The sequence below is a fragment of the Dunckerocampus dactyliophorus genome, chromosome 5 (genome assembly GCF_027744805.1).
Source record: "Dunckerocampus dactyliophorus isolate RoL2022-P2 chromosome 5, RoL_Ddac_1.1, whole genome shotgun sequence".
Lineage (NCBI taxonomy): Eukaryota > Metazoa > Chordata > Actinopteri > Syngnathiformes > Syngnathidae > Dunckerocampus > Dunckerocampus dactyliophorus.
In genome coordinates this window covers 1,123,000-1,193,855 of record NC_072823.1, presented here as the reverse complement: position 1 = coordinate 1,193,855, position 70,856 = coordinate 1,123,000, and the positions used below count along the sequence as shown (strand labels likewise).

Sequence of the window (70,856 nt, the reverse complement as noted above, 5' to 3'; positions counted from 1 at the left end):
TCATTTAAGAACTGCATGTTGTGTTGAGTTGTGTTGTCATTGGCTAATATTTACATTGGTTTGATGATCTGAAACATTTAAGTGGGACAAATATGCAAAAGAATAAGAAATCAGGAAGAGGGCAGACGCTTTTTCACACCACTGTGGCTGTGGGGAACATCCTGGTGCAGTTTTCTTTTTTTAAATGAAGTATCATAAGTGGTTAGCGTGGGGCCACATGGTGGCCAAGTGGTTAGCATGTTGGGTTGGGCATCTCTGTGTGGGAGTGGGGCGTGTGTGGGTTTTTTCCAGTTTCCTCCCACATTCCAAAAACATGTTAGCTTCATTGGAGGCTCTAAATCTTTGGAGGCAAACTTTTTGACCCCCAGGCCGCATTGAGTTAACAAAATTGGCCCGGGGGCCAGGCTATATATTTGATACAAGTTTATAATTCTAACAGTCAACATGGAAATGTTTTTATCTGTAAAAGTGTCAAACAATCTTCTATATGTGCTTGTTTCCCTTTTTTCAGGAGCACTTTAAACATCAAATAACAAAATTGAATTTTACAGTTCTTTTTTACTGAATAAGACACTCGTAATATGAACTATGAACAATAAAACATGGACTATTAAAGAGTATGCCAACGTCCCTCCTTTACTTCCCCGAGAGTGCAGTGGGTAGGTTAAGTTGTGTGTCACATATTTGTTGGCTTGACTGGTTTGTTTGGCACCATGGGTGAGGTAATTGTCTGCATCCCTGCATGTGAAAAGCTATTTAAACCATCAAAAGGTTATCTCAGATAAAGTGACTCTACTTGCAAGTCATGTTGCCAGCTTGTATGTTCAGTGTTTAAAATACTTTGGAAGCAGCGGGCCGGATGTGGCCCCTGGGCCTTAGTTTGCCTACCACTGCTCTAAATTGCCCGTCGGTATGAATGTGAGTGAGGAAGGTTGTTTGTCTATATGTGGCCGAAAATCAAAAAACAATTCCTCGATGACCAAGTAGTTGTCGATTAAATGGGTTATCGATTAACCATGGATTAATCGATGAAATGTTGCAGCTCCACAACACGGCAAAAATATATTCATCCAGCCTGAGTCATGCACCAGCATGCTCTGCTAAACTAAGCTAACCCCGCTAGCTTCCATTCACGCTCCATAAGGGAGGAGGTTCCAGGGGTTTTTGCCGCTGTTTTGACATGTTTAGTTTGGGAGGGGGTGAGTTAGTGTTTGTGATGAGATTCAGCCATGATTGAGCGGTCCGTCTAGGAAATACTTCCCCACTTGAACGTTCCTTCTCCCGATGATGACATCATTTCATTCACTTTGTCACTTTTCACGTCTAACGGTGACATGTGATTAATTACCTCTGCCAAGTGCAGCGCGGAGGTTATGTTTTTGCCAGCGTTTCTGTTAGCTTGTTTGTTTGTCTGCGTTCAAACTTGAACAGTTCTGAATGGATTTGGATGAAATTGTCGGAAATGGGATATGGAAGAACTGATTACATTTTGCGGGTGATCCGGATCACCGTCTGGATCCAGGAATTTTTTAAAGGATCGGACCATTTTCTGCATTTGTGTGTATAACTCCACAAAACATGGTCAGAGCACTTTAAATACAGGACACCTTTTCCAACAGCTTCTTCAAATGATTATTTTGGGGTGAATCCTAATATGAGGGGAACTATGGCGCTTGGCGGAGGTCTGCGCCCTCCGAGTGCTTCTCTGGTTGATTTATTGATTCTCGTGACGGGCCGGTTGCATTTCTATCTTTGTGAAGTATATATTTACCTCCGCCAAGAGCAAGTGCAGCGTGGAGGTTATGTTCTGGTCGATGTTCAGGGCATTCAGGCTAAATATATTTATACCGAAAAAAATGTTCACACTTTGCATAAAACTGGGATTACTTTCGACTACTTCCACATTTCCATTCACACCATCAAGTCATCAACATCAAATCATTTAACTAATGAAGGACATTCATGCCGCTTTCCAAACACCAAGAATTCCCACTTTTCTTGACCTTCCCACTTTTCGGCATGCAAAATGCCTTTGATGTAAAGGATTTGAACTACTTACACATGAATCAACCCATTCAGACGTTCCAAAGTGAAAATTCTTAACTCATTTGGGACATATTGCCTTCCCTGTACATTGTGCTTTCATGCTAGGTGTTAGCATGCTAATGTTAGCATGTGTGGTGTTCTGCAGATGTTTTCTAGTTATGCTTGTATATGTGCATGGCTCAGATCAAGGGTACCCTTTGCTGTCTTCAACTGGACTTGAGTAGTATTTGAAACTGTTGTTCTAACAATGTGTACTATCCCTATCACTCTGACGCTTATAGAGTCAGGAAGTTTACCAAACCATAAATGAAGCCTGTTCATGTTTTTATTTTGTGCTAGCACGGCTATGTTGTAAAAAAAAAAAAAAAGTGTCTACATTTGGACATTGAAATGTTACATGTAAAGCATGTCTACTTTTGTTGAGAAATAAACAATATTTTCTCTGATCATTTTGTCATGATTTCTACTTAGAATTAAAGAATGATCTCTGAAATTGGTTTCTAATGTGTTTTATTCAAATATTCTAATAACTGTTGTGTAATCATTAGTGAAAAGTACATAATCTGCGTGTCCGCCTGCCGATGAAAATTTTGCAGAACATAATTCCATGGAAAAACAAACCCCATGATGATTACAATGGTATATATTCATGGAATAATTACTCAACTCTGCAACTAAAGTGATTTTTTTTGTGTACAAAAGAGTAAAATGAGATTATTTGAACAAAAGTCTCACACCGAGTGGACACCGAGTTATGTACTTTACATTTAAGAAAGAGTGAACTTGGGAGGGTTGCTATGGGAAATGGAAGATGTCTCGGGCTCTGGTATGTTGGGTGTGTTTTTTGCAATGTTTGAAGTTTGTGTTGATAACATTACCAAGGTCTATCCACCAGTTGAACATTTTAAATGTAACACTTGGGTACCCTTGATCTGAGCCATGCACATATATTTCACACACGCTAATTCACCCAACTATGTCGTTTCCATCTATCAGAATGAAGACGTCAGACCACACATCAGAGAGCGCTTTCGTTTGCACGACCTCTTGCCGTCAGACTGAGCGTGCAGAGCCCGCCGATGGATCAGTGTTGGAAAACACAAGACCCCTCACTCTCGCAGAAGGATGTATTCAATGGATTGCTACACAAACTTCACATTGACATTCTTGTTTTTCATGTCAAATGAGACGTTTTCATGCAGAAACGCTCAGACTTGATTGAACACGGCCTCTGTGAAGGTGTTTTGTCGAGCATTTTGGATGGACAAAACTGAATGTGTTGTTCTCTGGAACATTTCCCACAATGGCCAGTCAAACCTGTGTTATTATTGTTATGATTATGATGATTATTATGATTATTATTAGTGACTATCTGCTTGTAAATATATGTACAGATTGTTTTTTTTCTCCTTTGTAAGATTTTTAAGTCATGTTTTTGGGGATTTTAGTATGAATTATTTGTTTGCTTTTTTTAAAGAAAGGAATATGTTAGTGTGTTTTGTTTGCAGTATGCCTGCTTTATTCCTGTGATGCTTTCCTCCATTACATGCAGTTGTCTGTAATAAGGTGCCGTAACAAAAAAAACAATATTTGAAGGTTCTGTCATGTACGCTAGAATAGACTAAATGAATACAAAGCCAACCGCGCTCATCCATGACGGTCAGGATGATGAGGGGGGGGCTTCAGGCATCTTGCACATTGACATGCTGCCCTTTTGGAAGATTATGTCAAACCCCGTCACTTTTCTACATTGTCACCTCAAGTTTGCGGAGGGAAAACAAGACCTTGTAGCACCAGCCATTGCTTTGGATTCCTGGTTTCTGACACGTCACGTTTGTGGGATCTTTTCTGATGTTACAAGTTTTCTGGACTATTGAATGATCAATCCTGTTGTATTCAGTGTTATTCAATGGTTTCCTTGAAAATAAATCATTTTGATAAGAGTCGTTGCGTTGTTCTTTTTAAAAGTCCTTCAGAATAATGCATCTATCTTCTACCGCTTATCCGAGGTGGGGTCGAAGGGGCAGCAGGGAAGCCCAGCTTCGTTCCAGGCCAGTTGAGAGACACGGTCTCTCCAACGAGTCCTGGGTCTTCCCCGAGGCCACCTCCCGGCCAAACGTGCCCTGATCACCTCCCCAGTGGGGCGTCCTGACCAGATTCTCTAGCCACCTCATCAGGCTCCTCTCAATGCAGAGGAGCAGTGCTTTCACTCCGAGTTTCTCCTCGATGAACCTTATCTTATCTCACCTTATCTCTGAGGGAGAGCACAAAACAATCCAACCCAAGCAACTGATTTTCGGAGCCTATTTGGTGGCGTTGTCTTTTTATTTGTTAGTTTGTCTCCCCATGCAACAGCTATCCCACCTCCAAAGCCCGCTATTAAAACACCCACCAGGTTTTATGGTTTTATGAGCATGTAGTAACCGCTATATTCATAGCATTTCATACTTTCAGTAGTTTGCTCATTTTAGCTGTCAATCACATGACATAGAGTATGTATAGACATACAGTATATACATAACCTATTTGTCCACACGAGGGGCGGCCCTGTGCGGGTTTGGCCGCCATGATGGCGAGCAGAATCCAGAAACATTACATTGTAAACATGTACTCGGCACACCGCTACACCATTCATTGCGCCAATAAAGGGTCCAAAAGACCACATTTGTCATGTTTCAGGTTTCCCAAGGACAAAGACGGGTACGTGTGATGTCAAATGTGTAACACTGGTTGTGGTGAAGAAACAGAAAAGTGGTCAAGACCCACAAAGTGTATATTGTATGGGACTCCAACACAATGTAGCTTTAAGCTCATTTGTTACTCTGGGTGATTAGCTGAGCCACCGAGGGGACATGGATGGAAAAAAAAACAAACTTTTGCAAGAGAACGCAAAACTATGTTGCGAGTTCTCGCATAACACAGAAGTACGGATAACGCAAGATAACGCAAAGCAATTTTGTGAGCTCTCTCAAAGCTGTTGAAGGGTATTGCACTTCTGTGTACGTATGCTAACTGTGGTAAAGTTAAAACCATATTCACAGATTCAAACTTCCGGGATCAATAACTCCCAAGTGAATGGTTCTAACACAGTAAACCAGGGGGCTCAAACTCAATTTCACTGGGGGCTGCTGGACATAGGGTCTGGTTGTGGCTGGGCCGCATGAAGTATTGGGAATAGCTGGGAATCTCAGGGTACCCCACAATACGGTATGACACGCCATGCACGGCTCCCGATAATGATAATATCTCGATACAGTGATAGGGTGAAACAAAAAAGTAAATGGATTTCATAGTTTGTATTTTGCTGCATTCAGCTGGGATAGGCTCCAGCTTACTCGTGACCCTAATGAAGACAAGCGATACCAAAGGGGTGCAATTTTTGCAGCATATTTTAACCAGACTACAAGCAGCAATGGTACAAAAAGAACGAGGATGTTGAGGAAGTGTAAACAGGATTTTAGTTTTGGTGTCTGAAAAACAGTAAAGCTATTTTAAACTCAATCAGAAAACACAACATCTCATGTCTCTCAAGTAGATCAAGGCTACAAAGTAGAATCATAAAAAATAAATATTTTTTATAGCATTTACACTCCTCCATGTCTCGTTGCGGGCCGCAAAATATGACCCGGCCGGCCACAAATGGCCCGCGGGCCACGAGTTTGAGACCCCTGCAGTAAACCATACCTATTTCCCACCATGGCAACACAGACAAACAGCTACAAGCCAGTTTTGATCAAAACAAGCTGTCGTCTGTGCAGTTTGACTGATTATGATCTCTATGGGAAGCTGGCAGCGCAGGGACCGTCTACAAATGTCTTCTTCCTCTGTATGATGGCGGTTGGCATCGATGTTGACTCCTCAGTAAGACAAGTATCTATTGGCTGTTCTGAGAGGAGATAGATGACGTCATTGACTACAAATATATTTATGAAACAAGTTTTTATGTAAAATGGACTTTGACATAATTTAGGGCAATTTTTATTAGGTTGTTAAAAATCACTTCTGTAATGTGTAGGACCATAAAACTCACCTCACACATCAACGGCCTTCCACTGTTCACACGACAGCAAAGACTTTGGGAAAATGTGCTTTGAAATAATTTTGGTGAATTTTTATTGTGTAATAAATGCAATTGTGTGACATGTCCGTTCAATAGCTTCACTTGACCTTTGATTTGTGAGGTGAATGTTGTGGTCCTACTCTTCACAGAAGTGAAGCTACTCAACGGACATATGACAGAATTGAATTCATTAACAATAATTCTTCAAATTCCCCTAAATTATCAAATTAAAAATGATTTCAAAGCACATTTTTTTTCTCCTGACGTAACTGATTCCATTGAAAGTACATGTTCCACAAGTGATAAGTCATCATAACATTCCCAAAATGATTAAAGAGTAAAGAGTGAAGCTGATATTCATCCTTCACCGGCGGTATGGCGAGGACCCAACCTGCGCTCTCTGCCCAAACCCAGCGACTCTCAAAGACATCTTGTAGGACATCAGTTGTAGGACCAGCCTCACACAAGGCCTCTACGCCTGGAGACACAATCAGGTCCTCAGCAGCCCTTGAGATCAGGAGGAACACCACCAACTCCGTGCCCCTGAGAGCTGCCAATTCCATCTCTGTGCCAACAGAGGGACAGAAACAGCCTAACCCACCCTACCAAACCTGAAGCGGGACAGCTAGTCGTGGCCCGGGATTGGAAGATGTGACTTGATATTGGCAAGAAAGTCATCTTTTCCCTAGAGATTGCGGCCACCACCCTCAGGCCAGACTTGGTGCTGTGGGTCCCTTCACCAAAGGTGGTCAACATCATAAAGCTCACAGTCCCATTGGAGGATTCCACTGAAGACACATACGAACGAAAGAAACTGCGCTACACAGACCCGGCAGCAGATGCACAACGATGGGTATGGAAGGCCAAGGTCAAAGGTTATGTGGCTTCCTACACCATCAGGAGCATGGAAGACCTTCACATTCATGGGGAGGCTCTGAGACAAACAATAAGATCAGTCTCCGAAGCGGCCGAAAGAAGCAGCCAGTGGCCATGGATCGAGCGCAAGGACCCTTGCTGGGCTCAAGGCAGAGGGGGGCACACCTGCCGATGAGCTCTCTGCAGGTGGGCCTATCATGAAACCACCAATGAAGGGGGGTGCCCACCTGACGACCCTAATGAAGTTAGCAGTATGAATGACATGATGGCTAGGGTAAGGGAATAGAGTGAAAGCATCATGATTGAGTTCCAGGAAGTGGGAGTCAAACCTTGGCGTGCATTCAGGCTTGCAGGGTCATGTGGGTTCAGATGTTCTGTGTGTGTGTGTGTGTGTTACTGTGTATACTGTGTATACATTTCTTTGCAAAATGGTGACTTATTGTGGGATTGTGTTGACTACCAGGTGGGCTGTTATGGAGAAATGTGCACCTGAGACTTTGGGATGGTAGAGAGTGTCAATGTTTCTCCTCATGCCTGATAATAATGTTTCAGTTGGGATGATTAGGAGCGTGAAGCACCTGAGAAAGCAAAATGACACAACACCACCAAGGCCTCACACACTCTGAAGCTCTGTGCAACTTGGATGTTTTCACCTCCAACATACACCCTCTCATGGAGGCCATTCACCTTTCCTCACCTTTTCTTTCTTACACACTTTGTGCTCCTGTCCAAATACCTTTCCGCCCATCCGAGGTCACAGGTGACGCCCTGCTTGCCAATCCTTCCTGCCAGCGTGCTGCGTCTAACAGGCTTGTGCACAATTCCCCATTGAATGGACAATGTCTCCCCAATTCCAAAAAGTGAGGTTGCAAACAGGAAGTATTGTCAAGGCATTGCATGGATGCATGCTTTGTTGCTCTTCTGGTGGGCCTGGGATAATTTACTCATCTATTAGCAATCACAAGGACCTGTGAGTCTTCATCACGACCTATAAGGAACTATCTTGGACAAAATGCTTACTCTTTTATCTCAACTGAAACCCACTAAGCAGTCCTTTAAAGGCAGAAATAGGCAAGACCTCGGAGCTCTGAGCCCCGTGTGCAATACAAGCCATTCAGATCAGTAAACCCAGCAAGACAAATCATCCAACCTTAAAGTCAATTGGCAAAACAGCAGTCAGCAAGTGGAGACAGCGAGCGCAGGACTGATGTGCCGTGCCTTCTATTCTATTCTATTTTACCACAATAAAGCTCAAATATTAACAGGCAAAACGTTCTACTCTAACCATAAAAAAGACACAATTTTATCAGAATAAAGTCAAAATATGAGGAGGACAAATATTTATTTTTATTGAACCTTTATTTAACCAGATAAAAAACCCATGGAGATCAGGATCTCTTTCACGAGGGTCACACGTGATAAATGTACAAATCTAAGAGGTGACAATAAACAATGTATATGAATACACATGCTTGGGAAGTGCAGGTGTTTTGTGATAAATACATCAAAGCTACTTAAAAACAAAGGCACTGTTTTGTGGTCTCACGCTCTTTGTCAGCAGCAAGGACCGAAAGCTCCAAAAGGGTTCTGAGAGTTCTGAGAGATCCAGTTCAGCCTGTAAGAAATTCCACGCTGTGGGGGCTGCAAAACTGAACTCTCTCTTCCCCAGTTCAGTTCTGACATGAGGAAGAGAGAGATGGAGGATGTCACAAGACCACAAGGCACAGCGACTTTCAGTTCTCTGGAGTAAAGTATTAAATATGTTGGGACTAAGCCAAGCAGAGCCTTGTAAATCAGGATCAGCCCATGCGTATACGTGTGTGCACTGAAAGAGGGCAGTCCTGATTTCACATGTAAGTCACAGTGATGTGCAAGGCGGCCATCACCAGTGACAAACCTCAAGGCGCTGTGATAAACGTGTTGAAGGATTGGAGACACTTGAGAGGAGCATCCACATACAGCACATCTCCGCAACCGAGTTTGGAAACTACTGAAACTTTGCCGTGTGTGCTTTAAAGGAAAGCTGATGGTCAAGAAGGAATGGCAGGTGTTTGTAATTAAAGACCAGCTCTATGGGGTTACCCTGTAGCCTCACAACAGTTGGTACGTTTACTGGTAACACACTAGAGTTTGAAAAGACCATGAGTTTGTTTTTTTCGGAATTTAAAACCAATTTCAGGGTCCTCAGACGAGACTGAAGAACATTAAAAGCAGCTCGTAAACACTCAAAAGCCTGAGTTAGTGAGGGTGAACAGCAATAAATAATGGCATCATCGGCATTTGTTGAAATGTAATGAAAATAAAATGGGTCCCAGAGCTGATCCTTGAGTACCCCTTTAAACAAACCCAGAGTAGTGGAGGTGGATCCTGCCACCTGCACACACTGAGTTCTGTTGGTTAAGTCATCAGAGAACCAGTCAGTAGCAGATTTGGAAATACCACTGCGTAGCAGTGTGTCAAAGGCTTTGGATAAATCTATAAAAAGAGCTACACAATGTTTCTTACTGTCCAGAGCCTCAATAAAATCATTTCAGACTTTAAGACCAGCAGGAACAATGCTGTGCTCGTTTCTAAAACCTGATTGAAACAATGATCAACTATTATCCTAACCAAACCCGAACCCTAAAATACCCGTTAATTCATCACTGACGATTCTTTCAAATACTTTCGCTAATTTACATCATTTAGAAATTGGTCTGTAATTATTTACATCGCCTCCTTTTAACAGAGGAAGAACGAATGCAGACTTCCAAAAACAATGCCACAAAAACACCTCCGCAAGGCATGCTGGGTAGCTTGTGGTGCTCTTTCTCCCAACATTTTGCCGTGTTTGTGGCATTTTTGCTTGATTGCAAAGTATGTTGAGAAGGTCATCAGAGAAGCAAACAAGGAGTCAACATAGTCTTGACATCCAGCGTTTTGTTCTTCATAGCTCCTATTGTTGTTGCAGCTGGACTGCCCAGCATGCTTTGCGGGCATTTGTAAATAACAGTTTTAAGATACGTGTTTAACGCTTAGTTATTGATTTATGTGACGTGTTAGCTTGCTGTGGGTGTGTTGTGTTTTCGTTTCGTTGCACCGTGAGCAAGTGTGTCCTTCTGTTTGGTGCCACCGATATACAGTATAGACGGCCCCTCCGCCAAATTTTTGAACCCAAAGTGGCCCGCGAGTCAAAAAGTTCTAAATACACTTTGTAACATTATTAGAAACCTCTAGACATGGAATAACACCCCTATAGTCACCTGTACACTCCTATTAGCCAATATAGTAGCCATAATAAGAGAATATAAGACATCGGAAGCTATTTTACGACCTTCTGAATACGTTTTTTTAACATGATGAGACCCTGTAGACATGAAGTAACTGGCTGCTGTGTTTTGCTGTAAATGTGCTGTGGTGCTAGGGGAGCTGAGTGGTGTGCGGACAGGAAGTGATGTCATGGTTTCAGAGTGGAGTGTTAGCTTGGCGTGGGTTAGTAGCCCGTGTTCAGGATTATTATTATTATTATTATTATTATTATTATTGTGAGATGATGCAATAAAAGCCTGTTGTTCCGGCCATCAAGTCTGGTGCTTGAGTGTCATCACAACCTCTTTCACGCCTTATATTTGTATTTGACTTCATTTAGCCATTTTTATGCTTGAAAATGCAAATATCTAGATGCAATATCTCCAAATAAGTTCTTTTGGTTTTCCCAACAAATCAAACCTTGTCTAAAGATTCCACAACATCCACAGGATGCGTCGTTTAAGACGTGCTAAACAACAATGTGTTAGCATTCGGTTTATTCAACAGAAAGGTAAATGGCATACTGTAAACTATTTTTGATGACCAACAGACTAAATGACTCAATGACACATTTTGTAGAGCAACTTGGTGTACTGGTTCAAGAAAATAAACACTGATGTTATCCAATGAGCACCTCTGGTCGTGACTTTTAACAGCATGAGTTGCGTTTGGGCAAGCTTCAGGATACAGCTGATTCATTTCATTTTCACTTGTTTTAATAATATTCCACCTCTTATTGCTTGGATGAAGTATTTCATTTTGAAAATAAGTATTTTCAGTTTATTTCTAGATCTAGAAATCCTCATTTAGGGATTTTTTATCTCGTAAAATGAACTAGCTGCATAGACAGATCATTTCACTAGTTTCAAGTGTTCATTCCCAATATTTAGTCTGCTTATCTGATATTTGGAAAGCCCTTTTGTGCATTTAAAACGGATTTAGGCTTATTTCAAGATCTGCCAACTAGTCACTGTCATTGTGTGCGGGGGGCAAGACACTTCCCCCACCTTGCTGCTGCCATGTGTGGAAGGATTCCTGCTGCTAAGTGTTAGCTCATTTTCACTTCCAAACATGTTCACATTTCTTATTTTAGGAACATTTCACTTCCTGCCAGCTGTAATAAGGTCAAAAAAGAAGTATTTTATTCTAAAAATAAGTATTTCCAGACTAAAGCTTTAATTTTAATTTTTAAAAAATTGTAAACCTCAGCTTTCGGAGAAATTTTAATTTAGGAGTTCATACCAAGTAATATTTACTTGCTGCATTGAAAGATCATTTCACTAGTTTTAAGTAGTTTTTTTCCCCAAAAATCTAGTCTTTTTGTCTTATATTTGGCCACCCCTTTTGTTCAGTGTAGCTTGCTTGCTTGCTATTTTGTAAATGAATCTTTAGTTCCAAGGACTGCAGCAACATGTTTTACCAAGGATACAAAATGCTACAGTACAGCGGAACGGCACCAGGACGGAATGGCACCAGGACGGAACGTCACGGTCACAGGAGAAAAAATATGCGTGAGTCACTTAATAATTTCGTGTGTCCCCCCCGTAGGTTAATCATGAAAATTCAAACGAAGGATAAGGATGAATGAATGAGGTAGTTGAAATGTTCAACAATTATTCAGTAAATATTGGACCAAAACTGAAGGATGAAATTCCAAAACTCCAGACGATGGACGAAACCATAGATAGATAGAATCTCAATTCCATGTTTCTCACTCTTGGAACTAAAAAGGAAATCACTGACATTGTCAACAACTTTAAGACAAAAACGTCAACTGATTGTCATGGAATGGAATGGAAACAATGAAAAGGGTCATCAATGAGATTGTAGAAGTGTTAACATAGATTAGTAACTTATCATTTCAGACTGGAACATTTCCTAATAAAAAGGAAATAGCTAAAGTGGTTCCAATTTTCAGAAATGGAGATAAACATCAATTTACAAATTACCGACCAGTTTCCTGATTACCTCAATATTCTAAAATTATCGAGAAGCTATTTAATTACAGGTTGGACAAATTAATAAACAACAACGAACTGCTAGCAGGTAGTCAATACGGATACAGAGCTAACACTAACTTCTATGGCACTGATGGAAATCACGAACGCTATAGACCACGGAAGGTGTGCAGTTGCAGGATTCATGGATCTTACAAAAGCCTTCCATACAATATTTTAACAACTAAATTACCGTATTTTCACAACCATAAAATACAACCATAAGGTGCACCGTATTAAAAGGCACAGTCTCAGTTACAGGTGGCATTTTTGTATTGAACACATACACAAGGCGCACCGTATTATAACTTAATTTAACAATAACTAACAACTATGTCGTTCAAACATGTAACTTTAAGAGCGTTTGCACCAAAACACTACAGCAAAGCACGCTGGGGAACAGGAAGTTCCCCCAGCAATGCTACAATACGCTAGCATGCATGCTATGGTATGGTTTTAAAAAGCCAGCGGAAGCAAAACTGAGTTGGGTTGAAGTATTTAACAATGCACTCACGTTATTTTTGATCAATCCTCATCCACAAATCCATCAAAGTCCTCATCTTCTGTATCCCAAATGAACAGCTGGGCAAGTTCTCCATCAAACACGCCAGGTTCCCTGTCGTCATTGTCAGTCAGTCTCGTTGCTCCTCAGAAATGATGCGACAGCTCGAACAACAGTGCATCAGACACGTTAGCCCAAGCATCCACAATCCATGAGTGAAGCTGTGTTCGCTACCTGTCATTCATCGCTCCCACGCTGCTCGCAACTTCACTTTAAACGCTGTGTTAACATCCATTCACAAATAGTGGCGAAACTCGCACGGCGCTGGCTCCCAGTCTTAGTGAAGCTGTGTTCACTAGCTGTCATCCATCGCTCCCACGCCGCTCGCAACTTCACTTTAAACGCCGTGTTCACACCGATGTCCAGCAGTTGGAGTTCATTCGTCAAGCCTCCCGGAATGATGTTAAGCTCCAAGTTCATTTGCTGCACTTGTGACACGTGAAAAAAACATCCCGTCTCTTTCTGTGCACGTCACTCAGCCACTCAGCCATCTTCTCGTCCTTCCAGCCCCTTTGATTGGTCCGGCTGGAAACTTTTCTTTGGGTGGCATATTCCTCCTAAAAATCACCACAGTTTCTGTCCATCACCATTTCTGTCCATCACCATGGCAACCAAGCACAACAGTAAAAGCCGACTTCTCGTGTCCCGTTGTGTGTATCTACCGTGCTGGTCTTCTCTCTTGTGGTTCAACAGGATGTGGAAAGTGAGCGGCACGTCGTCCATGTTGGTGATGTGGTTGGGCTGGATGTGTTTGTCTGCAATGTTTTTACTGCAGTAGGAGCGGAAGATGGCCAGCTTTCCTTGTAATCCGCTGGATGTTGCTGCACCGCGGTAGTCCTTGCCCAGATGGATAGATGGCTCCATTACATAAAATATACTTATACAACTGCTGGGGCGTGCCTTTAGCGTCCTCAGTCAAGCTAGGAGGATGCACATCTGCAAGTTTAAATATCACGTTTGGAGTACCCCAGGGGTCCATATTGGGACCAAAACTGTTCAATTTGTACATCAACGACATTTGTAAAGTGACAAAGGACTTAAAGTTGGTATTATTTACGGATGATACCACTGCCTTTTGTTCTGGGGAAAGCACACAAGAACTCATTAAAAAGGTCAAGGATGAAAAGGTCATATTAAAGTCATGGTTTGATAAAAACAGAAGTTAAATAAAACAAAAATAATGCTATTTGGACATAGCAGAAAGAAGAAGTACGATCAAATAGAAATAGACTGAGTAGATATTGAAAGAAAGAAAATACATTTCCGGGGATCATAAGAGATGAAAAAATGAGTTGGAAATGTCATATCAAAAATAGAAGCATATCCATATCTACCATATCGTACTTATGCGGCGATACAGGGCAGTCATTATAAAAGCAATCTTCACTCACTCAATGTACTGCAAAAAAGATGGGTGAGGATCAGTCATTCATAATGCCAAGTATAGAGAACACACAAACCCTTTACTTTTAAAAGCAGATATTCAAATTAGCTGATTTAGTACATTTTCAAACTGCCAAAATCACGCATAAAGTTAACTCGTTACCTCAAAACATCATACAGTATTTCTCTATATTATTTATTTATGTATGTATTTGTATTATTTACTTGTATTAATGTCTCTTCTGTTGTTGTTGCTTAATTTATTGGTATTTATGTTTCTTATCTTCTTATTCTTTCTTGTGTTTTCTTTCTTTTCTTGGGAGAATGAACAGAATAAGAATTTCATTGCATAGCAGAACCACCTGTTTTACTATGCACATGACAATACAACTCTTCAATCTTGAATCTTGAATTTTGAATCTCTCAGAGAGGAGCAATAGGAAAATGAAAGTGAAACCACTTCGATGCCAGAACCCACAGCATTTCAGTGTGTGGAATGAAATGATGGAAGGGAGTGAGCAAGGAAGTCAAACAATGTACCGAGATGAGCACATTCACAAACAATACAAGCAGGTGATGTTTGCTGAATACAAGCAGGAGAGTCTTGATCATCACACTGATTCTTCTGTCATGCTTGTTTTGATTTATTATTATTTATTATTACACTGATTATTATATCTTTTAATATTCCATGGAATACAGGAAGTGGATAATCTGTACTGTACAAGGTGTGGAATGGATGGGGGGCGGGCGGGGTAGGATTAACTTAGCTTTGCTTCTTCCTACTCCTTTTGGACATGTGGAAGAGTGAAAGGATGATTGATGAGATGTATTCCACTGGAACCTGCACGCATGTTCAAATCAATTTAAACCAAACCAAACCAAGGTTTGAACTTCTTTGAGGGTGTTTCAACAAGAGAGAAATGTGATCAAATGTTAATGCCTGTCTGAGAAAAATGTTTAAAGTGTACGGCGAGGGCTTAAAACGATGATTAAATGATTTCTCTGGTGGAACATACAAGGTGATGTGAAGTAAGGCGCTCTTTCCCCCAAGCTGCAGGTGAGAAGGGCTATGCTTGAAGCATGCTTGGAGGCCTTGAAGTAGGAGATAAGACAGCGTGGACGCAGGGGAAGATGTCAACAATGTTGCCGACCGACCTGAGCGCTAGCAGGCATGTGACCGTGAAGTCAGCACCAGGAAGTCATCAGCTCTGCTCCACCCGACATCCGTGCACACTTTCTTCTTCTTCTTCTTGGGATGAGCAGCACAAACACACCTCTGCAGAAACAAGTAAGTTGCTGTCTTTCTACTTGTTTAGCAGCGCTCTTCAGCTTCCGTCACTGTTAGCTATGGAGTTATTGATAGGACCGCAACATATTGACAAAGCAATCAAAGACTGCGCTCATTGACGCCATTTGGGGCTCACTTCATGTTTGAAGACGGAGAAAGAACAAGTGGGATTGGAAGTGTTAGCAACTGAGCTACACAGACACCAAATTCATTCACCCACATTTATTCAAGCTACATTGCATAAACGAGGGGCTGGGTGGGAGAGGAAAGGAGGGAAAACTGACAAGCACATGTCCCTTTGAAGCCGTCATGAAACATCTTCGTCCAGCTCCATGAGAAGACCACTCAGTTGACAGGTTGTTGTGGGTAGCTTCATATGACCCATCCGCAATGGGAAGTAGTGCTTGGAACGGTAGCTTCCACATTCAAGTGAAGTGAACACATGATGGTCAGTGTGAGGTGAAGATAGATAAATAGCTAGATAGATACTTTCCTCATCTCCAAGAGAACTCCTTCCAAAAAGGATTCACTTGACGTCACTAAAACAGGCTGTAGTGTTGGACAGTCTTTTCATTTCTTTTCAAATCCTTCCTTTATTCCATTTTCATTCAGTCTTTATTATCTTTCTCTCTCTGGGTCTGTGGGTGAGGGGGGCGTGTCTCCTACCTGGGAGGGGCGGGGGTGGTTTTCCTCTCTCTCTCTCTCTCTCTCTCTCTCTCTGTCTCCCTCCCTGTACCCTCTACTGTGTTGCGGGGGCTGGCAGTCGGTGTGGGGGTGGAGTCTCCATCCTCGGGGAGGGGATAGCTGTGGGCCTGCTGGGGTGTGGCCCCCGCTCCCTGTCTGCTGATTATTGTGATATGATAATAATAATACAATAATAATAATATTGTGATTGTCAAGATAGTATGAATATTGGTGGTGGTGTGTTTATTGAAGCTGTGAAGGTTCATCTTATTGTCGATGAATCCCAAACGACCTGATTTGTACACAATCACACGCAACCCTCATCATGAAGGTGGAAAAGAAGGTGACAGGAATCCAGTATGTGCTGTCTATCAACTTATCAAATATATACGTGGAACAAGTAGGTACAGAGTGTCCACGTCACATGACAAGTAGTGGAATACTGCTGACTCTGTGTTGCTGTGTCGTCGGCGCTACGTGGGGGGTGTTTTTTGGGGGGGGCGGGGGTTTGCAGCAGAAAAGCTTGCATGTATGTAATATATGATATGGAAGTGACTTTTTCATGCGTCGATTCGTATCCATACTTTATGAGCGTTGTTGGGACGCTGGCGTTGCTATGCACGTAGCACGTGACATCATGGATACGCCGTCACTACCTTCAAGGCTCTATGATGCTGCTGAAACTATCTTTTCTATCTTTTATGGCTTTAAATGACACGCTTGATAGAAAGGCTGCATCGCTTTAGACTGCAGTTATTTCTCCAAGCGGACGCGGGAGAGAAGAGCGCCAACACGCGCACACACACAAGCGCACACACTGGTAAGTCATCATTCATAACATTGGTCATTTCGTATTGACTTACATGGAAATGTATGCTCCATCAGCTCACTTTACCACGTGTTTCTTCATCGAAGGGATGAAGGCGTATTAAATAGAATGCTTTGACAGAGACATGGATTATGAACGAACTGGCTGTTTCATCATATGAAGCACTACTTCTCTTTTTGCACTTAGCCGCTTTATATTACAATTTCTATGTTTGGAAAGCTGCTCTGCTGTGTGTGTGTGTGCGTGCGCGTGCGCAGTGGCGGTTCTGACTGCGGGCCACATGGGCAATATTGCCCAGGGTGGTGGTGTTTTGGGGGCGCCGAGAGGTGTAAAGAAAGAATCTCATGTATTTGTGGTCACTTCATTTCCTATGTGTGGCAGATTGGCGCCCTCTACAGGCGGACACTCGCGGCGCGCCCCCGTTCTGCTCAGACTTGACCAAACCAAACGTCCACAATGTGTAACTTAATAGCTTGGTTTTTTTCCAAAGAAAAGTGGTCAGGTGTTGGGCGTCACGATGTCGATGATATCAACAGTTTGCCGTCCAACTTTGTTGTGATGAAAGTAGCCCGTTCTCTTGCAGCCACTTGTTGCGCATGTGCGAGTCACGAGTGAGCGACAGCCATCGTTTCCCATCACTTGTTGTTAGATGTTCATTTCTTGTTGGTGGATAGAACATGACACGTGTCCTGTGGGTGGTGTAGAATAACAAGCCGAGTAGTTCTTTAGAACTAGGCTCGGTTGCATCATCATCAACTCTAACTTTCTCCTTCACTTCTCTCTCACTCACGCGCTCTCCTGTTGGTCCCATCCGCAGTCCCACAGTGCCCTCTACTGGTCAACATATAGCAGTATAATGATGTGTATGTGAAACACAACAACATGCTGAGAATAAGCCATCATGTGATCATATATGGTATGAAATATAATACTGTGTGACGCTGAGGCAGGCGTCACGTGATGCATCATCTTTGCTGGGGTTTGTCCGAGCAACATTGATAGAATGCCTCCGAAGCAGGGCTGTCCAAAGTGCAGCACTTTCTAAAAATAGAATTTAGGAGAACAACGACGCAAAATGATGAGGAAAAATAATCTCATTTTAGTAGCATGGGGTTGAAATATGAAAGAACAAATGTTATAAATGATGAGAAACAAAACAAAATAAAGTGGTCTTTGGAATTTAGGTTGGGCAAAAAGTTATATGTTACGGGACTGGAGTCATAAATGTACAAGACAAAAATGTACAAGCAATTTGAAATGGTTGGCAAATAAAGAGCAGCTGTAATTGCATGAGAATCAGCTCAGGTTAACTACAAGGTTTAACAAAAGTAAATTACAGCAGTCATGGCGCAAAAATGTCAATTCTTTTGAGGCAAAATGGAACTTCAGGTTTTTTAAATACTCTTCTCCTGTGTGACATTGAAGCAGGCATCAAGCAGGGCTGCCCAAAGTGCATGCATTTCTAAAAATAGAACTGAATAAGAACACAACAGCAAGAATGGAAAAAATAGCAGTTAGGTCCAAATATTGGTTGCGGTGATGGTTCCATCCATTTCAAACAAGCATACAGGTGACATTGAAACGCTTCGTGTTGCAGACTGATGGAAAAAAGTTGGACTCACCAGAAAAGTTGTCATTTTAAGAGAATAACGTGCAAGCATAACATCTTTTCAACAAGCCATCATGACAAACAAGAAAATAAAGTTGTCATTTTTGGAAAATGAAAGTCATAATATTGCGAGAAGAAAAATGGCAAGACAAAAACAGCAGCTGAAATGTTGTGAGAATAAAATGAAAATCTGAAGAAGAAAAGGGCAAGAAAAGTACATTGACCAGGAATAAACTCATGTTATGAAGATTCTGCTGGGTTTTTGTACATTTTCCAACTATTTCAACTTGTACGTTTCTTTCTTGCAGGATTTTGGCAAGAACATAACATGACCACTTTTTAAAATATGCCTTTTCCTGTAATGGATCCTCTTTACGCTCATAAAATGAATTATTTTTCCTCATTTAGGTTCTTCTCATCCAATGACTTTTCTGGTTAGCTTACGTTGTTGGCTTTGTTTGCCTCAATATGTAAAATGACTGATTTTTCCAAAATATTTTGACTGTTTTCAGAAATCTTTTTCCCCTTCTGACAAGGTCAGACACTGGATTAACACTTTGACTTCCAGCATTGATGTGCTAAGAGTACCTCATGTTTTGTCCCAGGAACGTTGATGAAATTCCTCCAAAGCGGGGGACGTTCCTTGTTCATCTACCAAGGAAAAGTTTCAGTGAGCACAGCCTTGTAGATGAGGAAAATAACATCATTTTAGTAGCTGAAAGCATGACAGATGTTCTATATTACACATATTAAAGAGAAGACAACTTTAAGGTTGTACTATGAGAAACAAAACAATGAAGAAAGTTGTAATTTATGATCAATCAAGTTGTGCAAAAAGTTGGATTTACAAAACAGTCAAAATGTTCTTGGAATAACAGTTGAAATAGTTGGAAAATTAAAAACAAAGTCAGGAGCAATGGAAAAAAAACACATTTTACGAGGATAAAATCAAAATATTACGGTAATTGAAAAAAATTGTCATTGTAATTTTACGAGAATATGCTGGAGCCTACCCCAGCTGACTTTGCCCAAGAGGCCAGCCAATCCCAGATGTTTTTCACCTGTATGACAAAGCTGAAATGCACTTTTTGTCTTAGCATCTTTCCAACATATCAAAGTGTCAAAGTTGCCGTAACGTGCACGTGTGCTGCAGTGTTTATTGATGGCGTATTGATGTGTTTGCTGAGTTATTGTGTGCTACGTGAAACATGGTCACCAACTCCTGGACTGCTTCTTGTAAAATGTGTCTGATCACGCCTTGTCTTTCAGTAGAACGCTGCGTTTGCGCCAAGATGGCGACCCCTGGAGGGGTGCTCCTGTTCCTCCTCCTGCTGATCACCGCTGCAAAGATTTCAGGTATCAGGTTATGATCAATACATTCTTGAATTATTGCTTTTTTTAGCATCCATCCAAGACACCTGAAAAATGTAGGCGACATTCTGGCGTAAAACGTGAACATAAACCAAAAAACTGGCTGACACAACAAGCGTACGCTAACCAAGGTTCCACACTAACTTAGCTTTGTAATCTGCAAAATAATAAATGTAAAAAAAATCAGTATGAGTGAAGGCAGTGCATGTCAGAGTCATGGAGTCTTTTTCACGCCTTCATTTGAATGAATGAAAAGAAATGCAAACTAGCAGCTGCATGCAGCGATGTGATGTCTTTTCTTCACCAGCGTACCAGTCCAAGTGTGGCGGCATCGTGTGCCCACCAGGCATGGACTGCATTGAACGTGGTGGGAAGACGCGTTGTGCCGACCCTTGTGAGATCTACACCCCCCTGGATGACCACTGGCGAGACACACAGTTTGCTTCAGATCGGAAAAGCCTAAAATGTGACCGAGATGTTGAGTGGAAGGGCTGGTATCGTCTGCTCCTGGGGGGCAAGAGTGCACGTATTCCTGAGAGATGCATAGAGGAATACAGGTGTGGAGGCGATACAGCCATCTGGATGAAAGACCCTCATCCCACACAATGGAATGAAATTGTAGCTCGCACAGTGTATGGTTCCTGGTGGGGTAATTGCTCCCGGTACACGACCAACATCCATGTGAAGAAGTGTTCTCACTACTACGTCTACAAACTGGTCAAACCAGGGCTTTGTTATCAGGCCTACTGTGCAGGTATGTTCCATTCAAAGAATGTTTTACAATCAAATAGAATGTTTAATGTGAACCCATGTGGTGTCAGAATGTTAGCCACCTCTTGATAAGAACACCCATGCTACTACACGTAAAACCTACGGCAGGGGTCGGGAACCTATGGCTCAGGAGCCACACATGGCTCTTTGATGTCTGCCTCTGGCTCTTACACATTTGTTTTTTCAAAGTAAAAGTTGCAGAAATCCCAATGTTAAAAAAGTTGAAAATATAAAACCTTATGATGCATTTTTATCAGTAGATGGAGTAAAACTGTACTTTGATAAGAATAAAGTCAAAGTAAATGAGAATAGCCTTGAAGATGAGAAAAAATAACATTTTAGTAGCTTAAAGCATGACATGTTAAATATCACACATATTAAAGAGAAGACATTTTAAGGCTCATAAAATGAAAAACAAAACAATGAATAATGTAATTTTTGGTGAAGTTGTGGAAAAATGTAGATTTAAAAAAATAAAGTCAAAATGTTATTGCAATAAAAATTGAAATAGTTGGGAAATTAAAAAAAAGGTCAGCAGCAATGGAAAAATAATTTGACGAGGATAAAATCCAAAAATCCAATATATATTATATATATACTGTATATATATATATATATATATATATATATATATATATATATATATATATATATATACTTGACGGGGAAGGACGTGTATGGCAGGAGCTCTGCTGATGAAAGTGGAAATTTTAACTATTTTAGTGCTTTCCTGACGACACTTCATGAACACAAGATCAGTGCTGCTTGCTGAATCCCCCAACTTTAACTTGGATAGTCGAGAGGTACAGATACAAGTACCGATACTGCTAGCAAGTCTAGCTAACTAGCTAACTGCTGAAGTTCAAAGACGTTGCTTAGCAACAATGTCAAACACAAAGGAAAATGATTCTGGCTCTGAATTCAAAGAGGACATGGATATTCAAGAGATTCAAGATTGAAGAGTTTTATTGTCATGTGCATAGTAAAACAGCAGTTCTACCATGCAATGACATTCTTATTCTGTTCATTCTCCCAAGAAAAGAAAGAAAACACAAGAAAGAATAAGAACATAAGAAACATAAATACCAATAAATTAAACCACAACAACAGAAGAGACATTAATACAAGTAAATAATACAAATAAATAAATAATAAATAATAAAGTGCTATGAGTGTGTGCGTGTGTTGCGTGCGGCGTGTGCGAGTGCTTCGTTGAGAAGCCTGATGGCCTGTGGGTAAAAGCTGTTTGCCAGCCTTGTGGTCCTGGACTTCAAACTCCTGTAGCGTCTGCCTGACGGTAGGAGTGTGAATAATGAGTGTTGTGGATGTGTGCTGTCCTTGATGAGGTCGTGTGTTCTTCGTAGGACTCTAGATTTATAAATGTCTTGCAGTGAGGGGAGGGCTACAAAAAGGGGATAGGATTAAAAAAGGTCTGCTTTTTCCTACTCCTTTTCAGACATATGCATGTTTGAAATAAATTAAACCAATCAACCAATCAATCAACCGATCAAATCTTAATGGAAAAAAGTTGTAATTTAACAATTTTATGAGAATAAGCTCGTCATGTTATGTCATGTTATGAGGAAAACTGTCATTTTAGGAGAAACAACAGTTGTTTTTTGGAAAAATAGGTTGGGGGAAAATATGTTACGGATCAATAAAGACTTGATTGATCTCCAAGAGAAATCTACAGAAAATACAAGCAAGTGAAATTATTATGGAAATAATATTATATAATATAATAATAATATAAATATAATATTACCAAAATGTATGAAGTTGAAAAACAAGGTTTAAATATTTGGTGTTAAACTGTTGAAAATATAAAACCTTATGATGCATTTTTATCAGTAGATGGAGTAAAACTGCCTGTCGACAGTGTTTGGGTCAGACGGCCAAACACGATTATAATTGGCTAACGCGGTAGCCTACCGGGTCATTGAGTGGTCAAGCAGTAAGCTTCCCACCTAGCTAGCGCAAACACTTTTGACCATAGGCATAGATAGACGCTACATCGCGCGCTGAGCAGTATGTCAACATGGCTGCCATGTTGGATGTGTCAAGGCTGCGCTGTAAATGAATCAAGTAAATGTACATACTGTACATTCATAGCGCCTTTCTACAAGGAAGTTTACCTTAATTCCTCTCGTTTATACGTTGACACGTGCACTAATATACCTTGGAAACAGTTAGGCAGCAAAGACTGTTTGATCTTCTGTTTGCCAAGCATATTAGTGTGTGTGTGAATGTATAAACAAGAGGAATGAACGTAAAGGTCTTTGTAGAAAGGCGCTTTATGAAAGTAAGTACATTAACTTGAATCATTTGCACCCCAGCCTTGACACCTCCAATATGGCGACGGCATTTACGTATGGCAGCAGTGGACAAACGCACTCGATGCATCGTCCATCTACGTCTTTGCTTTTGACGAGAAGATGGCAAAATGAAAAAGATGGGGAACACGGTACATTTGATAGCACGAATGGACAGAGGAATTCCCCTTTGTGGAGACAGCAGATTTGGCGGTGGGGGTTTTGCAGTGTTAAAATGTCGTCGATGAAACGGTGATGTAAAGCGGCACTTGGACACATCCGGGTGGTCGGCTTTACTGTTGCCCGGGCAACATCACCGAATGAAGATTCGGAAGGACTCGTACGACAGTGGAGCTGGCGAGCAAACCTGAGTGGACATAAATGAGAAGACTTCAACCCCCCCAGACCAGCTGATGGCCAAAACAACACACTGCAGGATTTTATTGATTGATTAGCTTCAGGATAAAAACATGATAAAAAACAGTAACTATTCTGAACGAGTTGATCTTGGCTAAACATGCACGCATTTAGTTGTATTCATCCATCCATCCATTTTCTATGCTGCTTATCCTCATTAGGGTTGCATGCTGGAGCCTATCCCACTGACTTGGTGTCCAGCCAATGGCAGGGCACATATAGACAAACACTCACATTCATACCTATGGACCATTTAGAGTCTCCAGTGAAGCTAACATGCATGTTTTTGGGATGTGGGAGGAAACCGGAGTACCCGGAAAACCCCCCCACACACGGGGACAGCATGCAAACTCCACACAGAAATGTCCAAGGGAGAATCCAACCCACTGTGACTGTGTGGCCACCATGCTAACCACTACACCACCGTGCAGCCTAGGTGTATTCAGTGTTAAAAAATATGATATGGCTCTCATGGAAATGTATTTTTAAAAAACGTGGCTTTCGTGGCTCTGAGCCAAAAGATTCTGACCCCTGGTCTACAGTGTGATCCATGTCATGATCTACATCAGTGTGATATTTGTGAAGGTGACTGTCATGAATTTTCATATGTGGCATATTACACACAGAAAATGAAAAAAATGTCCCTGTCATGTTTTCTTTAGAATTGGCTCCTCCATTCCTCAGTCACATCACTTGTGGATCTGACAAAATCCTGGTGGGCGTGAATTCCACTGACATAAGTGTCGCTGTTTATAACCCATACCATGGCCACCTGGAAGACAGCAAGTGTTTGCAGACAAAGGATGAAAATGGTACCGTGTTGTACGAAACTGATGCTCAGACGGGTACCTGTGGAAACAAAGTGCAGGTAAAAAGAAGCAGACACACGTGCTGGAGACATTTCATTTCATGTCCAAGGCAAACAAGAAGATTTGCATTTAGTATTGATGACAACCTTTCTCCTGTCCGTCCCACACCTACTCATTTTCAAGACCTATGTTTTGGAATCATCTGGACTAAAGTTTGGTCATCATCTCACTTTCTCATCTGTTTTTCAGACCAACAGCACACATGTCATCTACTCCAACACGTTGTACATCTATCTCAGCAAAGATGTCTCTCATCCCATGAAGTTGCCTTTCTCATGCGTGTATCCCCTGGCCACACACACCAGACTGAACTCACCCATCAGAACGATCCTGCCGTGAGTATTGATACAATCAGCAATGTGAGATGATTTAGAATGATTCTAGTGAAGTAGAAACATTTTAAATAGCCTGACGTTGTATCCTCACAGGTTGCTGCCATCTTAGATCAGCATTGTATTGTGGAATTACTTTTTATTTCAACAAATTAAATGTATCTTTTACATTTCCGGGGTATGTTTGTACAATATTGATATTTTATTTTGAAAGTGACGGAGTTCTGTTTGCTTGAAGGGGCAGTGGAAAGGTTAATCAGCACCAGGATGATCCATCACTCCAATCTGGAGCCCCGGAGGTGCCACCACCATACTGGCAAGTATAAGGGTTACATTGACACAGAATGTTAGAGCACTGCTCAGATGGCACCTTTGAAGGGATAGTATGGATTTTTGACATGAAGTTGTAGGACATCCCCACCCCACAGCAACAGCCACTCGGTCTCCCAGTTGGTCCCTCAAAAAAATCTCCCTGCGCACTGAAGCTCACATCTTCTTCCACTGTGGAACAAACACAGAAACAAGATGGCCGTGGCGTTCCGTCTTGTATTATTTAGCGTGGGGGACCAATTGGGGAGGGTCTGTCACTGTTTTATTGACTCCACTGCTGGGATGTCATACAGCTTCATGTCAACAAATACAAACTATCCTTTTAAGCATCTATGCAAACTCTTAAAATAAACTTTAGTTTGAAAATCCAAAGTGCAATCATGCAAAATGAATTGTCTAGTGTGGACCTACACTATCGCCCAATGGAGGGCCTGTACGTACCTCCCCTCTCCATCCATCCATCCATTTTCTATGCCACTTCTCCTCATTAGGGTCGCGGGGGCATGCTGGAGCCTATCCCAGCTGACTTGGGGCGACAGTCGGGGTACACCCTGGACTGGTGTCCAGCCAATGGCAGGGCACATATAGACAAACACTCACATTCATACCTATGGACCATTTAGAGTCTCCAATGAAGCTAACAGGCATGTTTTTGGAATGTGGGAGGAAACCGGAGTACCCAGAAACCCCCCCCCCACACACGGGGAGAACATGCAAACTCCACAAAGAAATGCCCAAGGGAGAATCCAACCCAGGTCTTCCCATCTCCAGACTGTTACTGTGTTGGCCAACATTCACCGTGCGGCCTCAGAGACAACTAATGAATGAAGAATAAATAAGTTTGTTTAATCCACGGCATCGGCAAAGTACATGAACACACTGAGTGGTCGCAAATTAGAGTCCTACCCGTTACATAAATATGAGGTATAATAAGACGGGCTGCACTTTGCATGTAGGCCCATAATAATGAGAGGAGAACTTGTCTTATGAGACTATGTGTCTTTGCTTTACAGGAAGGATGTTGTCTTTGTCGGCTCAGGTCCCAAACTGGGAGCCTCTATGGTCCTGTTCAAGGAATCAGACTATAAAAAGCCTTATCCAGCAGGTGTGGTGGTCCTTCCAGTGGGCTCTCCATTATATGTGGAGGTCTCTATGAGAGATCCCAGCTTGGTGGTTGTTTTGGAGGAATGCTTTGTCGCTCGCTCACCAGACCGTGGCAAACTTGATCGATACTCCATCATCTCCAACAAGTATGTCTATGCTTAGTTGGGGTGAATACTCCAAGACACGATGCAGAATGCTGATGATAAACTTTGTTTTTCTTAGATGTCCCACTGACCGCCAACAAGTGTTTGAGTTTAAGAGTGGCTCATCCCACCAGGCTCGTTTCTCCACCCTACCCTTCGCTTTTCAGGGAGAATACCAAGATGTTTACCTCCACTGCAGCTTCATCCTGTGTGACCGCAAGAGTTCCTCTTGCATTCCGGATTGTGAAGGTAAAATGAAAGACAGTGAAACCTTTAGTCTGGACCCATGTGGTGTAACAATATTAGTCACCTCCTGCTATGAGCGCCCATGCTAGCACATGTAAAGTCTAGGATGATCCATGTCATGATCTACAGCAATGTGATATTTGTGAAGGTGACATGTATTTTCATATTGTGGCATATAACACACAGGAAATGAAATGGCTGTCCCCATCATGTTTTCTTTAGAATTGGATCCTCCATTCCTCAGTGACATTATTTGTGACTCTGACGAAATCGGAGTGGGTGTGGATTCAGTTAGCACAAGACGCGCTGGTTATAACCCACTCCGTGGCAGACTGGCAGACCCCAAGTGTTTCCAGGCCATAGAGCAATCAAGTGTCGTGTGGTACAAAGTTGACACTGAGGAAGGTACCTGTGGAAACAAAATGAAGGTAAAAAGCAGACACACATCTGGACTAAAGTCCTTGATCATCTCTTCACAATAAAAGGCTGTATGTGATGAAATGTTCTCATCTGTTTTTCAGACCAACGGCACACATGTCATCTACTCCAACACGTTATTCATCGATCCAGCCAAGAATAGTCCTTACTCTCTGCCCATGGGCTTTCCTTTCTCATGCGTGTATCCCCTGGACACACACACCAGACTGAACTCACCCTTCAGAACGATTCTGACGTGAGTATTGATACAATTAGCAATGTGAGATGATTTAGAATGATTCTAGTAAGTGTTACGGGTCCCAGGCGTGGGCACCATAAGGCAGATAAATTACCTGAATGGAAATGCAGGCAGAACAGCAAAATGAGGACGACATGTAGCGTTTCCTTGCAGATTGCGTCTCTTTATTTAACACACACAAAAGTCATGACCAAAATACATGTTTCAAGTCATAAGTTATTTGCATTTCTGTCCTTAATCCCTCTTTAACATAACTTGTACATTTCACATTTCCATATAATCTCACTTCATTGTGACCAACACAACTATATTTTGGCACAAATTACCATTAATTGTATTTATTTGTTCTAATAACCCTTTTAATGCATTCTATGACATGCTTGCTTGATGACTTATGTCCTCTTAAATGTTCACACGTGTACATAAACATCTGGAATCCCTCAGGTTACTGGAATATTCCTCACAAAGTATGTGATTGTGTATCATGGTAACGTTTCTTGTAACATATTTCACTTACACTATTTTTAATGTTCTTCACAAACACTTTCGCCATGAATCCATTTTAATGACAATTGCAATACCCCGTAGTTCCACTGGATGGCGATCTAACCAAGAGTTCTACCTCCCGCCAATTCGACGACACGGAGCAGCGGCTTTGCCTCTGATGTTTTACGACAAACTTTCTAACTTTCACTTATTTTACCAAATTAAATCAGCGGATAGTGTGACAATACACATCCTAACATGAACACAAGTACTTATATGGACTTATTCTGTTGTTTTTGTACAATTTACCCACCTGAATGGAAATGCAGGCATCCTCTTTAGGGTCACCGGGACATACTGGAGCCTATCCCAGCTGACAGGTGGGGTATACCCTGGACTGGTGGCCAGCCAATGGCAGGGCACATCTAGACAACCCTTCACACTCACATTCATACCTATGGCAATTTAGAGTCGCCAATGAAGCTATGAAGCTAACATGCATGTTTTTGGAATGTGGGAGGAAACCGGAATACCCGGAGAAAACCCCCCCACACACGGGGAGAACATGCAAACTCCACACAGAAATGGAACCCTCGTTTTACAGATCTCCAGTCTGTCACTGTGTTGGCCAACATGCTAACCGCTAGACCACCGTGCGGCCCGGAAATGCAGGCAGAACAGCAAAATGAGTACGTGTAGCGTTCCATTGTAGATTGTGTCTGACGCAATACAGGAAGTGTCTCCGTATATGGGTCCTGCCGCAACTGAAGAGACACAAAGGTTCCACCTCACGCTGTACAACACAAACTGCAAATCCACATCCACAAATGTCACCAATACATACCACCACCACATTTCAGAAATATTAAATTCTGCACATTTATATAGCATATTTGACCGCAAACACTAAATTAAATCTATATGTGGACACCATATTTTCAAATGGGCTACAGAAGTAGAAACATTTTAAATAGCCTGACGTTGTATCCTCACAGGATGGCCATCAGTATTGTATTGTGTAACTACTATTAAGTACTTTCACGTTTCATATTGGAGTATGTTTGTACAATATTTATACTGGATTTTGGTACTGAGAGGAGGTCTGTTTGCTTGAAGGCCTGATGAAGAGGATGGTCAGCACCAGGTCCCTGATGGTCCATCACACCAAGACAAAGCCCAGGGGGTGCTACCATACTGGCAAGTATCAGGGTTATATTTACACACAATGTTCCGTGAGCAGGCCCACATAAGTAGACTGTAAAACATGTTTAGTCCAATCACACAGCAAATTGCCTTAAAACTGGGCTTATTATCCATCCACAATGGAAAGCAGTCCCCTTTTAGTTTTAAAATGCAACTTGGTGAAGTGAATGCATCATGACCAGCCTGAGGTTAACACAACACATAAACTTAAGCTGAAGGTCAGAAAGTGTGAACACCGAAATTTAAAATTCAAAACCTGTCAGGGCTCAAAAACTAACGTGTAAAACGTGTCTTTGATTTACAGGAAGGATGGTGTCTTTGTTGGCTCAGGTCCCAAACTGGGAGCCTCTATGGTCCTGTTCAAGGAATCAGACTATAAGAAGCCTTATCCAGCAGGTGTGGTGGTCCTTCCAGTGGGCTCTCCATTATATGTGGAGGTCTCTATGAGAGATCCCAGCTTGGTGTTTGTTTTGGAGGAATGTTTTGCCTCTCACTCGTTAGACCGTGACAGTCTTGATCGATACTCCATCATCTCCAACAAGTATGTCTATGCTTAGTTGGGGTGAATACTCCAAGACACGATGCAGAATGCTGATGATCAACTTTGTTTTTCTTAGATGTCCCACTGACCGCCAACAAGTGTTTGAGTTTAAGAGTGGCTCATCCCACCAGGCTCGTTTCTCCACCCTACCCTTCGCTTTTCAGGGAGAATACCAAGATGTTTACCTCCACTGCAGCTTCATCCTGTGTGACCACAAGAGTTCCTCTTGCATTCCGGATTGTGAAGGTAAAATGAAAGACAGTGAAACCTTTAGTCTGGACCCATGTGGTGTAACAATATTAGTCACCTCCTGCTATGAGCGCCCATGCTAGCACATGTAAAGTCTAGGATGATCCATGTCATGATCTACAGCAATGTGATATTTGTGAAGGTGACATGTATTTTCATATTGTGGCATATAACACACAGGAAATGAAATGGCTGTCCCCATCATGTTTTCTTTAGAATTGGATCCTCCATTCCTCAGTGACATTATTTGTGACTCTGACGAAATCGGAGTGGGTGTGGATTCAGTTAGCACAAGACGCGCTGGTTATAACCCACTCCGTGGCAGACTGGCAGACCCCAAGTGTTTCCAGGCCATAGAGCAATCAAGTGTCGTGTGGTACAAAGTTGACACTGAGGAAGGTACCTGTGGAAACAAAATGAAGGTAAAAAGCAGACACACATCTGGACTAAAGTCCTTGATCATCTCTTCACAATAAAAGGCTGTATGTGATGAAATGTTCTCATCTGTTTTTCAGACCAACAGCACACATGTCATCTACTCCAACACGTTATTCATCAATCCAGCCAAGAATAGTCCTTACTCTCTGCCCATGGGCTTTCCTTTCTCATGCGTGTATCCCCTGGACACACACACCAGACTGAACTCACCCTTCAGAACGATTCTGACGTGAGTATTGATACAATTAGCAATGTGAGATGATTTAGAATGATTCTAGTAAGTGTTACGGGTCCCAGGCGTGGGCACCATAAGGCAGATAAATTACCTGAATGGAAATGCAGGCAGAACAGCAAAATGAGGATGACATGTAGCGTTTCCTTGCAGATTGCGTCTCTTTATTTAACACACACAAAAGTCATGACCAAAATACATATGTTTCAAGTCATAAGTTATTTGCATTTCTGTCCTTAATCCCTCTTTACTTTAACATAACTTGTACATTTCACATTTCCGTATAATCTCACTTCATTGTGACCAACACAACTATATTTTGGCACAAATTACCATTAATTGTATTTATTTGTTCTAATAACCCTTTTAATGCATTCTATGACATGCTTGCTTGATGACTTATGTCCTCTTAAATGTTCACACTTGTACATAAACATCTGGAATCCCTCAGGTTACTGGAATATTCCTCACAAAGTATGTGATTGTGTATCATGGTAACGTTTCTTGTAACATATTTCACTTACACTATTTTTAATGTTCTTCACAAACACTTTCGCCATGAATCCATTTTAATGACAATTGCAATACCCCGTAGTTCCACTGGATGGCGATCTAACCAAGAGTTCTACCTCCCGCCAATTCGACGACACGGAGCAGCGGCTTTGCCTCTGATGTTTTACGACAAACTTTCTAACTTTCACTTATTTTACCAAATTAAATCAGCGGATAGTGTGACAATACACATCCTAACATGAACACAAGTACTTATATGGACTTATTCTGTTGTTTTTGTACAATTTACCCACCTGAATGGAAATGCAGGCATCCTCTTTAGGGTCACCGGGACATACTGGAGCCTATCCCAGCTGACAGGTGGGGTATACCCTGGACTGGTGGCCAGCCAATGGCAGGGCACATCTAGACAACCCTTCACACTCACATTCATACCTATGGCAATTTAGAGTCGCCAATGAAGCTGTGAAGCTAACATGCATGTTTTTGGAATGTGGGAGGAAACCGGAATACCCGGAGAAAACCCCCCCACACACGGGGAGAACATGCAAACTCCACACAGAAATGGAACCCTCGTTTTACAGATCTCCAGTCTGTCACTGTGTTGGCCAACATGCTAACCGCTAGACCACCGTGCGGCCCGGAAATGCAGGCAGAACAGCAAAATGAGTACGTGTAGCGTTCCATTGTAGATTGTGTCTGACGCAATACAGGAAGTGTCTCCGTATATGGGTCCTGCCGCAACTGAAGAGACACAAAGGTTCCACCTCACGCTGTACAACACAAACTGCAAATCCACATCCACAAATGTCACCAATACATACCACCACCACATTTCAGAAATATTAAATTCTGCACATTTATATAGCATATTTGACCGCAAACACTAAATTAAATCTATATGTGGACACCATATTTTCAAATGGGCTACAGAAGTAGAAACATTTTAAATAGCCTGACGTTGTATCCTCACAGGATGGCCATCAGTATTGTATTGTGTAACTACTATTAAGTACTTTCACGTTTCATATTGGAGTATGTTTGTACAATATTTATACTGGATTTTGGTACTGAGAGGAGGTCTGTTTGCTTGAAGGCCTGATGAAGAGGATGGTCAGCACCAGGTCCCTGATGGTCCATCACACCAAGACAAAGCCCAGGGGGTGCTACCATACTGGCAAGTATCAGGGTTATATTTACACACAATGTTCCGTGAGCAGGCCCACATAAGTAGACTGTAAAACATGTTTAGTCCAATCACACAGCAAATTGCCTTAAAACTGGGCTTATTATCCATCCACAATGGAAAGCAGTCCCCTTTTAGTTTTAAAATGCAACTTGGTGAAGTGAATGCATCATGACCAGCCTGAGGTTAACACAACACATAAACTTAAGCTGAAGGTCAGAAAGTGTGAACACCGAAATTTAAAATTCAAAACCTGTCAGGGCTCAAAAACTAACGTGTAAAACGTGTCTTTGATTTACAGGAAGGATGGTGTCTTTGTTGGCTCAGGTCCCAAACTGGGAGCCTCTATGGTCCTGTTCAAGGAATCAGACTATAAGAAGCCTTATCCAGCAGGTGTGGTGGTCCTTCCAGTGGGCTCTCCATTATATGTGGAGGTCTCTATGAGAGATCCCAGCTTGGTGGTTGTTTTGGAGGAATGCTTTGCCTCTCACTCGTTAGACCGTGACAGTCTTGATCGATACTCCATCATCTCCAACAAGTATGTCTATGCTTAGTTGGGGTGAATACTCCAAGACACGATGCAGAATGCTGATGATCAACTTTGTTTTTCTTAGATGTCCCACTGACCGCCAACAAGTGTTTGAGTTTAAGAGTGGCTCATCCCACCAGGCTCGTTTCTCCACCCTACCCTTCGCTTTTCAGGGAGAATACCAAGATGTTTACCTCAACTGCAGCTTCATCCTGTGTGACCGCAAGAGTTCCTCTTGCATTCCGGATTGTGAAGGTAAAATGAAAGACAGTGAAACCTTTAGTCTGGACCCATGTGGTGTAACAATATTAGTCACCTCCTGCTATGAGCGCCCATGCTAGCACATGTAAAGTCTAGGATGATCCATGTCATGATCTACAGCAATGTGATATTTGTGAAGGTGACATGTATTTTCATATTGTGGCATATAACACACAGGAAATGAAATGGCTGTCCCCATCATGTTTTCTTTAGAATTGGATCCTCCATTCCTCAGTGACATTATTTGTGACTCTGACGAAATCGGAGTGGGTGTGGATTCAGTTAGCACAAGACGCGCTGGTTATAACCCACTCCGTGGCAGACTGGCAGACCCCAAGTGTTTCCAGGCCATAGAGCAATCAAGTGTCGTGTGGTACAAAGTTGACACTGAGGAAGGTACCTGTGGAAACAAAATGAAGGTAAAAAGCAGACACACATCTGGACTAAAGTCCTTGATCATCTCTTCACAATAAAAGGCTGTATGTGATGAAATGTTCTCATCTGTTTTTCAGACCAACGGCACACATGTCATCTACTCCAACACGTTATTCATCGATCCAGCCAAGAATAGTCCTTACTCTCTGCCCATGGGCTTTCCTTTCTCATGCGTGTATCCCCTGGACACACACACCAGACTGAACTCACCCTTCAGAACGATTCTGACGTGAGTATTGATACAATTAGCAATGTGAGATGATTTAGAATGATTCTAGTAAGTGTTACGGGTCCCAGGCGTGGGCACCATAAGGCAGATAAATTACCTGAATGGAAATGCAGGCAGAACAGCAAAATGAGGACGACATGTAGCGTTTCCTTGCAGATTGCGTCTCTTTATTTAACACACACAAAAGTCATGACCAAAATCCATGTTTCAAGTCATAAGTTATTTGCATTTCTGTCCTTAATCCCTCTTTACTTTAACATAACTTGTACATTTCACATTTTCGTATAATCTCACTTCATTGTGACCAACACAACTATATTTTGGCACAAATTACCATTAATTGTATTTATTTGTTCTAATAACCCTTTTAATGCATTCTATGACATGCTTGCTTGATGACTTATGTCCTCTTAAATGTTCACACTTGTACATAAACATCTGGAATCCCTCAGGTTACTGGAATATTCCTCACAAAGTATGTGATTGTGTATCATGGTAACGTTTCTTGTAACATATTTCACTTACACTATTTTTAATGTTCTTCACAAACACTTTCGCCATGAATCCATTTTAATGACAATTGCAATACCCCGTAGTTCCACTGGATGGCGATCTAACCAAGAGTTCTACCTCCCGCCAATTCGACGACACGGAGCAGCGGCTTTGCCTCTGATGTTTTACGACAAACTTTCTAACTTTCACTTATTTTACCAAATTAAATCAGCGGATAGTGTGACAATACACATCCTAACATGAACACAAGTACTTATATGGACTTATTCTGTTGTTTTTGTACAATTTACCCACCTGAATGGAAATGCAGGCATCCTCTTTAGGGTCACCGGGACATACTGGAGCCTATCCCAGCTGACAGGTGGGGTATACCCTGGACTGGTGGCCAGCCAATGGCAGGGCACATCTAGACAACCCTTCACACTCACATTCATACCTATGGCAATTTAGAGTCGCCAATGAAGCTATGAAGCTAACATGCATGTTTTTGGAATGTGGGAGGAAACCGGAATACCCAGAAAACCCCCCCACACACGGGGAGAACATGCAAACTCCACACAGAAATGGAACCCTCGTTTTACAGATCTCCAGTCTGTCACTGTGTTGGCCAACATGCTAACCGCTAGACCACCGTGCGGCCCGGAAATGCAGGCAGAACAGCAAAATGAGTACGTGTAGCGTTCCATTGTAGATTGTGTCTGACGCAATACAGGAAGTGTCTCCGTATATGGGTCCTGCCGCAACTGAAGAGACACAAAGGTTCCACCTCACGCTGTACAACACAAACTGCAAATCCACATCCACAAATGTCACCAATACATACCACCACCACATTTCAGAAATATTAAATTCTGCACATTTATATAGCATATTTGACCGCAAACACTAAATTAAATCTATATGTGGACACCATATTTTCAAATGGGCTACAGAAGTAGAAACATTTTAAATAGCCTGACGTTGTATCCTCACAGGATGGCCATCAGTATTGTATTGTGTAACTACTATTAAGTACTTTCACGTTTCATATTGGAGTATGTTTGTACAATATTTATACTGGATTTTGGTACTGAGAGGAGGTCTGTTTGCTTGAAGGCCTGATGAAGAGGATGGTCAGCACCAGGTCCCTGATGGTCCATCACACCAAGACAAAGCCCAGGGGGTGCTACCACACTGGCAAGTATCAGGGTTGTATTTACACACAACGTTCCGTGAGCAGGCCCACATAAGTAGACTGTAAAACATGTTTAGTCCAATCACACAGCAAATTGCCTTAAAACTGGGCTTATTATCCATCCACAATGGAAAGCAGTCCCCTTTAGTTTTAAAATGCAACTTGGTGAAGTGAATGCATCATGACCAGCCTGAGGTTAACACAACACATAAACTTAAGCTGAAGGTCAGAAAGTGTGAACACCGAAATTTAAAATTCAAAACCTGTCAGGGCTCAAAAACTAACGTGTAAAACGTGTCTTTTTATGTGTCTTTGATTTACAGGAAGGATGGTGTCTTTGTTGGCTCAGGTCCCAAACTGGGAGCCTCTATGGTCCTGTTCAAGGAATCAGACTATAAGAAGCCTTATCCAGCAGGTGTGGTGGTCCTTCCAGTGGGCTCTCCATTATATGTGGAGGTCTCTATGAGAGATCCCAGCTTGGTGGTTGTTTTGGAGGAATGCTTTGTCTCTCGCTCACCAGACCGTGGCAAACTTGATCGATACTCCATCATCTCCAACAAGTATGTCTATGCTTAGTTGGGGTGAATACTCCAAGACACGATGCAGAATGCTGATGATAAACTTTGTTTTTCTTAGATGTCCCACTGACCGCCAACAAGTGTTTGAGTTTAAGAGTGGCTCATCCCACCAGGCTCGTTTCTCCACCCTACCCTTCGCTTTTCAGGGAGAATACCAAGATGTTTACCTCAACTGCAGCTTCATCCTGTGTGACCGCAAGAGTTCCTCTTGCATTCCGGATTGTGAAGGTAAAATGAAAGACAGTGAAACCTTTAGTCTGGACCCATGTGGTGTAACAATATTAGTCACCTCCTGCTATGAGCGCCCATGCTAGCACATGTAAAGTCTAGGATGATCCATGTCATGATCTACAGCAATGTGATATTTGTGAAGGTGACATGTATTTTCATATTGTGGCATATAACACACAGGAAATGAAATGGCTGTCCCCATCATGTTTTCTTTAGAATTGGATCCTCCATTCCTCAGTGACATTATTTGTGACTCTGACGAAATCGGAGTGGGTGTGGATTCAGTTAGCACAAGACGCGCTGGTTATAACCCACTCCGTGGCAGACTGGCAGACCCCAAGTGTTTCCAGGCCATAAAGCAATCAAGTGTCGTGTGGTACAAAGCTGACACTGAGGAAGGTACCTGTGGAAACAAAATGAAGGTAAAAAGCAGACACACATCTGGACTAAAGTCCTTGATCATCTCTTCACAATAAAAGGCTGTATGTGATGAAATGTTCTCATCTGTTTTTCAGACCAACGGCACACATGTCATCTACTCCAACACGTTATTCATCGATCCAGCCAAGAATAGTCCTTACTCTCTGCCCATGGGCTTTCCTTTCTCATGCGTGTATCCCCTGGACACACACACCAGACTGAACTCACCCATCAGAACATTCATGAAGTGAGTATTGATACAATTAGCAATGTGAGATGATTTAGAATGATTCTAGTGAAGTAGAAACATTTTAAATAGCCTGACGTTGTATCCTCACAGGATGGCCATCAGTATTGTATTGTGTAACTACTATTAAGTACTTTCACGTTTCATATTGGAGTATGTTTGTACAATATTTATACTGGATTTTGGTACTGAGAGGAGGTCTGTTTGCCTGAAGGGCCATGGGAAGGTTTGGTCAGCACCAGGTCCCTGATGGTCCATCACACCAAGACAAAGCCCAGGGGGTGCTACCATACTGGCAAGTATCAGGGTTGTATTTACACACAATGTTCCGTGAGCAGGCCCACATAAGTAGACTGTAAAACATGTTTAGTCCAATCACACAGCAAATTGCCTTAAAACTGGGCTTATTATCCATCCACAATGGAAAGCAGTCCCCTTTAGTTTTAAAATGCAACTTGGTGAAGTGAATGCATCATGACCAGCCTGAGGTTAACACAACACATAAACTTAAGCTGAAGGTCAGAAAGTGTGAACACCGAAATTTAAAATTCAAAACCTGTCAGGACTCAAAAACTAACGTGTAAAACGTGTCTTTGATTTACAGGAAGGATGGTGTCTTTGTTGGCTCAGGTCCCAAACTGGGAGCCTCTATGGTCCTGTTCAAGGAATCAGACTATAAGAAGCCTTATCCAGCAGGTGTGGTGGTCCTTCCAGTGGGCTCTCCATTATATGTGGAGGTCTCTATGAGAGAGCCCAGCTTGGTGGTTGTTTTGGAGGAATGCTTTGTCGCTCGCTCACCAGACCGTGGCAAACTTGATCGATACTCCATCATCTCCAACAAGTATGTCTATGCTTAGTTGGGGTGAATACTCCAAGACACGATGCAGAATGCTGATGATAAACTTTGTTTTTCTTAGATGTCCCACTGACCGCCAACAAGTGTTTGAGTTTAAGAGTGGCTCATCCCACCAGGCTCGTTTCTCCACCCTACCCTTCGCTTTTCATAGAGAATTACAAGATGTTTACCTCCACTGCAGCTTCATCCTGTGTGACCGCAAGAGTTCCTCTTGCATTCCGGATTGTGAAGGTAAAATAAAAGACAGTGAAACCTTTAGTCTGGACCCATGTGGTGTAACAATATTAGTCACCTCCTGCTATGAGCGCCCATGCTAGCACATGTAAAGTCTAGGATGATCCATGTCATGATCTACAGCAATGTGATATTTGTGAAGGTGACATGTATTTTCATATTGTGGCATATAACACACAGGAAATGAAATGGCTGTCCCCATCATGTTTTCTTTAGAATTGGATCCTCCATTCCTCAGTGACATTATTTGTGACTCTGACGAAATCGGAGTGGGTGTGGATTCAGTTAGCACAAGACGCGCTGGTTTTAACCCACTCCTTGGCCACCTGGCACAAGCCATGTGTTTCTGGAACATAGAGCAATACAGTGTCGTGTGGTACAAAGTTGACACTGAGGAAGGTACCTGTGGAAACAAAATGAAGGTAAAAAGCAGACACACATCTGGACTAAAGTCCTTGATCATCTCTTCACAATAAAAGGCTGTATGTGATGAAATGTTCTCATCTGTTTTTCAGACCAACGGCACACATGTCATCTACTCCAACACCTTGTACATCTATCCAGTCTTCAAGAGTCCTGTCTCTCTGTTCATGGGCTTTCCTTTCTCATGCGTGTATCCCCTGGACACACACACCAGACTGAGCTCACCCATCAGAGCGATCCTGACGTGAGTATTGATACAATTAGCAATGTGAGATGATTTAGAATGATTCTAGTGAAGTAGAAACATTTTAAATAGCCTGACGTTGTATCCTCACAGGATGGCCATCAGTATTGTATTGTGTAACTACTATTAAGTACTTTCACGTTTCATATTGGAGTATGTTTGTACAATATTTATACTGGATTTTGGTACTGAGAGGAGGTCTGTTTGCCTGAAGGCCTGATGAAGAGGATGGTCAGCACCAGGTCCCTGATGGTCCATCACACCAAGACAAAGCCCAGGGGGTGCTACCACACTGGCAAGTATCAGGGTTGTATTTACACACAATGTTCCGTGAGCAGGCCCACATAAGTAGACTGTAAAACATGTTTAGTCCAATCACACAGCAAATTGCCTTAAAACTGGGCTTATTATCCATCCACAATGGAAAGCAGTCCCCTTTAGTTTTAAAATTCAACTTGGTGAAGTGAATGCATCATGACCAGCCTGAGGTTAACACAACACATAAACTTAAGCTGAAGGTCAGAAAGTGTGAACACCGAAATTTAAAATTCAAAACCTGTCAGGGCTCAAAAACTAACGTGTAAAACGTGTCTTTGATTTACAGGAAGGATGGTGTCTTTGTTGGCTCAGGTCCCAAACTGGGAGCCTCTATGGTCCTGTTCAAGGAATCAGACTATAAGAAGCCTTATCCAGCAGGTGTGGTGGTCCTTCCAGTGGGCTCTCCATTATATGTGGAGGTCTCTATGAGAGATCCCAGCTTGGTGGTTGTTTTGGAGGAATGCTTTGCCTCTCACTCGTTAGACCGTGACAGTCTTGATCGATACTCCATCATCTCCAACAAGTATGTCTATGCTTAGTTGGGGTGAATACTCCAAGACACGATGCAGAATGCTGATGATCAACTTTGTTTTGTCAGATGTCCCTTTGAGAGCAGCTCATCCCTCCAGGCTCGTTTCTCCACCCTCTTCTTCCGTTTTTGGCCGCAATACCGAGATGTTTACCTCCACTGCAGCCTCAGCCTGTGTGACCGCAGGAGTTCCTCTTGCACTCCGTATTGTGAAGGTAAGCATGAAGAAAGAAATCTTCAGTGTGGACCTACAGCAGGTGGTGTAAGAATGTTAGTCACCTCCTGATAAGAGCAGCCATGCTCCCAGATGTAAAGTCTACTCTATGATTAATGTCATGATGTTCAGCAATGATATTTGGGATGTATATTTGTCATGTATCTTCATATTTGCCCCTTAATCTTTTGTTTAGAATTGGATCGTTCACTCACTCACCTTAATTGTGGCTCTGACAAAATCCAAGTGGGCGTGGATTCCGCTGGCCTAAGAAGCACTGGTCATAACCCGCTCAGTGGCCACCTGGAAGCCCTCAAGTGTTCCCAGGCCACGAAGCAAGATGGTGTCGTGTGGTACAAAGTTGATGCTCAGGAAGGTGCCTGTGGAAACACAATGAAGGTAAAGAGAACAGACACATGCGTACTGGAGACATTTTATTTCACGTCCAAGGCAAATATGGCTGTCGAAGTCAACGCGTTAAAGGTAGTTTACTTTCACGGCACAAATCTTTGTGACTAGCTATTAACATGCGCACTTCCTGTTGGAGCCTCGGCCCACACCGTAGTTTGAGGAAACGTGGCAGCTTGGCAGCTCATGTGGAGCGAGAAGCGGGAACAAATATTGAGGCGAAGTGGGCAAAGAAAAGGGTATTTTTCAAGTTTAGCTTCACAGCCCTGGCAGATGCCCTCTCGACAAGACCAAAGTTATTTGTGTCGCTGAGAGTCGGGTTGTCACAAAGTATGTCGAATTAGCGCTCGCTAGAGTTAGCATCACGGTTGCTGTAATTTCCGCACAACAATATAGTCGATATATGCCTTTAAGCACCTAAGACGAAACATTGCTGAATACGCTGCTAATCTGCCTGGTGTAGTTAATACTTTACACCAGGAGATGATGGACATGTGCGGCGGGGAGTCTGCTCGCAGTGGCGGTGGGTTGTGCGTGAGTTGTGCCACGTCCAGAAGGTAATTGCTGATGCTGCATGCATTGGCTTCGCAAAATGCAATCATGTCAATTAAATAGCTTAATCGATTAACAGTCCTACATTAAGATTTGCATTTAGTCTTGATGAGAACAAGGGGTGGAACAAATTGTTTACCTTTCTCCCATTTTTCAAGTCTTGCGACTAAAGTCCTTGTTCATCTCTTCACAATAAAAGGCTCTATGTGATGAAATGTTCTCATCTGTTTTTCAGACCAACGGCACACATGTCATCTACTCCAACACGTTGTTCATCGACCCAGCAAACAACAGTCCTTCCTCTCTGCCCATGACTTTTCCTTTCTCATGCGTGTATCCCCTGGACACACACAGCAGACTGAAAGTACCCATCAACGCGACCCTGACGTGAGTATTGATACCATTAGCAATGTGAGATGAATGAATGATTCTAGTTAAGTAGAAACATTTAGAGTAGCCTGACGTATCATCACAGGTTGCTGCCATCTTATCAGTATTGGATCGTGTAATTGCCATTGAGTTGAACCAATGATGTCATTCCATCTTTCACATTTCAAAAGGTTGGAGTATGTTTGTACAATATTTAAGAGAGTTCTGTTTGCTTGAAGGCCCAGTCAGCACCAGGTCAATGACGATCCATCACGCCAACCTGGAGCCCTGGAGGTGCCACCATACTGGCAAGTATAAGGGTTACATTGACACAGAATGGTATTGCATTGCTCCGCAAGCAGGCTCATAATAAATGAGGTATAAGATAGGCTGCGCTTTGCATGCAAGCCCATAATAATGAGAGGAGAACTTGTGAGTATATTTGTCTTTTATTGACAGGATGGAAGGTGTCCTTGTTGGCTCAGGTCCCAAACTGGGAGCCTCCATGGTCCTGTTCAAGGAATCAGACTATAAGGAGCCTTATGCAGCAGGTGTGGTGGTCCTTCCAGCGGCCTCACCATTATATGTGGAGGTCTCTATGGACAAGAAAGATCCCAGCTTGGTGGTTGTTTTGGAGGAATGCTCCACCTCTCACTCACCAGACCGTGACAGTCTTGATCGATACTCCCTCATCTCCAACAAGTATGTCTATGCTTAGTCGGGGTGAAAACAGAGTCGAGATGCAGAATGCTGATGATAAACTTTGTTTTTGTTAGATGTCTCACTGACCGCCAACACATGTCTGTGTTCGAGAGCGGCTCATCCCTCCAGGCTCGTTTCTCCACCCCGTTCTTCCTTCTTCAGGGAAGAGGCCAAGATGTTTACCTCCACTGCAGCCTCAGCCTGTGTGACCGCAGGAGTTCCTCTTGCATTCCGGTTTGTGAAGGTAGGAATGAAAGACACTGAAATAAGTCACCTACAGCCATGCTACCAGATGTAAAGTCTACAACGGTGGTCACCAACCTTCAAGATCCCTGGTCTCGGCCGTGAACCTGCGCAAGATCTACCAACGATACACAAAATTCGGTGTTCGGTTTGGCTTGATACATTTGTGTTATGATTCGATACTTTCCTGAGACTTTGTGGGTCGGCAGGGCTCGGGTGGTAGACTGGTCATCTCCCACCCTGAAGGTTGCAGGTTCTATCCTCCGTCCTCCCGTGATCATGTCCAAGTATCCATGGGCAAGATACGGAACCCCCAGTTGCTCTTGATGCTGCGGCATCAGTCGGTAAATGTGCTTGAGCACCTTGGAGGTGGAAAAGCGCTTTACAATAAAAGACTGTTTGGATTCATTCAAATGCGTTGTCATGGTTGTTGTGTTTCCACCGACGGAGTTCAGTATTGTGTGACACGTGTGACATGTTGGGTTTTTTTGTCCATGACGCGCTTGCCATCAGGGTTGTAGTTGACATGAAATCCGAAGTGGTCCCAAACACCAGCTCTGAAGGATGGTGGAGGATGTTGAACATCAGGAAAGGCACGAGCCATGTTTCAGTGAGCTAACCGCCATGTAGCTTCTCTCGGTTGCATGGTACGAATGTGGGAGGCGGAGCTCAGTGGCTGTGCTTGACAATGCAACCTAAGCCAGAGTAGTCGATTGCAGATACACTGAGCTGTCAGCACAGAGCGCCATCAGAAGTTGATCAAATGAATATCAAACTTTGCTCCATACAGGGCTCACGATTCGGTACGCATGTGTATTGAACGCTTCCTATGCATACATACATATACGTATATACACACATACAGTATATGCACTGAGTAAATATTGTTCCTATGCATACGTACATATATATACACACATACAGTATATGCACTGAGTAAATATAGTTCCTATGCATACATACATATATATACACACATACAGTATATGCACTGAGTAAATATAGTTCCTATGCATACATACATATATATACACACATACAGTATATGCACTGAGTAAATATTGTTCCTATGCATACGTACATATATATACACACATACAGTATATGCACTGAGTAACTTTAGTTCCTATGCATACGTACATATATATATATACACACATACAGTATATGCACTGAGTATAGTTCCTATGCATACGTACATATATATATATATATATACAAACATATGCACTGAGTAAATATAGTAGTCTGTACATATGTTTTTTTGTGGAAAGGCTTATTAACATTTAAAGAATTGTCTTTAAATCCAAAGCTTCGTGTTATTGATTGTTGGCATCAACAGCCTTTTCTCATTTTGCCGTTTGCTACAATTATTTGTTTGTACATTTTTGTTGTTTGTAAAAGTTTGTTTCTGCTAGTAGCTCTCGGTTGACGGGTTGGTGACCCCTGGTCTACAGTCTGATCAATGTCATCATCTGCAGCAATATATTTGTGAAGGTGGTTGTCATGTATTTTGTATATTTGGCATCGAGGAAAGGGAATTAATGCTGCCATGTTTTCTTTAGAATTTGGGTCTCCATTCCTAAGTCACCTTAACTGTGGCTCTGACAAAATCCAAATGGGCGTGGATTCAGCTAAGATAAAAAGCGCTGGTTATGACCCATTCTATGGCAACCTGAAACTCAGCAAGTGTTCTCTGGCCACGGAGAAAGATGGTGTCACATGGTACCAAGCTGACACAAAGACGGCTACCTGTGGAAATGTAATGAAGGTAAGAAGAAGCAAGACGCAAACAACCGTCCTTGTTCATCTCTTCACATAAATCCACTCATCATCAATAAAAGGCTGTATGTGATGAAATGTTCTCATCTGTTTTTCAGACCAACGGGACACACGTCATCTTCTCCAACACTTTATTCATCTATCCAGCAAACAAAGCTTCCTTTGTGTCCCTAAAGTTTCCTTTTTCATGCGTGTATCCCCTGAAGACGGACACCAGACTGAAGGCACCCGTCAGACCAATCCTGCCGTGAGTAGACCATTAATGAAAGGGTCAGATGATTTTCACTGAGTATTTGAACAGCTTATGCCATTTGTCTTTCACATTTCTGTATGTTTGAGTGTGTTTGAAATAAGTTGATTTTGAAACTAACAGGAGTTTTGTACATGGTGCTGAGGTTGGTCAGCACCGAGACCTTGGTGATCCATCACAACAAGTCGGACCTCCGGAGGTGCCGCCACGCTGGCAAGTATAGGGGTTACACTGTCGAGGCTCATAATAAGTATGGGGCATAATGAGGTGGGCTACGCTTTGCATGCAAGCCCATAATGAGAGAAGAATTTTGATTACATGTGTCTTTTACAGGATGGAAGGTGTCTTTGTTGGCTCAGGTCCCAAACTGGGAGCCTCCATGTTCCTGTTCACGGAATCCGACTATAAGGAGCCTTATCCAGCAGGTGTGGTGGTCCTTCCAGTGGGCTCTCCATTATATGTGGAGGTCTCTGTGAGAGATCCCAGCTTGGTGGTTGTTTTGGAGGACTGCTTTGCCTCATCGGACCCTGACAGTCTAGAGCAAGAAGCCCTTATCCACAACAAGTATGTCTTTGCTCAATTGGGGTGAATACGGAGACAAGATGCAGAATGCTGATGACAAGTGTTGTTATTAGATGTCCCGCTGACCGCCACAAAGTGTCTGTGGTTCCGAGAGGCCCATCCCTCCAGGCGCGTTTCTCCACCCTCTTCTTCCCACTTCAGGGTAAATACCAAGATGTTTACCTCCACTGCAGCCTCAACCTGTGTGACCGCAGGAGTTCCTCTTGCATTCCGGTTTGTGAAGGTAAGAATCAAGAAGTTAGACACTGAAACCCATGTGGTGTAAGAATGTTAGTCACCTCCTGACAAGAACACCCGTGCTACCACATGTAAAGTCTGCGTAAATGTAAAGTCTGTTGTAAAGCAGCGCAGACGTTTTCAGTGGGTCGCATGGTCTTGCCAAGAGAGACCTCTGTGCCTTTTGCTTGCTGTGCCACTGCAAGGTGTGTGCCCTTCAAATTCAAACTGCACTTCAATGTTGAGAATGAGGTCCTGCCCCAGGGGGAGGAAAGTATCTCGGGGTCTTGTTTCACGAGTCAGGGAAGGTTGGAGCGTGAGGTCAACAGGTGGATCGCCCGTCGTGGGGAAGATGGAGCTGAGCAGGAAGGCAAAGCTCTTAAATTAGCAGTCGATCTATTTCCCCACCCTCACCGTTAGCTTCGGGTTGCGAAAGTACAAGATGGCGGACACAGGCGGCTGGTGAGGAGCTCAGATATTCGAGAGGGGCTTAAGAGTAGAGCTGCTGCTCCTTCACATGGGGGGGAGCCAGTTGAGGTGGCTCGGGCATCTTGTCCGGATGCCTCCCAGACACCTCCCTGGAGAGGTGTATTTTTGCATCATTTGAGCTTCTAGCTCATAAAACCCAAAAATCAGGAATTTAAAAAATAGAATACTGTGAAGAGATCAGCATTTACCTCTCAGAGAAATAAGCATCACATGAAAACAATAAAAATATGGTACATGAAAAAATCTTCAATACTTGGTTGGGAATCCCTTTGCCTTAATCACTGCCTCGATGGCATTGAGGCGGAAGCCTGTGGCATCGGCTGGGAGTTATGGAAGCCCAGATTTCCTTGGTGCTTGCTGTCATCTCTTTGGTTTTGGGTCTGGTGCCACTCATCTTCCTCTTGATAATATTGCATCAATTGTCAATGAGGTTTAGATCCGGCGTTTTCTCCGGGTACTCTGGTTTCCTCCCACATTCCAAAAACATGCATGTTAGCTTCATTGGAGACTCTAAATTCTCCATACGTATGAATGTGAGTGTGAATGGTTGTTTGTCTATATGTGCCCTGCGATCCAGGGTGTACCCCGCCTGTCGCCCGATGTCAGCTGGGATAGGCTCCAGCATGGCCCCGCGACCCTAAAGAGGAGAAGCGGTATAGAAAATGGATGGATGGATGGTTTAGATCCAGCGAGTTGGCTGGCCAGTCAAGCACTGTGATGGCATGCTTCTGGTGGCATGGGCACGGGCCAGGTCCTGCTGGAAATGAAAATTGCGTCTCCATCCAGATCCTCAGCAGAAGGAATCATGAAGCCTTGTAAAACATTTGGTAGACTGTTGCGGTGGCCTTGGATTTAAGAGTTTACCAACACCTGCACTGCACATTGCACCCCAAATCCTAACCTTTGCAAAGTCTTTTACATTGAAATTGAAATGTCATTTATTGTATAACATTGGTTGAAAAATTCTTGCCCTTTGGGTCGCCGCTTGTCTTTGAAGGGTGATGGTGGCTTGAAAAGCACTGGTTTACAGTATGATCCATGTAATGATCTGCAGCAATGTCATATTTATGAAGGCGACTGTCCTGTATTTTCATATCTTGGCTGAAATAATGCCCTCACAATGTTTCCTTTAGAATTGGATGCTTCACTCCGTCACCTGATTTGTGACTCTGACAAAATCCGAGTGGGCATGGACTCAGCTAGGATAAGACGCACTGGTTATAACCCACTCTCTGGCAAACTGGCAGACCGCAAGTGTTCCCAGAAAACGGAGCAAGATGGTGTTGTGTGGTACGAAGTTGATGCTCAGGAAGGTGCCTGTGGAAACACAATGAAGGTAAAAAGCAGCAGCCACACACGTACTGTGGACATTTCATGTCCAAGGTAAGAATAAGAATTGCATTTATTATTCATTAGAACCTTTCTCCTGTTGATCCCAAAGTCCTTGCTCATCTCCATGGAAGACAAAAGGGACAAAATCAAACAAATACTGTAAATCTTTAAATAATGCATCAAATGTATCATTAATTACATCAATGAATTAAATCAATAAATAAATCTGGAAAATAATAAATGTCAAGTCTTTAAATAAGAAATGTCATTAATTAAATCCATAAAGGCCTTTAAAGAATTTATGACATGTGTAATTAATTATCTCAATCAATAAATCTAAAGTGCCATGAATTAAATCAATAAATAAATCTGTAATGTGTCATTGATGAAAATACCAGTTCATTTTAAAATGTAGTTATTTCAGGATGTCATTATTTTGCTATTTTAAGTACGTGTGTGTGCAACTTCAAATCCGTGGGTGGAACTAACGCAAATCTAGTCTAATGGGCTGAAGCTCGGAAGTCGGAGAACAACTCGTGAGCGATATTTTAAACCTTGCAGAGTATATGGAAGCGGGATCTACTGACCCTGAGCATGCAGCAGTAAAGACGGGAATTTATTGAGATTGAGTTGTTTCCCGACTTTATAACCATTAAAGCACCCCAGCACCTACCCACCAAGCAACCACTTGGCTTTATGAGTCGTCTTTATCCGTGATGAATATATGATTTTAAGATTTATTCATTGTGTGATTGTGTCCCATTATGTCCTCCATACAGCTCTTCACATAAATCATCAATCAAAGGCTGTGCTTGATGAAATGTTCTCATCTGATTTCCAGATCAAGAGCACACATGTCATCTACTCCAACACTTTATTCATCTATCCAGCAAGCAGACCTTCTTTTCTTCCCCTGACACTAAATTTCTCATGCGTGTATCCCCTGGACACGCACACCAGACTGAACACAGCCATCAAACCGAGCCAGCAGTGAGTAGTAGAGTATTAACGAACCTGACATTGATACAAGTAGCAATGTGAGATGATTCTGAATGATAGTAGGAATGACATTTTATCCTCACACGTACAAGTTATGTCATTTGCATTTCTATGTTTGTACAATATTTATATTTTGACACTGAAAGGAGGTGTTTGCTTTTTGTGAAGGTCCAATGGAACAGTTGGTCAGCACGAGGTCCTTTATGATCCATCACAACAATACGGAGCTGTCAAGGTGGCCTCACCATACTGGCAAGTACAAGTGTTACATTTACACAGAATGTTACAGCATTGCTCTGCAAGCAGGCCCATCATAATGACAGCGTGCTTTATGAGTATATGTGCCTTGTACTGACAGGAAGGAAAGTGGCTTTGTTGTCTCAGGTCCCAAACTGGGAGCCTCCATGTTCCTGTTCAAGGAATCGGACTATAAGGAGCCTTATCCAGCAGGTGTGGTGGTCCTTCCGGTAGGCTCACCATTATATGTGGAGGTCTCTGTGGACAAGAAAGATCCCAGCTTGGTGGTCGTTTTGGAGGACTGCTTCGCCTCTCACTCCTCAGACCCTGACAGTCTCGATCGCTACTCCCTCATCTCCAACAAGTATGTCTATGCTTAGTTTGCTTAGTTGGGGTGAATTGGAGGCAAGATGGAGAATGCTGATGAAAAACGTTGTTTTTATTAGATGTCCCACTGACCACCAACGCATATCTGAGTTGAAGAGCGGCTCGTCCCACCAGGCTCGTTTCTCCAGCCCATTCTTCCGTCTTCAGGGTCAAGACAGAGATGTTTACCTCCACTGCATCGTCAGCTTGTGTGACTGCAGGAGTTCCTCTTGCATTCCGGTTTGTCAAGGTAAGAATGAAGAAGTTGAAGAAACTGAAATATTTAGTGTGGACCCATGTGATGTGAGAAGGTTGGTCACCTCCTAATAAAGTCTACAAGGTGACTGTCGTATATTTGCATATTTTGTTGTTTAGAATCGGATGATTCATCTTTAAGTCACCTTCATTGTGGCTCTGACAAAATCCGAGTGGGCGTAAGCCGCGCTGGTAGCCCACTCATTGGCAACCTGGCAGACCACAAGTGTTCCCGCGCCACGGAGCAAGATGGTGTCATGTTGTACGAAGTTGACGCTCAGGAAGGTGCCTGTGGAAACACGCTGATGGTAAAAAGAAGCAGAGACACACGTACTGGAGACATTTCATTTCACGTCCAATAAGATTTGCATTGAGTACATTGATGACAACCTTTCTCCTGTTTGGGTCATGTGTTATTTTGTCCATGCATATAAGTTACACTGGAATACATCACATTTACAATTCACAATGACACATGCCCGAAAAAGGAGTTGGAAGAAGCAAGTACTTCCTGTTCACTTCCTGTATTCAACATGTACCATGTACCAATTGGGAATAACATCAAATGCCTCGTCCACCACACACACCTTGGAAGAGACGAGGCAGCAAGTTTTCCACAAACTGCCATAGCCAAAATTCTTGCCATCTTTTTTCTTCATCTCCTACACGGAATCGGAAAATATTGATAGCCTAAGTCTGACAATCATCTGGACTGAAGTCCTTGATCATCTCTTGACATTGATTAAATGTTCTCCTCTGTTTTTTAGCTCAACGGCACAAATGTCATCTACTCCAACACTCTGTTCATCTATCCAGCCAACAATGCCATCTCTCTGCCCCTGAGGATTCCTTTCTCATGCGTGTATCCCCTGGACACACAAACCAGACTGAACACAGCCATCAGACCGTGAGTAGTCCATGAATGAAGAAACATTGATACAATTAGCAATGTCAGGTGATCTTGAATGATTCTAGTAGAGTAGAAACATTTTGAGTAGCCTCACAGGTTGCTGCCATCTTATCAGTTTTAAGTGCACCTTTTCACATTTCTATATATTTGAGTACCGTATTTTCACAACCATAAGGCGCACGGTATTATTGGGCACAGGCATGGTCAGACATGGTCAAACATACGGTAGCATGCATGCATGCACGTTAAACATAGTGCAGCGCTCAGGAGTCAGTGAGGAAGCAATAGTGCTTGATTTCATTGGACGGATTAAGAACAGAACTCTCATTGAGTTTATCAAACCCACTGGAAATCAGGATGGTCATCACTCAACAAAACAGTCTGTCATGGTGCACAACTACAAACATCACACAGCAACACAAAAACAGACAAGACACTACCGCTATTTGTGCAGAACAATAACTAACAACTATGTAGCTCAAACATGTAACTTTAAGAGCGTTTGCACCAAAACACTACAGCAAAGCACGCTGGGGAACAGGAAGTGCTTCCAGCGACGCTACAATACGCTAGCATGCATGCTATCGTATGTTTTTAAAAAGCCAGTGGGAGCAAAACTGAGTTGGGTTGTACTTTATTGAAATATTTAACAATGTACTCGCGTTATTTTTGATCAATCCTCATCCACAAATCCATCAAAGTCCTCATCTTCTGTATCCCAAATTAACAGCTGGGCAAGTTCTCCATCAAACATGCCAGGTTGCCTCTCGTCATTGTCAGTAGTCTCGTTGCTCCTCAGAAATGATGGCGGCTTTTGCGAAAGCTCGAACAACAGTGCATCAGACACGTTAGTCCAAGCATCCAAAATCCATTCACAAATTGTGGCGTAACTCGCACGGCGCTGCCTCCCAGTCTTAGTGAAGCTGTGTTCACCATCTGTCATCCATCGCTCCCACGCGGCTCTCTACTTCCCTTTGAACGCCGCGTTTACACCGATGTCCAGCAGTTGGGGTTCCTTCGTCAAGCCTCCCGGAATTATGTCAAGCTCCGAGTTCATTTGCTGCACTTGGTTTTTCACAGCGGCTGTGAGATGGGCGTGCATGGAGTCTCAGATCAGCAGGGACGGTGACGCCTGGGAAAACATCCCGTCTCTTTCTGTACACGTCACTCAGCCATTTTCTCCTCCTTCTTCCAGCTCTTTTGATTGGTCTTAACGATGACTTTGACTGGAAACTTTTCTTTAGGCAGCGTCTCTAGTGTGGTTCAACAGGATGTGGAAAGTGAGCGGCACGTCGTCCATGTTGGTGATGTGGTTGGGCTGGATGTGTTTGTCTGCAATGTTTTTACTGCAGTAGGATCAGAAGACGGCCAGCTTTTCCTTGTAATCCGCTGGATGTTGCTGCACCGCGGTAGTTTTTGCTTTGATGGATAGATGGCTCAGTTTCATAAAATCTACCTATATACCTACTGGGGGCGTGCCTTTAGTGTCCTCAGTCACGCTCACCCTTCCCCCTTTAACATCCGCATGCTGTCCTCAGTCACGTCCACCTTTCCTCTATATAAGCAGCGTATCAGCAGGAGACGCTCCCAGTGAGTCGAGCAGAGCGCTCATCAAAGTCACACAGCAACTAAAATTAAAAGGGAATTCGTGTGGAAATACAAAGAGAATCAATAATAAAAAAATATACAAATATGGTCATATTCTTTTACCATTTTATCATTGTTTTTCTGTATTGTCTCTTTTCCATTTGTGTTTTTTCAGTTAGTAATGTCAAATGCAAAAGCATGCAAATGCGAAATGGCAGGTCAAAAGTAAACAGGGAAATTTAAATAATAAGGCATTTACCTGCTTAAGATTGCGCCACACTGCTTCATCCATATCTGCAATCATCAACGCAGATATAGCCTTTAAAGACTTTTTTATAAAAACTTTCCATGACATCTTCCACCAACCCAGCAATTGCTCATAATTCTCGTTGAACACCTCTTCTCAATTCGTCCATGTCCACCATGTTTAAATTTCTCACGTTTACTTTTGATAAACGTGGATTTGCGTCTACTTTCTGTCCGTGACATTTTTTCCGGTCACCCGAGCTTCCATAACTACATAGCCACTGCAAGCAGAAATTGTGTAATCACGTATGGACTAGTCATCATCCTGGCAGGAGGGCGGGTGATTCTTCCGCATACATTTGTATATATTTTTGTATTATTGATCCTCTTTGTGGCGACACGGTGGTCTAGTGGTTGGAGTCTGGAGATGGGAAGACCTGGGTTGGATTCTCCCCTGGGCATTTCTGTGTGGAGTTTGCATGTTCTCCCCGTGTGTGGGGGGGTTTTCTGGGTACTCCGGTTTCCTCCCACATTCCAAAAACATGCATGTTAGCTTTGGAGACTCTAAATGGTCCATAGGTATGAATGGGAGTGTTTGTCTATATGTGCCCTGCCATTGGCTGGACACCAGTCCAGCGTCTACCCCGCCTGTCGCCCCAAGTCAGCTGGGATAGGCTCCAGCATGACCCCGCGACCCTAATGAGGAGAAGCGGTATAGAAAATGGATGGATGGATGATCCTCTTTGTACATTGTATTTCCACACGTATTTTTAATTTTGGCACTCCTGTGACTTTTAAGTGCACCTTATGGTGGTGAAAATCCGCTACATTTGTACAATATTTCTGTTTGCTTGAAGTTTCAATGAAGAGGATGTTGAGCTCCAGGACCTTGATGATCAATCACTCCAATCTGGAGCCCTGGAGGTGTCACCGCAGTGGCAAGTGTAAGTGTTACATTTACACAGAATGTTGGAGCGTTGCCCGGCATGCACGCCCACAATAATGAGACAACGTGCTTTATGAGTATATGTGTCTTTTATTCACAGGATGGAAGGTGTCTTTGTTGGCTCAGGTGTCAAACTGAGGGCATCCATGTTCCTGTTCAAAGAATCAGACTATAAGGAGCCTTATCCAGCAGGTGTGGTGGTCCTTCCAGCAGGCTCTCCATTATATGTGGAGGTCTCTGTGGACAAGAAAGATCCCAGCTTAGTGGTTGTTTTGGAGGAATGCTTCGCCTCTCTCTCATCCGACCCTGACAGACTTGAGAGATACTCCTTCATCTCCAACAAGTATGTCCATGCTTACTTAGTTGGGGAGAATACTTCAGGGCAAGATGGGAAAACCTCAAGACAAGATGCAGAATGCTGATGATAAACTTTATATTATTAGATGTCCCACTGACCGCCAACAAGTGTTTGAGTTTGAGAGCGGCTCATCCCTCCAGGCTCGTTTCTCCGCCCTGTTCATCCCTGAGGAAAACGACCAAGATTTTTACGTTCACTGCAGCCTCAGCTTGTGTGACCGCAGGAGAAACGCTTGCATTCCAGTGAGTCACATGCTGTATTGTCTTGAATAACAACTCTGTGTCTATTATTGTTGAAGCGCTTAGCTGGAAGTAAACTGTTGTATTCTACATGTAGTCCTGCCCAAGGAGAGTACGACGCTCTGTCTCAGAGGCTCCTCCAATCAAGCCACTAACCATTGGACCAATCACCTGTAAGTGTATATTTACGAAGGTATCGGGTTGTATTGTAATACATGGAAATAATATTTTCCATTGCCTGTCTTTATTTTCAGGGGAGAAATCATTCTGAGGGACGTCCACGGCATTGGGATTTTTGATTTCAGTCTTTTTGGATACTTTTGACATATAACATCTTTTGAAATGGCAGATTTCAGTCTTTTTTTGACGCTGACATGTATAACATCTCTTGAAATGTTGAACCATATTTCTGGTTGTGTGTAATCAACATTTGTATTCAATTTGCGATTGTTGACTGAGGTGTAGATCAGGGGTCTCCAACCAGTAGCTGGGGAGCTCGCCAGCTGAAAAAAGCATCACAACAATGACCACACTGTCCGAAAAGATACAAGATGCACATGAACACAATTCTGTTTCCATACATTTGTTTCATGTTGCAGCAAAATTAGTTGTTTGGCTTGAAATCACTATGAACATCTCAGAAGAAAAAGTGTGGAGACCTCTGATGTAGATGATAGTGTTTTACTATTTTACTGCATTTGACTTTGAGTTTTATTTAGAGCTGCAACAATGAATGAATCGATGCGAATACCCAATTGACAATTATTACGGTAAACATGTAAATATCCTCTGATTTCAGCCTCTTAAATGTGAATATCTTTGAATGTCCTTGGCCATCCATGAAAGCAGACCTATTATCTTTGTCTTTTAGCCAAAACAAGGTCTTCACATATCGGCTTTGATTTTGGAAAACAGGAATGGCCATTTTTGCCTCTTTTCTGCTATGTTGCGCACTCGACCACGAACTGGAGGTGTCCATCTGTGGCCTATCCCATTACTCCATTCATTGAAACAACTAGCTTCAGGTTTTTGGCTGTCAGCTCAAATATTCGATTTCTGAATAAAGAGGCGGATATTAAAAACGTGTTTTTCAAAATCCATTGATTAATTGAAAAACATTATTGACCGATTAAATCGGTGATTAAAATCCTCGTTAGTTGCAGCCCTAGTTTGGTTTGTTATTGATATTGATTGCATTTACTCATTTAGATTTTGATTGCATTCTCTGATATTGTATTGTGGGGGACTTGAGATGGAAAGTAGCTGCAGCCACATCTGCTGTAATGCATGTTTGGAAAGATGGTTGTGTTCGTTGTTCCTGTTCAATCAACAATAAAGTGATAATTAAAGCGAGTAAGTGTGACTATGCCATATAAATCTCCTGTCAAGCGGAAGTTGGAGGCTGCACATGTCTCATTAGGCCTCACGTGAGTAGCGTCCGGTGGTGAAGTACTTGGGGTGCAGCCAGACAGCTGAAGAGTTCACCCCCTCACAGAAGCAGACCCAGTGGCCAGAAGCACGTCCAGTGCGAGTCCCCTGCAAATGTGGGCAGCACTTGGGGCAAGGTGGGCGAAGTGTCCTTCCCAAGGACACAACAGTGACTCGGATGGAGGAAGCGAGGTTGCTGGTTGGATGCGCCGTGCTACTTGCGCTGTGAGGCATTCAGGCGCCTACAATTGGCATAACCTCACTTTGGGAACCAAAACAATGTCACAGGACGTGTTGTGAGATCTTGGGTCCTGCTGGGGTCCCTGATGAACGTGTGCTAGGTTTCAGCTCCTGAAACACAAGTAGTTTCAGCAACTGGAAAAAATGGACTTCATGACAGCCACAGACCTGAGAAAACGGCCAGTAGTTGAGAAATGTGGCCCAGTGTCCTGCCAGGACCCAAAGAATGTGTGGTAGGTTTCCCCCACCTCCTGGACCGGAAAAGAGTATCAGCAACTCCCAAAAGTACCATTTTTGACCTCAGCGGACCTGAAAATGACCCATTTGCCATTTGTTTTGAGTCCTGCTGCCTTTTAGAATGAGAGATGACTTTTTGTCTAGTTTGGCTGATGAATGTTAAAATGAAGGTGATTCTAAGGCCATGAATAGAGAGCCCTTAAAGGCAGGGACATCAGCTAATGATGATTTTAAATCTTGAGTGTCTGTCCCACCCTTGTACGGGACTTGGAACAATTTTAGTCCGTTTTGCCCAACACCAAGAGCGCTTAGTGGGTGGGTTCTTCACTGACATTGAGATGAATTCGCCCTATTAATGAACCCCCCGTTGTAGTCAGACTTCCCCACAGCAGCCATTCTTGACTGTACGGACATGCCTAACTACTCTAGCTTTGCAATATGTATTCACAAAATAAGACGTGAGCATCTAACCTTCCACCATTCTCTGTCCAACTCTCATGGTTTTGTTGATTTTCTGTTTAAGAACCAAAGAAAAAATGTAACCGACTTCCAACTTCAGAGACATGCTAGAACGCCATTGAGTTCCAGTGCACGAACACAAAGGTCAGCGACCTCCATGTGCATGTCTGACTTATGCAAGACAACATCAGCTTGCATTCATGGAGGTCACTGACCTTTGTGTTCGTGCACTAGAACTCAATGGCGTTCTAGCATGTCTCTGAATTTGGAATCGGTTAACGTTTTTATTTGGGTCAAATTTCCTCAACATATTTTTAAGCAGGCCGCACGGTGATCTAGTGGTTAGCATGTTGGCCAGTACGGGAACAGCCTGGAGATGGGAAGACCTGGGTTGGATTCTCCCTTGGGCATTTCTGTGTGGAGTTTGCATGTTCTCCCCGTGTGTGGGGGGGTTTCCTCCCACATTCCAAAAACATGCATGTTCGCTTCATTGGCGACTCTAAATGGTCCATAGGTATGAATGGGAGTGTGAATGGTTGGTTGTCTATATGTGCCCTGCCCTGTGCCCTGTGAATGGTTGGCTGGCGACCGGTCCGGGGTGTACCCCGCCTTTCGCCCGAAGTCAGCTGGGATAGGCTCCAGCATGCCCCCGTGAACCTAATGAGGAGAAGCGGCATAGAAAATGGATGGATGGATATTTTGAAGCAGTCAATAATTGGCAAGTGTTCGACATTCTTTAGATGGGCCATTTCAGTGCAAAACAAACTCGTCCTTTTGTGTGCGTACTGGTAGCCTTCACTCTTGTCGGTCCTCGTGTGAAGCTATGTAAGGATGAACGAGAGTAGCACATCACTTCAAGATTCATGCTGTCAATCATTTAGTCCAAATTGCTCTACTGATGGGAAAGCCACTTGATGTTACATGTTTTTGGTACCACAATTAGTTCACTCTCGTTCCAGTTCACTCATTCAACAACAGCATGAGTGTCACATGTCCGTGTTTTCACTCAGGAGATACTGTACCCTGCTTCCCTCATGTCACAGAAATGGAAGCATGCAAACTACAAGTGACAAATCCGCCATCATACATACGGTGACAGGTATGTTCATAGTGTTGACCATGACATAAAACATTATTTCTTAAATCTGGTGGCAAACATGATACTTTCATTAGGTCACAACTCTCCTAAATGTAATTAACGTTGCCATTGCTGTTAGCGCATGTGTGTTGGGTTTGGTTTGGTTTAGTTTTATTTGAACATGAAGGTTCCAGTGGAATACATCTCATCAATCATCCTTTCACTCTTCCACATGTCCAAAAGGAGTAGGAAGAAGCAAGGCTTATTTAATCCTACCCCCCATCCATTCCACTATGGAGGATTGAAAGTGCCAAAATTAAATAAATAAATACATCATTAGATAATTAATTAAATATGTCATTAATTAATGAAATATGTCATTAATTAATTAAAATTGGAATTAAATACATTTTAATTAATTAATGACATATTTAATTAATTATTTAATGATGTATTTATTTATTTAATTTTGGCACTTTTAATCCGGTGCAGTGGCTCATGAATTTATTTTATCTGTCAACCTCGCCCATCAAAGTCGGTGGGCAGATCCTAACACCTGATTGGTTACCCTGCACATCAAGTCAAGGCAAATCGATTCCAGATAATGGATTGATGCAGAGCTTGTGAACACATTCTGATACACTGGGTGGCGCTATTCACCTCTAAGCGGGTTAGGATACTCTATCAAACAAAACTTTATTGACAACTCGGTCCTCTAGCCCCAATGATGATACATCGCGTGAGGCGCAGGACAAAATGTCAAAAACCTGCCCAAAGCTGCTGAGAGAAGCAGCGAATTTGATTGAAGAAGCTCTGAGCAGAACTCCTCCGGCTCCGGCGGCTCAGTCACAGCAAATACCTGCTGCTCCATCACGTCACGTTACACCTGTCCAAGGTAAGCTAAATAATTGAATGTTAGCCAGGTGTGCTACTAATCAATGACTCAGGACACAGGTGGAGGTTAATTTAGAACAATTTGGAGTTGGATCGAAAGTGTATTTGCGGTAGGCTCATTACTGTGTACATGTTCAATGTAGCTAAATGGCGGGAGCATGAAACTAGTTCGCTAATCGGTAAATAGTGTTAGCTGGCAGTAACATGCCAAGATAGAAGTTGAGGCTGTTTGAGCAGATTGGTGACCAGTGAGCTGTGACATTTTTCTGTGTTGCAGCCGAGGTAGCAAGGCTCTTCGCGCCGTATAACGGTGGAGCCAGAAGGAATATGATGAGACGACCAGCACAAGTCCAAGTGCGTCGAAGAAGCTACACACACACACTTTCTGTTGCTTGGCTGACCACAAGGCGGATAAAGTTCCAAGCGTGCTGCTTAAAGCAGACCTCCTCACTTCTGGACTTGGAGAGCAAAAAGTGACATTTTCAGGTCAGTATGAAATTAGGAATTTGCCAAAACCAAAAGGAAAAAAATTAGTTTGTACTGTCTGTGGCTCGTTAAAATTATTTGCAGTTCAATTTGGCATTTCTTTTTAGTCATAAGTATTTCCATATGTTCATATTCGACTCAAACTTGGTTGATTTTCATAGTGTGAATAATAGTTGTCACGGGCTTGAGGTGAGTCAATATGAGTTATTTTTATTTTTTTTTCTTCTTTTTTTTGTGGTTTTTACAGGGAGTGACAACGATCCCATGGTTATAACAAATAAACTGGAAGTGTTTTTCGAAGCTCAAAGAAGGGGGAGGCTTAGAATTTCTAAAAATTGCAGGATCTACTCGTAGTCGAAATCTTGTGTTGCTTCCGTGTCCCAGCACTGGATACACCATTGCCTATCTGAAAGATGATTGGACAGGCTACAATCTACATACGTCCACTTCAACAGGATCTACCCATAGCTTGTGTACATCGATTTACAGAGAGTTTTATACATAATCAAAACAAAGCTCACTGGTGACTTTTAATCATTAGTTAAACACAATTTGTTGTTGTTAGGAGAGCTCACAAACTGCATCTGGTCCAGTCATCCCCTGCATCACCTGTCAAGAGGAAGTTCTCTTTTCAGAGATGAAGCTGAAAGGGACTGAAAGATGTGATGGTATGGCCCCTGCTGACATCTAGGCCAGATGTTGTCTCACTTCTTTTCCCTAAAATGGCTGAAATGCAGTTCACACCCCAGGTATGTCAATTTAGTTACATTTGTAACTTTACTTAATGAATTTACATGTGTTTTCAATGACTAAGCTGGTTATTTTTCCATTTACCAAGAATGTGATCTGCATATTCCTTCACCAAAAAAGTTCTCACTTTAAAATAATTACAATGATGTGTTTTTAAAGATGCTCCTAGAAAAAAATCACATGGCCAGCTGAGGACAGTGATGATGAAGACTTTGACATTGAGTCCTCGTGCCGCATCACTGGCTTTCTAAGGATGTTCATTGAAACAGGTATTAACACCTTATTTGAAAAATGTATTGCTCTCTTTACAAATGCTTCCATGTCTCATGGATAGATATGATCAATTAAAGTTTAACTAAATGTTGTCTTGAATCCATTTTATGACTTTTAGCTTCATCAGGTACACTGGCCCAGCTGCTGACATTCTGGGTTGGCTGGGAGAAGCTTCCTCCTGAACTGAAAGTGGAGACCTCTGGGGGAACCCTTCCTACGTCCGCCACATGCTTTGAAACACTAAAGCTGCCAGCTCATTTCAAAGCCTACATGGACTTCAAGGAAGCACTTGTCTCTGCCATAAGTAGTGCACAGACTGGATTAGGACTTGTTGAAGTTTTCAGACAGATGTCATTGAATGCACTGTTCAGTAGGTCAGGTCAATTGAAAACATGAAACATACTGTGCAGTAGTTGATAAAATTCATAATATTTTTTCCACTTACTGAAACCAAACAGTTCTGCATGTTCAGCTTTCAGTGTGAACAGAACAGCATTCATGTTATTCATTCTGTGGCCAATAATGAGACGGGAAGAAAAGGAGTGGCGCTATGCATGAAGTGCATTTACAAGATCTTAACAATGATTATGGTAGAGCTTCAAAGTAAAACAGCTTTTTATACCCCTTTTTTTAAGGAAAGCAAACTTTTTCAGTTTATGCTTGCTTGTTGTAAGATGCTAAATAAAAGCATAGGTTGGACATCAGTCTGCTATGATTCTTGATAAAACTTGCACAGTCTCTACATATGATCTAAGTGCATCAGTTACAGAAGCTCCTGGAGCTGGCAAAATGGCAACCTCTTCCAGCGAGAGCTCACGGGCCAGCTGAACCTCTGGGACTGACACAGTGCCTCCATGAAGACTGTGAGGTCCGTTCCAGTCGATCCCATAGTCTTCATAAACCTGAATGGAGGACAAGCATGATCAATCTCGTACTTGAAACTAGTCTTACACATCATTACACAATTTTTTTTTATAAAACTGAATAGGCAACATTTAATTTCTCATCAACTTGGTGACCAAAAATAAGTCTTAAATTAGTAGTTATGCAGAGTATACACAATAGAAACTACAGCTCAGAGGTTGATCTTTGAAAGCTTTAACCTCTGTAGTAAAATGTTTTCTCCAATAATTCCTTTGGAGGAACAGACATTTAAAAAGTGTTAAAAGCTGATCTTTCTTTAACCTCAGTAGGATCCTCCATAGGGCCTTGCTCTCTGTATCTTCTCCAGAGTTGCTGTGGTGACTGATTCCTTTCAGTTCTAAGACCAGGAAAGTTCCAAGCATCCCTGAAAGAGTCGAGGCTTTGCTGGATTAGTGGAAGGAAGCTCCGGTGCAGTGCAAAAAGATGGACTTCATTGTGCTGGATTCAGTGTTCCCTGATCTTCCAATGAAGTGAAGATCTGATAGAAGAGGTCCAGGGCATGTTCATACACATCTCTCCACATCCTTTCCATTCTGTGTTTAGGAAAAAATGACAAGGTGATCATTTGTGTGACATATGCGAAAGAAGTACATTCAACTGGTATGCTGCTTGTGTGAGCCTAGTTGCCAAACATATTTATTTACCGTTGATTGTGGACACTTCTGCCTTCTGCCTGTCGGTACCTCTGCTCCCGATCATGAATTCTGCTACATCTGCATTCTCGCCCCCTTTATCAGACCGTACCCTTGATGGCAGCCCGTACTGCTCAACAGCAGCGATAAAGCTCTGTAAGACCGTACTAGCTCTGTTATTGCCAGCCACAGTCAGGTAGACGACTAAACGACTGAATCCATCCACCCCACCATGGACAACAAATCTCCATCTGTCAGGCAATTGTGAACACAAAAAGGTACAACTTTATTGTAAAACAATTCTAATGACATCTATAGAAAGAGGCATTATTTATCTGCTAGTATCACAGACCTGATGAGCTTATGATTGCCATCTATATGCCATAAAGAGTTTGGGCCAGGACAGAATACTGCCGTCGTCTTAATACACGCAGTCTTAGACGCCTCATGTAGACTCCCTCTGCATCAACTCTGCGTAAAGACTCTTGCAGTCTTGAGACTGAGGGGAGGAAAATAAAATAAATAACCATAAACTCAATGCCAACTTCATTAGAAACACTTGTTTAATATACTTGACCAGTACTGGAACAACAAAGTACCACTGTGATTGCCTAGTCTGTGTGCTGCGTTGCCTGGCAACAGACTAAGGGAACCCTTTTTTTCCGCGGAGCTATATAGCTTAACATAATTTATTTCATCACCCTCTATTAACATTTCCTTACTCAGCACTGCTAAAAGCTACGGAGCCCCGGAGGGGACATGGAGGAAAAAAAATATGATGGGTAAAAAAAAAAAAAAAAGACCGAACTTTTGCGTTCCCTCGCAAAACTTTTGCGAGATAACGCAATGCTGTTTTGCGTTCCCTCGCAAAACCTTTGCGAGATAACGCAAAACTTTTGCGAGGGAACGCAACTGTTTAAGAGCATATTGCACTTCGGTGTACTCCGGTAAGGAGCCTCGTAACAAGACAGCCATGGAGGAGGACTTGGAGCATTTCCTGCATTCTAGAGAGGTCCCTAATGAGGACATTATGCGGATGAAGAGAGACAAGGTGGGTGTAAAATTATTTCAGTAGTTGTGTAGCAACACAAATTAAGGTGATGCTCGCGCTCATTACTTCTATGCGCCAACCATAGAGAAGTTATGCTAGGGCGGATACGCTTGTGCATCATATGATGCAAACGTGTTGCATTTTTCTTTGTTGCAGAGCAACGTGTGTTTTATCTTATCATTATATGTCATAATTGTGGACGCCGTGGCTAGTCGTGAGGACACGAGACTCGTAGGACTGTCAATCGGCATCCATTCCCGTACTAGTGTACCCTGGGTTTGGCCGCCATGATTGTTTCACTCTGTTCCGTTACATCCTAAACCACAAAGAGTGGACGGTTAGAATTGTGCATTTGCTCACATTAATATATTTAGAACTTTACAGCAGGTACTACTCTCACATGTAAAACTAGCAGCGACTCTCTTCCGGTATAGTGTTACAACACCAAACGTTCCCCCCGCCACTGCCAAGTGGAAACATTTCCATCACAATGCTATTGTAACAATGATGGTGAGCAGAATCCAGAAACATTGCATTGTAAACATGTCCTCAGCACACTACTCAACCGTTAACTGCTCTTAACAGACGGTCCAAAAGACCAGATTTGTCATTTTTCAAGTTTCCTAAAAATAAAGACAGGCATGTATTACTAAAAACGTTGTAGATTTATAACACTGGTTGTTGTAAATAAACAGGACGTTGGACAAGACTCACACCTCAAGTGTATATTATGTGGGACTCCCACACAATATAGCTTAAACCTACATTTGTTTCTCTGGGTGATTAGTTAAATTAATGAATTAATTAAATTAAGTCAGTGATGATGATTTAGGTCAGGGGTCACCAACGTGGTGCCCACGGGCACCAGGTAGCCCCCACGACCACATGAGGTGCCCTAATCCTGCTTTTCATTCAGGTTTTCAGTTAATAATGAAAGAACAGTAGAAAGAAATGCATTGTGAAATACAACATGTGAGTTGTGGACACCAGCATTTTGTTCATGTTCTGGTAAAACAAGCATATTCACTTTGTTTGGGTTTAAAATAAGCTCTGAAAATAAATGTTATAAAAATGAGTAGCTCTTGGCCATTTTCATTTTGTAAAAGTAGCTCTCACAAGGAAAAACCTTGGTGACCCCTGGTTTAGGTTATACATAGTTATCAAATGTATTAACAAGGCTGTTACTTAAATAAATGTAAGGTGTAAATTCAGGAAAAAAGTCAAAGAAGGAAAAAGTTTCATACTGCTGCTCAGGTTTTTATTGACATTACATGTAGGTCATATTTCTGCAGTATAATGGATTTCTACACACATGTACAGTATATACAGTATAAACATACATATAAACTCATTGTGTTCAGTAAATAACACTCATCCATTTCACCAAAGTGTACACACAGTGTATAACTATTCTATACTCAGCTCAGAGCTAGTGAATACATTGTACACTTTTGTCCGCCTGGCCCCGTCCACCTCTCCTGCTCACCATCATGATGGACTTTGTGCTCCATGGCGTACTGCACTTTGTTCCATTCATTTGCGGTCGAGTCCACAGTCCTATTCAATTCTAGTTTCCTTGGTGGTGAATAGGATGCAGTTTAAGCTTTCTATTTGGCAACTATACATTTGTTGTTACAGTAACAAAAGATATACCTGTAAATGCACTGAAACTGCATGCACTGCAGTGACACTATTTCGAAAGGGGCAGGGTCATGACCTTTGATCTATGTGTTTATCATTCATGTTCAAAGTAAGCATCTCAAATATTTATTGTAGTATTTTATGTTTGCAGGTTGACAAGGCAGTATTGCGCATAATGGCGGATGAGCAAATGGCCAATGACATCAGGTCTTATGGCGACCGGATAGCTGTCCTGTCATTCTGTCAACAAACAGACACTGAACAATGCAGCACCGATAAGGAGACTCTTTTACAGAGAATAAGAGATGGAATTGGGACTAGAAAAATGAAATCAAAAACCAAAGGAGCACTCTCTAGTGCATCTGGTGTGTTCCAAAGGTCAGGTGACTCAATGGCAAGACAGAGCAATACTGCAGCAGAAAAGACCTCCAGGAAGATTGAAATTGGGTGGCTTCATTATGGCAAGCATGAATACCAGCAAGTCAGGACCAGGAATGGTGGAGGAACAAGACATGTCACTGTGGAAAAGACAGCAACTGTTGCTGATATTTTAGAAAAGGGAAAGGACCTATTTTTCCCAGATGGGTGCTCACCAAAGGGTCCAGCATGTGACTTTACGTTTGACATTTGTGATTTTAAAGGAAAGATGATTCAGTTAGATGACACTGTTGGCAGACTGTATGAAAAAACAAAACTGAAGCTGCTTAGATTTTACATTCGCACAAAAGCAGGCGGCCCTTCAACAGGTCACTCCTTATCAGAACTGAATGAATGTAGTGAAGATTCATTGTCTGAGGATTTATCTTTTAGCATCACTGAAGGAGCAAATTCTAAGCTGAATGAAGGCGGATCCCACATTGACAGAGAAGGTTCAGTCACAGAGCTGCTGGATCATAGACATCCATCTGACAGTTACAAAATAAATCAGGTTTGTGGCAGTAGCAAATATAAAGTATTTGAAATGATGATAATAACTGGGACAGATGGAAATAATTAGCTAAGTCCACACTTCATCTACTAAATAAAAAGATAATGCACTTCTATTTCAAGATTCAAAAGATTGTATTTACAGTATGTGGGAGAAAGGAGTTCATCATATACTTGCACTCCTTAATGTATTATTATTTTTAAATAAACTTTACTGCCTTATTAAACTTTAATGGAGATACTTTGAGCCAAATGTATTTTTGGTGCACTATTTACTATTGCATGCAGCACATGTGTTTCTTGCTAAGATTTCATTTGTTACTGGTGACCACATTAAAACCTTCTGTTTTTGACTTATTTCCAGATGCACCACAGAACAGCACAAGGTCCACGTCAATCAGAGCCCTCTCAGTCGACCCCAACAGACCAAAGGCAGGGCACAAACAGAAGCTTTCCAGATCCCTGGTCTGAAACCATTGATTTGACCAGCACAAGTCTCAGTCACTCCCTCCAAACCGAGCATGAGCACATCTATCGTGTAGCTTCTGAAGACACAGAACTAGACGAGGCAGATACAGTTCTATGGGATCCAGAAGATAACCTTGGTAACGAGGAGAACGTTGTGATAACATATCATCTTGTCGACAGTGAGGATGTCACACAGGTAATGTGAGAAGATCAGGAATATTTTAGGTTAAGGAGGTAGAAATGGTAAAACAGGTATTAAAACTGATAAAAACTGACAAAATAGAGAATGCACTGCTGTATTAATATTTAGTAAATGTGATTTTATGAGTAAAATTGTATAGTCCATCCACAAATGAACAATATTTTCAAGGCATATGCACTCTCTTGCGCCATTATGTATCAAATGGGCCAAGGAATGAAATGAGTTGCAGAGCTGTAGAACTCGTACTGTACTTAATCACATGTTGCATCTGTTTCGATTAATACTTTTTTGCTCATGCTTCTGTAAAGTATTTTAGATTGCATAAAATCAGCTAAGAAATGCTGAACACTGCTGATAGATGAACTGTAAGATATGTTTGCTTGCATCTCTAAAAAATGTCTTTTTGTTTTTTTTACTTTATCAACATTTTTCTCAACTTACATTTCTATAAATTGAACTAAAAACAAATAGCCATAGTTTTGTTTAAAAAGATGAAGAGTAGTTGTGGAAGTGTGGCAGTGGCAGAAGTCAGTCCTTTTGATCTAACTTTAGCACATTTGTGGCACTGATTTGTGAATTCATTATATTGTTGTGTGCTTGACTTTTTCCATTTGTCACACCTTCAGAGTCCAGAAGTGAATGCAGTACTTAATCAGGAGTTATGTTTGCCTTCTGCTGATGGCCTGACCACACTAGATGAGCAGTCCATCCATGAGGAAGTAGTGGTAACTACACGGGTAAGATACATCACTGTAAGCAACACACATGCTTTCAACTAGGGCTGTCAAAATTCATGCAGATTAAGCCATCATGATTAATCTGATTAAAAATGTTAATGCAATTAACCCATTTGGAGCATGGAAATACTGTGAACATGTCTGTTCAAAGCATTTGCGTCATTTGGGGTGTGTGCTAGTAGAGTTACCATGGCAATGTAAAATTGTTTTCTTTTGTCAACACAATCAAAATGTTAAAAAAAAATAAGTCCTACATTTCATCAAAAAAAAGTTAAAATGTCCTGAATGATTTTCACCTTGTGACATCCTAGTTGATGGAGAGTGACCTGACCAACCATTTACAGCCACAGTGCCAAGTGGTGGATTTCTTGACCTTTTTATACCTCTAGTTTGTACAGTTAGGCACTGCTCTCATTGAAATATAAACACTCCAAATGTGCTAAACCATATGGTGGGCAGTCAGTTAAATTGTTAACAATTATCTGAAATATCAAATAAATAAATAATGCATCCTTTTGAAATAAACTAACACGAGGTGCCTGGTTTTCTGTAAACTCATATACATTAGTCACAACACCAAGCCATAAAGACAGAAGATGCTAAAGAGCTTGTTGGCTCTACATGGAAATATTCGGACGAAAAACACCATGACAAAACAGTTTGTTCAAATTATTTAGTTGAAAATGTTGAATAAATATTAATTGCAGATATATTTCCATCTTTCTGAGTCTGTTTGCCCCTGCAAAACCAAATGTGATGACTATACATAAAAAATAAATGATATTTCAGATTAATCAAAATTATGCCACAGCTACCCTAATTAATCAGATTAATAATTGTAATCTTTTGACAGTACTACTTTAAACAGAACTTTACATGAGTGGAAATGTCATACTGATGTTGTCAGGGCTAACTTGTCTTGGAATAGAAACATTGAAGTAGAAAGCCTTTGTTATCAACTGGAGGTGTGCAGTTATGAGAGGGTCCCATGAAAAGATGCTTTTGAGGCACACTGTGGGAAAACATAGGGTCCATTGTTATTTTAACCTTGACACAAGCGTACAGAATTTTGAATACTTTGGCCTCTTCTTCACTGATCCTTATGTTTTTGTTGTGTATGTTTTGTTCTTCTAGCAGGACAGAGAAATTACGTTTGATTTGCACTCAAATTCAAGCAGCCATCTTTCCCCATCATCCTCATCCAGCAACCTAGGAAATCCACAGACTTCACAACGTGCTTCAATTTGCAGGATTAAGGTTGTTGAAGATCTTTTGGCTGTATTCATGGACAGCAGCATCCTGAATTTGACTTTAAAAATGGACTTTGTAAATGAAAAAGCTGTTGATGATGCTGGAGTGTCAAGGGAAGTTTACGCTGCATTCTGGGAGCAATTTCTTGAACAGTGTGAAGGGGAAATGGAGCGAGTTCCACGGCTGAGGCCAGATTTTGGCGAGGCCGAATGGCAAGCAGTTGGGCGTATCTGGGTGAAGGGCTTCACAGACCATGGTGTCATGCCAGTGAGGCTATCAGTGGCTTTCATGTTTGCCTGCATTCATGGAATTGACAGTGTTGATGCAGACGTCTTAATGGCATCATTTTTCAATGACTTATCTCCTATTGAGAGGTCAGCTGTTGAGAAGGCTCTCCAGGGCACAAGGGAGGAAGGTGATGATGAGGACCTGCTCGACCTTTTTACAAGGATGGGCTCTCATTTCCTACCTTCAACGGAAGGCATGAAGGCTGCCATAGAAACAATGGCTCACAAAGCCACTCTGCAAGAGCCAAAATACATAATTGATTGTTTCTCCATACCCATGTCACATGTATTTCCCAAACTTTTCGACAAGCAAAGTGTATTGTCTCTGTATGACTCCAAGAAGGCCACAGGCAAAAGAGTCTCACAACTCCTGGAAACAACAAATGTGATGCTCTCTCAGAGAGAGCAGGCAACCTTTAACCATCTCCAGCGTTATGTAAAAAATGCTGAGCAAACCAAAGCAGAGAAGTTCCTTCGCTTCTGTACTGGGTCCTCTGTCATATGCGTTGACAAAATTATGATTCACTTTAATGCTGAAACTGGACTCAACAGAAGGCCTGTTGCTCATACATGTGGAGCAACACTTGAAGTACCAACCACATACAGTTCTTTCCCTGAATTCCGCACAGAGTTTGACAACATCCTCGCCAGTAACTACTTAGACATGGACATCATTTGAATTTAAGCAGTCTTGATCAGGCATAAGCGTAAGAGGCCTCCTTATTATATGGTTGATTATATTTTATTTATGTAGGCATTTTTAAAAAAATCTTTTTCAGTTGTTTTGTTTGAAACACCATTTAAATGTGTGGGGAGCCGTCTATAATTCTATTATATGTTGGTGCCATACTATACAAGTTTTCACATTTTTCATTATTTAAATACTTGGAAGATGACTGTAGCTTTCGTTTCCTTCATTTTCGGGGTATAGAATCATTTATCACTGGTAGAATTGTTTATTAATATTTGCTGTTAAGGTGGTTGGGTATTCAGATAAATGACAATTTTGAAGATGTTGAGATACCAGTTAATATTTGGCATGTGCAATGTGCAAGCTGATTTTGTCAGTGAAATGTAGCCTAAAAACACTAATTTCTTACTATGACACCAAGTATTTGCAATAGGCACAGCCCCACTACTTCCTGACCATATTGGTCACAACAATAAGTAGCAGGCACACCTGGATTAATTAAATTATCCAGTAATGAATGACAGGAAATAAAGGAGCTGTTTTAGGATCAGGAAGTAGTGGGGCTGTGTATAAAGCCCATTGGCCCTCAGAATGATTATGTAATATTTCCATTATATTACTTAACTGTCACTGTGACAGCGTCACTGTTTTATTACCTTGTCACATCACAGTTACTTTTATAGAATGTGTGTGCATTTACCATGAAGCGACAGTGATGTTCCCAATTGATCTTTATGAACAAACCATACAGATTAGGAATAATTTACATTTATTCAGCATTGCAGGCCAGGATGTCATACAGAATAAAGAATGCAGTACCACAACAGTTACCAAAATAGTTATACAAGAATGTAAGGCATTTGTGTTGTTTCTAGTCAACTTCCAATAAATGTTTTTCAACTTGTTCGTGGTAGTAATCTTATTTTGTGTGATGAAAACATGAAATGAATTTGTAATTCTTACAAAATAAGAAGACATTGATCTGCTGTTTATCACAAACAGAAGATACATTAGTTTTGTCAAGCAGTTTTCAAATTAAAGGCCACACACATACTGCAGATGCAGGTGCACACTCAGAAGGGGAGCATTTAGAGGTCATGAGGTCAATCGGAGGAGTTATGGTCTGGATTGGCATTTTGCCTTATATAGACTCAGTGATGACCTGTCTAAGATGCATGTACAAACTCACCGCCTGATATGGATCAGCTGGTGGAGTCAGATGGGACTCTGCCATAAAGATAAGGCACAGTTTATACACATCTGGATCACATGGTATTGACAGGCGAAAGACGCATTCATCTTTGCACAGTTGGACTGCATCATCAACGGGGGAAAGGAAGTCTCTGGTTCCATAGAGTTGAGGTAATGTATGCATCACATTGGGCCGACCACTGGGGACGTTGATGTTTTTTGACGGTCTGATGGTGTGTGTATTCCAAACCTGTGCAGTGTCATCCAACTCATCCTATTAAAACGAATAAAAATGAATACATACACACACATATACAGTACATATATACATATATATAACTCATATACTTAAAAACAATTAAGCAGACTTCAGTGTAGTGATTTACCCCATAGGGATCTCCGTAACCAACATACCCACGCACACATACAAAAACACTATAATAACACTCACCTGGATGAGTCCCATGCAACAAAACTGAAGGATTGCCTTGTCCAGAAACCCGCCGTCATATAATCCATTATCTCTGAGGTCTGCAAACAAAGACAACCAAAACTCCACACACTGTCTGCGTAGAAAACCCCACCAAGATTCAATTCTTTGGTTGGTGGTACTGGCTCCCTCCAAGTAACTGTCAACGGTGCCGTCTGGAGGAATAGGGACGAGTAACCGCTGAAAGTCTCTTACATGGCCATTCTCAGTGCCAGGATCACCCCTCACAATTCGTGGGCAGCCCCCCAAACGTTGAACTGCTTCGATGTAATAGCCTCCAATCAGCTTTGGGTCACTGTTTGTGGTGTACGCGTTGAGCCAGATAATCTTTCTGGAGAACCCGTCAATGCTCCCGTTGATACAGAAGCCATATGGCTTCAGTTTATCATATGAGTCCAGGTGCCAGATGAAGTTCGGCCCTTTGGAGAAGTACCTCCGTCGTCGTAAGCGCCTTGCTTGCCTGAATGCGACTCCTCTCGGATCCAGTTCCTTCAATGCCATTCGCACATCCTCTTTCCTCACCCGTAGTCCACTTTCTCTGCATTTCGCGTACATCCATCTATACCCGTGAAGTTGTCCGGAGTATTGCAGTTGGTACTTGATGAAATCAACCAGGACCGCTACATCTGAATACGCTTTGCGACGAGAGAGCCCTCTTTCGCTGCAGATTCTTTTTAGGTGTCTTTGACTTACCTCGAACCTATGTTTACTGCTAAGCACTGTTTTAATATCTTTGTATTTTAGGCCCAACTCAAAATAAAACTCAATAAACCTATCCCACTCCATTGTCGTGTATGTTTTGTTTCCGTTCTGAGCACGGAAGTACAAGTATACGTACACGGAAGTGCAATGCTTTATGCTCTAACAGAATTGCGTTCCCTCGCAAAAGTTTTGCGAGGGAACGCAAAACAGTATTGCGTTATCTCGCAAAAGTTTTGCGAGGGAACGCAAAAGTTTTGCGTTATCTCGCAAAAGTTTTGCGAGGGAACGCAAAAGTTCGGTCTTTTTTTTTTTTTTTTACCCATCATATTTTTTTTTCTCCATGTCCCCTCCGGGGCTCCGTAAAAAGCTGTGGTTGAACTTTAGTATAAAAGCAATATCACACGAGAGGTAGTGATGTTGTACTGTATATCGTTAAATATTGCCCATATTATACTCACTTGGAACACGCACACCTCTTGCATTCAAGATGACCACGTATTAGCTTGTAGCCGGTGTTTGGATGTCTTCTGTGGACTTCACTTACAATACAGTCCAACTCCTCATCATTCACAGCTGAATACAGGTCTGTCTTTCTGCACAAACAAAAAACATTAACATCGAGTGATTCACTAAATGTAATATCGTTTCGGAGTGGATGAGACTGGCAATTCATAAACTGAAAACTCATGAATTTAATGTAAATACCTTAAACCGTATTGTTGCATGCGCCTCCTGATGGTCCTCTTTGACACTCCGAGCATCGCTGCAATTTGACAGGCTGGTAATCCACAATGAACGTGATGTTCCAGAGCGGCCCTGGGTATGTCAAATGCCAAACGCCCTGTGCCAAAGTGCCAAAATTAAATAAATAAATATATCATTAAATAATTAATGAAATATGTCATTAATTAATTAAAATGTATTTAATTCCAATTTTAATTAATTAATGACATATTTCATTAATTAATGACAAATTTAATTAATTATCTAATGATGTATTTATTTATTTAATTTTGGCACTTTCAATCCTCCATATTCCACACCTTGTACAGTACAGATTATCCACTTCCTGTATCCCATGGAATATTAAAACACACCTGCACACCTTCCGTGGTCTATAGCGTTCGTGATTTCCATCAGTGCCATAGAAGTTAGTGTTAGCTCTGTATCCGTATTGACTACCTGCTAGCAGTTCGTTGTTGTTTATTAATTTGTCCAACCTGTAATTAAATAGCTTCTCGATAATTTTAGAATATTGAGGTAATCAGGA

General features: G+C 42.1%; 4 protein-coding genes and 2 long non-coding RNA genes across 16 annotated transcripts in view; 4 read left to right on the top strand and 2 right to left on the bottom strand.

Moving 5' to 3' along the window:
* The window catches only part of ctdspl2a (CTD (carboxy-terminal domain, RNA polymerase II, polypeptide A) small phosphatase like 2a), a 29,238-nt gene extending 25,249 nt beyond the window's left edge, over positions 1 to 3,989 (top strand). The window contains exon 13 of one of the 2 annotated variants that reach the window (XR_008570395.1): positions 3,043 to 3,095. Coding sequence is in view for 1 of the 2 variants with exons in the window: in XM_054776032.1 (XP_054632007.1) it covers positions 3,043 to 3,108 (66 nt within the window). In the remaining variant the exon portion in view is untranslated. Of the gene's footprint in view, positions 1 to 3,042 lie in introns of both variants that reach the window. The other variant, XM_054776032.1, reaches the window with a different exon arrangement.
* Positions 3,990 to 15,280: 11,291 nt separating this feature from the next.
* Positions 15,281 to 53,900, top strand: LOC129181213 (uncharacterized). 7 transcript variants are annotated; one of them, XM_054776053.1, is made up of 55 exons: positions 15,281 to 15,503; positions 19,898 to 19,981; positions 20,304 to 20,750; positions 24,159 to 24,364; positions 24,555 to 24,700; positions 24,936 to 25,013; positions 26,041 to 26,277; positions 26,354 to 26,523; positions 26,743 to 26,948; positions 27,042 to 27,193; positions 28,799 to 28,879; positions 29,190 to 29,426; positions 29,503 to 29,672; positions 29,892 to 30,097; positions 30,191 to 30,342; positions 31,955 to 32,035; positions 32,346 to 32,582; positions 32,659 to 32,828; positions 33,048 to 33,253; positions 33,347 to 33,498; positions 35,107 to 35,187; positions 35,509 to 35,745; positions 35,822 to 35,991; positions 36,211 to 36,416; positions 36,510 to 36,661; positions 36,876 to 36,956; positions 37,266 to 37,502; positions 37,579 to 37,748; positions 37,968 to 38,173; positions 38,267 to 38,418; positions 38,633 to 38,713; positions 39,023 to 39,259; positions 39,335 to 39,480; positions 39,676 to 39,878; positions 40,675 to 40,826; positions 41,048 to 41,116; positions 41,268 to 41,510; positions 41,585 to 41,754; positions 43,319 to 43,524; positions 43,634 to 43,782; positions 43,909 to 43,998; positions 44,119 to 44,349; positions 44,421 to 44,590; positions 46,206 to 46,408; positions 47,246 to 47,394; positions 47,572 to 47,655; positions 47,762 to 48,004; positions 48,087 to 48,256; positions 48,382 to 48,569; positions 49,029 to 49,168; positions 51,862 to 51,948; positions 52,051 to 52,293; positions 52,394 to 52,550; positions 52,645 to 52,720; positions 52,802 to 53,900. In XM_054776053.1, the coding sequence occupies exons 1-55, from the start codon at positions 15,296 to 15,298 to the stop codon at positions 52,816 to 52,818; spliced, it is 9,222 nt and encodes a 3,073-aa protein (XP_054632028.1). In that variant the 5' UTR covers positions 15,281 to 15,295; the 3' UTR covers positions 52,819 to 53,900. The 7 variants fall into 7 exon arrangements, with proteins under 7 accessions (XP_054632028.1, XP_054632029.1, XP_054632025.1 ...); XM_054776054.1 differs by having other exon boundaries at positions 19,895 to 19,981; positions 24,942 to 25,013; XM_054776050.1 differs by having other exon boundaries at positions 19,895 to 19,981.
* A 2,809-nt stretch (positions 53,901 to 56,709) lies between these two features.
* Positions 56,710 to 59,449, top strand: LOC129181566 (uncharacterized). The gene is made up of 5 exons (XR_008570458.1): positions 56,710 to 56,884; positions 57,161 to 57,369; positions 57,935 to 58,118; positions 58,279 to 58,388; positions 58,511 to 59,449. It is a non-coding gene; the product is annotated as an uncharacterized LOC129181566 (long non-coding RNA).
* A 545-nt stretch (positions 59,450 to 59,994) lies between these two features.
* LOC129181969 (uncharacterized) lies at positions 59,995 to 70,430 on the bottom strand. The gene is made up of 4 exons (XR_008570531.1): positions 70,292 to 70,430; positions 70,045 to 70,179; positions 60,301 to 60,447; positions 59,995 to 60,199 (listed from the first exon to the last, which is right to left on the bottom strand). It is a non-coding gene; the product is annotated as an uncharacterized LOC129181969 (long non-coding RNA).
* On the top strand, positions 60,739 to 68,082 carry LOC129181967 (uncharacterized). 4 transcript variants are annotated; one of them, XM_054777795.1, is made up of 5 exons: positions 60,739 to 60,999; positions 63,451 to 63,568; positions 63,932 to 64,231; positions 64,864 to 64,974; positions 66,109 to 68,082. In XM_054777795.1, exons 3-5 carry the CDS (start codon positions 63,932 to 63,934, stop codon positions 67,189 to 67,191), a joined length of 1,494 nt encoding a protein of 497 aa, XP_054633770.1. In that variant the 5' UTR covers positions 60,739 to 60,999; positions 63,451 to 63,568; the 3' UTR covers positions 67,192 to 68,082. The 4 variants fall into 4 exon arrangements, with proteins under 4 accessions (XP_054633770.1, XP_054633768.1, XP_054633767.1 ...); XM_054777793.1 differs by having other exon boundaries at positions 62,792 to 63,568; positions 66,112 to 68,082; XM_054777792.1 differs by having other exon boundaries at positions 62,792 to 63,568.
* LOC129181968 (uncharacterized) lies at positions 67,970 to 69,691 on the bottom strand. The gene is made up of 2 exons (XM_054777796.1): positions 68,846 to 69,691; positions 67,970 to 68,668 (listed from the first exon to the last, which is right to left on the bottom strand). The coding sequence occupies exons 1-2, from the start codon at positions 69,668 to 69,670 to the stop codon at positions 68,345 to 68,347; spliced, it is 1,149 nt and encodes a 382-aa protein (XP_054633771.1). The 5' UTR covers positions 69,671 to 69,691; the 3' UTR covers positions 67,970 to 68,344.
* Positions 70,431 to 70,856: the final 426 nt, after the last annotated feature.

Coding starts and splice junctions, on each gene's coding strand:
- LOC129181213 (XM_054776050.1), top strand. CDS start 15,296: ATGCTTGGAGGCCTTGAAGTAGGAGATAAGACAGCGTGGACGCAGGGG. Junction 29,427..29,502: donor TACTCCATCATCTCCAACAA/GTATGTCTATGC, acceptor TGTTTTTCTTAG/ATGTCCCACTGACCGCCAAC. Junction 38,714..39,022: donor CAGGGGGTGCTACCACACTG/GCAAGTATCAGG, acceptor TTTGATTTACAG/GAAGGATGGTGTCTTTGTTG.
- LOC129181967 (XM_054777792.1), top strand. CDS start 60,922: ATGGAGGAGGACTTGGAGCATTTCCTGCATTCTAGAGAGGTCCCTAAT. Junction 61,000..62,791: donor TGCGGATGAAGAGAGACAAG/GTGGGTGTAAAA, acceptor TTATGTTTGCAG/GTTGACAAGGCAGTATTGCG. Junction 64,975..66,108: donor AAGTAGTGGTAACTACACGG/GTAAGATACATC, acceptor TTGTTCTTCTAG/CAGGACAGAGAAATTACGTT.
- LOC129181968 (XM_054777796.1), bottom strand. CDS start 69,670: ATGGAGTGGGATAGGTTTATTGAGTTTTATTTTGAGTTGGGCCTAAAA. Junction 68,669..68,845: donor GTTGCATGGGACTCATCCAG/GTGAGTGTTATT, acceptor TCGTTTTAATAG/GATGAGTTGGATGACACTGC.